Below are 72089 nucleotides of genomic sequence, written 5' to 3'. Positions count from 1 at the left end.
ATCTCCAGTTAGGTTTACTTCTATCAGTTTTGAGGTTTTGTAAATTTTGGCTTTTTTATTTAACTTTTGACCTGTAGATTTTTTCTTGACCCCTGCTTTTATATATTTTAGAACTTTGTAGATGAATAAAGTTAAGGTGCAATTCTTCCTTCAAGAAGCCATTGAGTGAATAAAAGAAAGAAATGACAGTTGTAGAGCAAAGAAAGTGTCAGGGAAAAGCTCCTGATATTTTCAAGACAAAGAGCTGAAATAGGCCAATACTTCCAATTTTTTGTGAAGGAAAAAAGAACATGAAAGAACTGTTTTCTATAAAACTGAAACCCTGATGAAGGCTCTGCTTAATGTCAGGGTCAGACACTAATGGCTGTGAATTAATTGCGATTCTTTGGGAAAATCTTGCTAGGTAAACCACTTATTAAAATTGTAAATCTTAGTGTTTTGATATGATGCCTATTTGAGACTAACTTTGTCTATTTTATTTATTTTTTGGCTAAGTTTTTTTATTTTCTTTAATTTTATTTATTTATTTATTTTAGAGAGAGAGAGGCAGAGAGAAATGTCTTCCTTTTCCATTGGTTCACCTCCCAAATGGCTGCCACAGCCAGAACTGTGCTGATCCGAAGCCAGGACCCAGGTGCTTCCTCCTGGTCTCCCATGCGGGTGCAGGGCCCAAGGACCTGGGCCATCCTCCACTGCCTTCCCAGGGCCAGAGCAGAGAGCTGGACTGGACGAGGAGCAATCGAGACTAGAACCCGGCGCCCATATGGGATGCCGGTGCTGCAGGCAAAAGATTAACCAAGTGAATCACGGCACTGGGCCCCATAGCTAAGTTTAATCTGAGTGATTTTTTTCCAGATTTTTTAAATCTGCTTTTAAATAAAATAAATGTCTATTTATTTCATCACAACTGAGTGCTTTTCAACTTTTATAAAACAATAAAAATAGCCTATTCATCCACAATGTTGTGTTCAAGAGCTCATGTCTTACTCTGAGGTCTCTTCCTGTTATTTTGAACTGAATTCATCCACCACCTTTTGTTGCACAACTAGTTCTATTTGAAGAGTTTATATCCATGGTGCTCTGTTAGTACTTGACCTAGTTATACCTTATAACTTATGGATTCAATGTCTTTCTCATACATGCCTAGCCACAGAGTTTTCATTGCCTTCCTAATTTTGACTTCATATTTCCATCGTTGTACTGATGGATTACTCTGACGTTGGTGTCTATGTAACAAATAAGTAAGTACAACAATTGCTTTAACCCTAGAGGCTTCTAGAGATCATTTAGCAAACCCATAGTTGTGAGTTAGACATAGCCAAAAAAAGATTTCTTGATCAAGCTATTTCTTGAATTTAGAAGTCTCCAGATAAGGAGAATTCAGACATTCAGCATTAAGCAAGACTTAAGCAAAAAGGTGGCTGGGCATGTGCTATTTGGAACTCACATTTGGGAACTAATATCAGGAATGGAATTATTTAGCCATATTTCCTGAAAGAGGTAAAAGAATTATTAACTCTTTAATTTCAAAGTCTTGTATCCATATGGGATTAAAAGTTTTTCTACATTTAGTCTAGAATTTATATAGAAACAACATAATCATAAATGAGAATATGGAATTAGATTAGGATATGAAATTAGACAAAATGACAACATTATTACTATTAAATAATTTCTTCTCCATTGTTACTGGCCTATTTTGACTTCTCTATTGTTACTTCTATTGTACTTCTATTACTTTGTAAGACTTTTTATTTGTTTATTCTACTCTATTGTTACTTCTCTATTGATAGATCATGGCTGAGGATGATTAAGCTCCTCTGAATATATGGATCATTTTTCTCATAGCCAACTCTGCATAAGTTTTTTTTTTTTTTTCACTAGTGTCAAATGAAATGAGGAAATTGAGTCCAGAGGAGTTGCATGGTTAAAATTTGATCCTTGAGAAAAAGGACATATTAACTACAAAAAAAAAAATAGTAAGTAGTATCTATGGAGTAGCTACTATGTGCCATGGTAAGTGTATAAAACTTAATTTAGGGCCTGACATTGTGGTGCAGTAAGTTAAGCTTGTATCCCACGTAGGCACTGGTTCTGGCTGCTCCACCTCCAGTCCAGTTCCTTGCTAATGTACCTGGGAGAGCAGTGGAAGATGGCCCAAGTACTGGGGCCCCTGAACCCACATAGGAGAGTCCCCAAGGAGGCTGCAAGCTCCTGGCTTTGGATCAGCCCAGCTCCGGTCATTTCAGGCATTTGGGGAGTGAACTAGCAGATGGAAGACCTCTCTCTGTCTCTCCTTCTCTCTCTGTAACTCTGCCTTCAAAAAAAATTATTCATTTAATGACCTAGCAAGATTGGTGATATTAATAGGTTTGTGGAAAATCGAATTAAAAGGTAAGTTAATTTCACTGCAAAAATCTGAAGTCATCAACATTTTTTTCCAAAAATACGTATTTCATTAACTTTTTAGAAACTCCTCCTATTATCTTCAATTTATTGGTGAGGAAACTTGCAATTAGCAAGAATAGATGACATTCTATAGGTCAAACAATACGTCTGTGGTCCCCAAATTCCTGCTCATTTCTTCAACTTTTTCAAGGGCTCTTGTCTGCCTAAATATTATTGTAAGAAATATTTTATACATGTATGCCAGCAACTCATACTGGAGTGCAAGTTTGAGTTCTGGCTGCCTGCTCCCAATCCAGCTTCCTGCTATTGCACTGGGAAGACAGCATAAGATGACCCAAGTGTTTGGCCCTGCCACCTATGTGGGCAACCAGGATGGAATTCATGGCTTTTGGCTTCCTCCTGGCTCAAAGCTGACTATTTTGGCCATTTTGGGAGTGAACCAGTGGATGGAAGATCTATCTATCTGTCTCTGTGGCTCAGTATTTGAAATAAACAATAAGTCTTCCCAAAGAAATAAATATTTTGCTTTTATGAGGTTGTTTCAAATAGTTCATGAAAACAGAATTAAAATACAATGTGCATTTTCATGAAGTTTTTGAATATCTCTCATACATCAAAATGTACTAATATGCTAATCAAATCTTACAGTATACTTTTATCTTTTAAATTGAGATATTGATTTGACATAGAGAGACCAGCATAATATTATGGTTTAGAAAAAATGTCACCCAATCTTATATCAGAGCCAATTGGAAGATTTCATTATTTACTATTTGTTCATAAAGCTTGCATTTGGATGGGACCTGGGCACCATATAACAATCCTGGTTACTCATCAGCTAAATACCATATAGTTCTCTTCTTAATTTTCAGTCTCAGTTAATCAGAATTTCACCACAAATCCTCTTTTTTTCATCATCTTATTGTCTGAACAATCTTATTTACATTGATGCTATTGCCTCCCTGTCCCCAACACATAAAACCCTCCACCATTTCAGCATCACAGTGGTATATTTGGTATAATCAACTAACCTACACACTGACACAGCATCTCCGCAAATCCATATTGTCCTGTTGCATTCACTCTTGGTTGTCACACATTTGATGGGTTTTGAAAAACATAAATACATATAGACTATTAGAGTGTCATGGAGAATATTTGTACCACCCCAAAAATCCTCTATAGTTTGCCTATTCATCTCTTCCTCCTCTCAAATCCCTTGTGACCACTATAACTCTGTCAAAATCACTGGTTGATTTATAGTGGTTAGTGCTCTATTTTTCTCTCTGGGATTTCATTGCTCACCTCCAACACCTATTCAACACCATGTTTTGGTGTTGGTGACTTTTATAGTTGACTATGGTCAGGTAATGGCAACTATCAAGAAAATTGTCCAGATTTGGAAGTGTTAAAGGAAATTTATGGGTATCCACTCCAGTATGGTTGTGTACATTATTGAGGATAGACTAAATATTTTCTGATTCTCTGGAGGTGTGCACAGCTGTTTATCTTTCTATTACCTGGATTATTCTACAACCCTACTGCAGTAAATGTAGAAAATGAAAGAAAATTAATTTGTCTACACAAATAAAATCACATCTTGTGTGGTAGAGATAAATTTCTGCCTAATACTAAAAATGAGTGTACCAAATTATATTTTATCGCCTTGTAGATAAAAATTAGTTTTGCATCCATTAGTTAATTCATCTCAGCATTCCAGATCACTTACACACACACTCACATTATCTTCAAACAGCCTAACAAAGTGTTTGGAACAATTTGCTGGTTATTTCATTAATTAATGAATTGAAGGAACTTTAAATACTTTTAATTTCATATTTGGATGTGTTATGTTTTCCTGCTTTTAAAAAATATACTCTGCCCTGGCTCCAATAGTGATTCCTGCTTTCTCCCAGTGCAAAACCTAGGAGGCCACAGGTAGTATCTCAAGTGACTGGGTCTCTACCAGCCATGTGGGAGACTTAGATTTAATTCCTAGCTTCTGGCTTTGGCCTGTCCCTGTGCCAGCTGTTCTGGGGATTTAGTGAGTGAATCAGACATTAGGAGCATTCTCTCTCTCTCTCTCTCTCTCTCTCTCTCTCTCTCCTCTCTCTCTCTTTCTGTCTCTCACTTTATTTCTCTTGGAAAAAAGAAAACAAAAGAAAATTATACTCTAACCTAATTACATCATGATAGACACCTGTCCATCCGTGATAATGTCATTGATTATAAGACTTTGCAAAATTTCATAAAATCTTAAATTATAAAACATGTATATATTCAAATTGTTTTTAAAGATTTATTTATTTATTTGAAAGCTGGATCCAAAGTGGAACAGCTGGGACTCAAAAACTGGCACCACATGGGATGGCAGCGCTGCAGGTGGAGGCTTAACCTACCATGCCACAGCGCCTGTACCCTAAACATAATCTTGGCAAATGAAAAATTTGTCTAGTTCTTATGTGATTTGTTATGAGGTTTATCTTATCTACATCATGATCTCTCAAACTCCTTCATATGTAGCAACTAAAATATGAAGGGAACCACATGGTCACTTGTACACATGGTTGGCACTCACTCACAGCTGAGCCACGCAGACCTATTTTTTCTATGAACTCTTCCAAAACCAAAGTTCTTTTTATTGCTCTATATTTCTTCTGGGGTACATGGGATCCTTTGGATTCACTAGATCACTACAGTGGTGTAAAGGCAATGGGGGTAGAGTGGAGACCAACTCAGAACAGATCAAGGCAGTGGTACCAATCTGTAATTTCAGTTAATTTACTCTTTACCACAGCAGAGCCAGCAGCAGACCAATATTTTGCAAGTGATTAGTTACAAAATGTGCAAGTAAAAACACCAGTAAGTACAAAATGAATCATTGAGCTATGATGTAACTATGATGTAACACCATATGGTTAAGAAACTACAACTGTCTTCTAACTGTTCTTTCTCAAGATTTAGCTATTTAGGATCCATTTGGTTCCATATGCGTTTTAGGATCATTTTTCTGTTTATGTAAAAAGTACTATTGGGATTTTCATTGAATCTAGAAATTGCTTTAGAATATAAAATAATTTTAATAATATTGTCTTCTAATCCACAGATATGGGATATGTTTCCACTTATTTAAATCAAAATCAGTAAGATATTACCTCACAAATGTTAGAGTGACTTATTTATTTTTTAAAAGGTAACATGTTGGCAGAAATATGGAGAAATAAAATCCGAGATGAGAAAGGAAACGTAACAACAGACACCACAGAAATAAAAAGAATCATCAGAAATTACTACAAGGACTTGTATGCCAGCAAACAGGGAAACCTATCAGAAATGGATAGATTCCTGGACACATGCAACCTACCTAAATTGAACCAGGAAGACATCGAAAACCTAAACAGACCCATAACTGAGACAGAAATTGAAACAGTAATAAAGGCCCTCCCAACAGTAATAAAGGCCCAAGACCAGATGGATTCACTGCTGAATTCTACCAGACATTTAAAGAAGAACTGACTCCAATTCTTCTCAAACTATTCAGAACAATTGAAAGAGAGGGAATCCTCCCAAATTCTTTCTATGAAGCCAGCATCACCTTAATCCCTAAGCCAGAAAAAGATGCAGCATTGAAAGAGAATTATAGACCAATATCCCTGATGAACATAGATGCAAAAATCCTCAATAAAATTCTGGCCAATACAATGCAACAACACATCAGAAAGATCATCCACCCAGACCAAGTGGGATTTATCCCTGGTATGTAGCGATGGTTCAATGTTTGCAAAACAATCAACGTGATACACAATATTAACAGACTGCAGAAGAAAAACCATATGATTATCTCAATAGATGCCAAGAGAGCATTCGATAAAATACAACACCCTTTCATGATGAAAACTCTAAGCAAACTGGGTATGGAAGGAACATTCATCAATACAATCAAAACAATTTATTAAAAAACCACTGCCAACATCCTATTGAATGGGGAAAAGTTGGAAGCATTTCTACTGAGATCTGGTACCAGACAGGGAGGCTCACTCTCACCACTGCTATTCAATATAGTTCTGGAAGTTTTAGGGAGAGCTATTAGGCAAGAAAAAGAAATTAAAGGTATACAAATTAGGAAGGAAGAAGTCAAACTATCCCACTTTGCAGATGATATGATTCTTTATTTAGGGGATCCAAAGAACTCTACTAAGAGCCTATTGGAACTCATAGAAAAGTTTGGCAAAATAGCAGGATATAAAATCAATGCACAAAAATCAACAGCCTTTGTATACACTGGCAATGCCACGGCTGAGGAAGAACTTCTAAGATCAATCCCATTCACAATAGCTACCAAAACAATCAAAGACCTTGGAATAAACTTAACCAAGGACGTTAAAGATCTCTACGATGAAAATGACAAAATCTTAAAGAAAGAAATAGAAGAGGATAGCAAAATATGGAAAAATCTTCCATGCTCATGGATTGGAAGAATCAATATAATCGGGCCGGCGCCATGGCTCACTAGGCTAATCCTCCACCTTGCGGCGCCAGCACACCTGGTTCTAGTTGTGGTCGGGGCGCCGGATTCTGTCCCGGTTGCCCCTCTTCCAGGCTAGCTCTTTGCTGTGGCCAGGGAGTGCAGTGGAGGATGGTCCAAGTACTAGGGCCCTGCACCCCATGGGAGACCAGGGTAAGTACCTGGCTCCTGCCATCGGATCAGCGTGGTGAGCCGGCTGCAGCGCGCTGGCTGCAGCATCCATTGGAGGGTGAACCAATGGCAAAGGAAGACCTTTTTCTCTGTCTCTCTCACTCACTGTCCACTCTGCCTGTCAAAAAAAAAAAAAAATAAAGAAATTTTATTAAAAAAAAAGAATCAATATCATCTATATGTCCATTCTCCCAAAAGCAATTTATAGATTCAATGCAATTCCAATCAGGATACCAAAGACATTCTTCTCGGATTTGGAAAAAATGATGCTGAAATTCATATGGAGACACAGGAGACCTCAAATAGCTAAAGCAATCTTGTACAACAAAAACAAAGCCAGAGGCATCACAATACCAGATCTCAGGACATACTACAGGGCAGTTGTAATCAAAACAGCATGGTACTGCTACAGAAACAGATGGATAGACCAATGGAACAGAATAGAAACCAGAAAATCAATGGAACAGATTAGAAACCAGAAATCAACCCAAACATCTACAGCCAACTCATATTTGATCAAGGATCCAAAACTAATCCCTGGAATAAGGACAGTCTATTCAATAAATGGTGCTGGGAAAATTGGATTTCCATGTGCAGAAGCATAAAGAAGGACCCCTACCTTTCAGATTACACAAAAATTCACTCAACATGGATTAAAGACTTAAATCTACGACCTGACACCATCAAATTATTAGAGAGCATTGGAGAAACCCTGCAAGATATAGGTACCAGCAAAGACTTCCTAGAAAAGACCCTGGAGGCGCAGGCAGTCAAAGCCAAAATTAAAAATTGGGATTGCATCAAATTGAGAAGTTTCTGTACTGCAAAAAAAACAGTCAGGAAAGTGAAGAGGCAATCGACAAAATGGGAAAAAATATTCGCAAACTACACAACAGATAAAGGGTTGATAACCAGAATCTACAAAGAAATCAAGAAACTCCACAACATCAAAACAAACAACCCACTTAAGAGATGGGCCAAGGACCTCAATAGACATTTTTCAAAAGAAGAAATCCAAATGGCCAACAGGCACATGAAAAAATGTTCAAGATCACTAGCAATCAGGGAAATGCAAATCAAAAGCACAATGAGGTTTCACCTCACCCCGATTAGAATGGCTAATATTCAGGAATCTACCAACAACAGATGCTGGAGAGGATGTGGGGAAAAAGGGACACTAATCCACTGTTGGTGCGAATGCAAACTGCTTAAGCCACTATGGAAGTCAGTCTGGAGATTCCTCAGAAACCTGAATATAAACCTACCATACATCCCAGCCATCCCCTCCTTGGAATTTACTCAAAGGAAAATAAATTGGCAAACAAAAAAAGCTGTCTGCACCTTAATGTTTATTGCTGCTCAATTCACAATAGCTAAGACCTGGAACCAACCCAAATGCCCATCAACAGTAGACTGGATAAAGAAATTATGGGACATGTACTCTATAGAATACCATACAGCAGTCAAATATAATGAAATCCGGTCATTTGCAACAAGATGGAGGAATCTGGAACACATCATGCTGAGTGAAATAAGCCAGTCCCAAAGGGACAAATACCATATGTTCTCCCTGATTGGCGACAACTAACTGAGCACCAAAGGGGAAACCTGTTGAAGTGAAATGGACACTATGAGAAACAGTGACTTGATCAGCTCTTGTCCTGACTGTTGATGTACAATGTAATACTTTATCCATTTTAGTATTTTCTCTTTGTTTTGTTCTACTACTATTAGTTGAACTTTGTAATTAACACACAATTATTCTTAGGTGTTGAAATTTTAACTGAAAAGTGATCCCTGTTAAATATAAGAGTGGGAATAAGAGAGGGAGGAGATGTACAATTTGGGACATGCTCAATTGGACTTGCCCCAAATGGTGGAGTTAGAATCATGCCAGGGGATCCCAATACAATCCCATCAAGGTGGCATGTACTAATGCCATCTCACTAGTCCAAGTGATCAATTTCAGTTCACAATTGATCACACTGACAGGTCTAAGAGTCAAAGGGATCACACAAACAAGAATAGTGTCTGCTAATACTAGCTGATAGAATCAAAAAGGGAGAAAACAATCTATCATGGGAAATGGGATACACAGCAGACTCATAGAATGGCAGATGTCCTAAATAGCATTCGGGCCTCAGAATCAGCCTGGCTGAAGAGCCATGACAGTATTTTAGGCATGGAAAGCCAAGACACTCTGGGAAAAAAAAAATAAGAAGACCTAAATGAAAGATCTCTGTGAGTGAGATCTCGGTGGAAAGAACGGGGCCATCAAAGAAGGAGGTACCTTTCTCTGAAGGGAGGAGAGAACTTCCACTTTGACTATGACCCTGTCGGAATAAGATTGAAGTCGGCAAACTCAAATGGCTTCCATAGCCTTGGCAACTCATCACTAGGGCCTAGGGAGATTACTGACACCATAACCAAGAGTGTCAAATTGTTAAGTCAACAACAGGAGTCACTGTGTACTTACTTCTCATGTGGGATCTGTCCTTAATGTGTTGTCCAATGTGAAGTAATGGTATAACTAGTACTGAAACAGTATTTTACATTTTGTGTTTCTGTGTGGGTGCAAACTGATGAAATCTTTAGTTAATATATACTAAATCGATCTTCTGTATATAAAGATAATTGAAAAAGAATCTTGATGTGAATGGAATGGGAGAGGGAGCGGGAGATGGGAGGGGTGTGAGTGGGAGGGAAATTATGGGGGGGGGAGCCATTGTAATCCATAAACTGTACTTTGAAAATTTATATTTACTGAAGAAAAAAATTTAAAAAATTATGGAGAAATAGAAACCATTTTACACTGTTGCTTGGACTGAAAAATATTTCAGTTAAAAAATACAGGAATTCTTCAAAACTTGAAAAATAGAAATATTATATTGTACCACACCTTTTCTGTGTATCTATCCAAAAGGATATTTTTGCTGGTTTTTAAGACTCATCTGCTGGCATTAGATGGCTTCCACATCTGCTCTATGGGTATGAATTTTCCCTAGAAAATAAAAATAGTGGTTGCTACTACCTAAGTACCTATTGTGCTTCAGATACTATATAAGTGCTTGTGCTCACTAATCCTTAAGGAACCCCTTAAAGTAGGTAAATTATGCTTCTTTACAAATGAGGAAACAGGCTCAGATTTAGTACAAGCTCCCAAGCCCCATGCTCTTAAACTTCCAAGTTTCCTCAACAAGCCAATCACACAACTGCCTTCATTTGTGACTCCCCAACCCTCAGACAGCAAATTCAAGAAACTCACATGTGCCAGAAGAATGTGGAGAACAGAACTCCTAACACAGGAGTCCAGGCCTGGCAGCTTGTGGAGGAGCGTACAGTCACAAGGCTGCAACAGAGACTGGAGACCAGGTCATTCCAAAAGGGTTGAGAGGACAAGGTAAAACCCTGCGAGGGTAAGGTAGGAAGAAGAAGTTACCAGAAGTCCTCAGGTTTAGGAAGAAACACATGGGAAGAAACACATCTATGAAGAAAATGGCTAAGTTACTGTAAGGAAAGAAGAAATCTGAGTGGAAGCAAATTTAGGGGCAGTAATTACAATGAAGTGAGTCCAAACCAATGAAATTTGGCTCAGAAATTTATAGTATTCAGGTAAAATAAATATTGCCTCTCCACCTATAATGAGCCCTCTTTGTTTTCAAGTATCATCCCCCAAACCCCGTAGAGCATATGAAAGCAATAGTACTGCACTCACTGCTCAAAGGAAGATGGACCAAAGAGGTGACATTTCTTACTGAAGGTTACACAGGTAAGTAAGGGCAGAGTTCCACATAGATGTGTATTTGACCCAACTATAACATTTTCTCCTAAACATCAGGTGCATTAAATAAACACTTTTCACGAAGCGTTATCCACAATGTGTTTGCAGGTCTGTTAGTAAACAGATGCGAGCACTTGGGCCGTCTTCTACTGCTTTCCCAGGCAATGAGTGGAGAGCTGGATGGGAAGAGGAGCAGCTGGGACACAAACTGGCGCCCGTATGGAATGCCAATGCCACAGGCAGACGCTTAGCCTACTATGCCACATCATAATCCCCGTGATTGTAATTCTTAATCAAAATTTAAATAAGAAAGAAGGATTCAAATCAGGATCACAATGGAATAGTTGCATTCCCATTTTCTTTGCTACATTATTCACAAACCTGAATTGGGAAAACAATCTAAATTTTTCACTGATGAATGAATGAATAAAAACAATGTGCTATATGTAATAGAATTCTATTCAACATTAAAGGGGAAGGAATTCCTGCCATTGGCAACTACATGCATGTATCTTGAGAACAAACAAATGAAAGAAGCCTTTCATAAAAACAAGAATTTTGCATGATACCACTTATGTTAGGAATCATAGTAAATAAAGCTATTGAAACAGATATTAGTTGCCCAGGGCTAACAACAGGGGGGAAATGGAGAGTTGCTATTCCTAAGGTACAAAGTTTCAGTTTTGTAAGATGAGATATCTATACATAAATTCCACTTGTCGTCTATTGATATAGTACTATAGAAGAATATTCTCAATTATTAAAAAAAATCCATAGTTATAATACCCCTGTATTTGCAGTATTATGCCTGGTTGTGGCTTGAAATTCTTCAATTTAGGAAACTTTAGCAGAATTGTTATTTTGTGAAGAAGCCGATTATGGAAAGCCAGCTGCTCTCTACCATGCCAGAAATCAAAGAACTTGAGAAAATATTTACCAAAGCCCTTTGTATATCACTCTTTTTGGAAAAAAAAATTACTCTTCTTTAAATAGTATGCTTTTTATGTTAACATTAAAATTTTGTGGCCGGCGCCACGGCTCACTAGGCTAATCCTCCGCCTGCGGTGCTGGCACCCCGGGTTCTAGTCCCAGTTGGGGCACCGGATTCTGTCCCAGTTGTCCCTCTTCCAGTCCAGCTCTCTGCTATGGCCCGGGAGTACAGTGGAGGATGGCCCAGGTCCTTGGGCCCTGCACCTGCATGGGAGACCAGGAGGAAGCACCTGGCTCCTGGCTTCCTATCAGTGCAGCGCACTGGCTGCAGTGTGCCTGCCGCAACGTGCCAGCCGTAGCAGCCACTTGCGGGTTGAACAAATGGAAAAAGGAAGACCTTTCTCTCTCTCTCTCTCTCTCTCTCTCACAGTCTCTGCCTGTCAAAAAAAAAAAAAAATTAAAATTTTGTTTGAATTTCTGATGCACTAAGTATTAGATGTTGAATTTCTATTACAGTAAATATTATGGCTCCATGAGATCCTTGATACTTTTAAGACTATAAAGTGGTGCTGAGTCCAGATAATCAAGATAGCCAGTGTTTTAAATACTACATATGAGCAAAGGGATCTAGGGTGTTTTACAAGCCCATCCAGTCCAATTTTGGCCTTCTCTCAGCTAATCCCTCTTTTTTTTTTTTTTTTTTTTTTTTTTTTAGGTCTTCCTTCTGTTGGTTCACTCTCCAAATGGTCGCTACGGACAGAGCTACGCTGATCCGAAGCCAGGAGCCAGGTGCTTCCTCCTGGTCTCCCATGCGGGTGCAGGGGCCCAAGCACCTGGGCCATCCTCCACTGCCTTCCCAGGCCACAGCAGAGAGCTGGACTGGAAGAAGAGCAACCAGGTCTAGAACCCAGCGCCCATATGGGATGCCTGTGCTGCAGGTGGAGGATTAACCAAGTGAGCCAGGGCCCCAGCCCCGAGATAATCCCATTTTGTCACTTTGGAAGTACCACATTGCCCTAAGCAGCAAAAACCAGTTTTCCCATTTAGGTTTTTCTATCACACATCTCTTCCCACAAATATTTGATTTTTTTTAAAGTTTTGCATTTTGATTTATTTAGAGAGACAGGGAGGAGAGAGAGAGAGAGAGAGAGAGAGAGAGAGAGAGACTAGCACACAACAGAAAAAGCTCCGATCTGCTGATTCCCTTCTCAAGTGAACCAGGCTCTCTGAACTCAGTCCAAGTGACTGGCAGAGATTCAGGTATTTAAGCCATCACTGCTGCTTCCTAGGCTGTGCTGGGAGCTGGAAGGCAGAGCTCAAGAGCAGAGCCAGCAGTAGGATGCAAGCATTCAGGTGTGCCCTTCCAATGTGGATTCAGGCTTTCTATGGCTTACCTGTCAAACACCTTTCTACCTCCATCTCTGACTTTAACCCTTTTCCTCCCTCATTTCAAAACACACTCTGTCCCAATAGACTGCAAGTATTATCTATGATATTTTTCTAATTCTTAACTAGGAAGTCATATTTACGAGACAATTGACTCATAGTATTGCTGCAAAAGTTTATTTTGAAACTCAGAAAAGAAGCAATGACTTCATTTTTCCAAGTTGGACCTTTCTTCCCTGGGAGAGTGAGCCATCACCAAGGGTTTTATTCTTAATGTTTATCAGACTGAAAGACATTTTGAACTAGGTTCATTTAATATTTGTATGAGTTATGCTTTCAACTTCTAAAAATGGTTATTTAACAATAGCATATTTGCAATACTGTTCTCTATAAAATATTATATCAATTTAATAAAATATTAAATAGGTACTCATTTTTCCTATTTTATAACTTTGTTTATTAAAATTATATTAAAATACCTTAGCACCTTCTCACTAAATAGTAATCAATAGAAAATAATATGCACTTATGTAAAGATCTTCCTACTTTCCTTCTTTTCTTTCTCCTTTTGTTCTTTCTTTTTTGAATTATGTTCTCTTTATTTGAAAGGAACTTTGAACTAGTTCATTTTGCTTGGCTATCACAAGGTCAGCAGCACTGTACAATTTTTTATTCTGTATGACTTTATTTAGGTATACACAAGGTCATTCGAGTGAGATAATTTAATTCATTATTTTTACCATTTATGTGTTATTATCGAGAAATCTGCTTGTTTCAGGGCATTTTAACATTCTTTTTTTCTTTTTGTAATATTTTGATTAGAATTCATTTGGCCTAATTAGAGATGTGAAATCAGAGTGGATGATGGCAATGCTCAACCTTTACTTCAAACGATCTTACAATCATTTCAGAAAGAGGTCAAAGAAAATAAAATATAACTCACTAGCCTGGGGGTATGAGTGATCTCTCTGCCATACTGGAGATTGGCAGCCCTTCTGTCTTTTGTCGTGAATAAGTCTGAGTATTAAACTAATTGTTAAATATACTAAATAGACTGACAATAAAATAACAGGCTCTGTTTCTATGTACAGTATAAAAAAAGCTGTGAATTTTGGCTAATATTTACAAGCACCTTGTAATTTTAATATCTTGTTAGACACCACTGATAAATATTTAAAGTACAAATGGCATGAACTTTTTTGTTTCATGTTATACACAAGTAGTTTCAATGATTTCCTAAACAATTGTATAGAAAAGTCCTTTCTGAGACAGAATAAAAGCTCTCACATAGTTCACTGATGATGAATGACATGTCCATTATTTTCAGCATATAATTAGCTATATTAAAAAATCCCATGCTTACATATTAATATTTGAATGAATCAAACCTTCATTTTAAAAATAGCATTTTGTTAAACTTGTTAAACTTTTTAATATGTTATTACTCTCAGTGTTAAATTGATATTGATTTCATGTTACGGATATCTCTGGTCAACTTCAAATTCTGTTCTTAGAATTTTTTGAATGCCTTTTTAAATTCATTTGACTACCTGTGTTAGAAATGGTGCAAAACAAGATGCAAAAGCTGTTCTGGAATGTTAATATTTTGAGGGGATTCTTCTTATATGGATTAAATGATATAAAATAAGAATCAATGTATTATATAACAATTTTGTCTGGACACCAATAAGGGAAAGAATCATGGTAAAGCAGGCAGAGTAAAAGAAGTGGACATCTTTAATAACACCTAATAAATTCTGATAAGAGTATTTTAATAAAAAATAATTCCAAGAGCATCTCTTCATATGTTTATCAGACATGAAATAAATATGTACTTTTGGTGTTGTCTTCATATTGTAAAGTGTTTCATAATTTTTATTCATGAAACTTTGCAACAATTTTTGTTTTCACTTCTATCTCCCATTAAGTCTTCATGGCACATTTGCATTATTATTGTCTAATCATGACTTGGTGCATGATGAGAGTTCAATAATGACTTTTTACCCGTAAATAATACTTGATTTTACTTTTGTCATGACTGGTAGCTCATGCTCCTAGTTGGTTTAGCAATATTGGGATCATACCATGGCAGATATAATTATGAATTTATTAAAATGATTTTTTAAAGAAATATTAGATAGTTTGTTAGATTTGTCTTGTTTCTAGATGAATTAACACAAATTTTACAGCTCAATTTAATTTATTCTTTAGTCTACAGTTTTTTTTTTAACTTTTATTTAATGAATATAAATTTCCAAAGTACAGCTTATGGATTACAATGGCTTCCCCCCATAACGTCCCTCCCACCCACAACCCTCCCCTTTCCCACTCCCTCTCCCCTTCCATTCACATCAAGATTCATTTTCGATTCTCTTTATATACAGAAGATCAGTTTAGCATACATTAAGTAAAGATTTCAACAGTTTGCTCCCACACAGAAACATAAAGTGAAAAATAATAGATGATTTTTTAAATGATGATGCAATCAGATCAGACCTATTGTCATGTTTAATCCCAGTGAGAGTCAAGTTGGGAATTGATAATTTCTTTTCTTTCTTTTTTTTTTTTTTTTACAGAAGATCAGTTTAGTATACATTAAGTAAAGATTTCAACAGTTTGCACCCCCATAGAAACACAAAGTGAAATATACTGTTTGAGTACTAGTTATAGCATGAAATCTCAATGTACAGCACATTAAGGACAGAGATCCTACATGAGGAGTGACTCCTGTTGTTGACTTTACAAATTGACATTCTTGTTTATGGCATCAGTAATCTCCCTATGCTCCAGTCATGAGTTTCCAAGGCTATGGAAGCCTTTTGAGTTCTCCGACTCTTATCTTCTTTAGACAAGGTCATAGTCAAAGTGGAGGTTCTCTCCTCCCTTCAGAGAAAGGTACCTCCTTCTTTGAAGACCGGTTCTTTCCACTGGGATCTCACTCACAGAGATCTTTCATTTAGGTTTTGTGGTTTTTTTTTGTTTTTTTTTTGTTTTTTTTTTTTTTTTTTTTTGCCAGAGTGTCTTGGCTTTCCATGCCTGAAATACTCTCATGGGCTTTTCAGCAGGATCCGAATGCCTTTAGGGCTGATTCTGAGTCCAGAGTGCTGTTTAGGACAAATGCCATTCTATGAGTCTGCTGTGTATCTCGTTTCCCATGTTGGATCACTCTTACCTTTATTTATTCTATCGGTTAGTATTAGCAGGTACTAGACTTGCTTATGTGCTCCCTTTGACTCTTAGTCCTTTCATTATGATCAATTGTGAACTGAAATTGATCACTGGGACTAGTGAGATGGCATTGGTACATGCCACCTTGATGGGATTGAATTGGAATCCCCTGGTATGTTTCTAACTCTACCATTTGGGGCAAGTCAGCTTGAGCATGTCCCAGATTGTACATCTCTTCCCTCTCTTATCCCCACTCTTATGTTTACCAGGGATCACATTTCAGTTAAATTTCAACACTTCAGAATAACTGTGTATTAATTACAGAATTAAACCAGTCACATTAAGTAGAAAAAACAAAAAAAAAATACTAAGAGGGATAATGTATTAAGTTGTTCATTAATAGTCAGAGCTATGCTGATCAAGTCACCGTTTCTCATAGTGTTGATTTCACTTCAACAGGTTTCCTTTGTGGTGTTCAGTCAGTTGTCACCGATCAGGGAGAACATATGATATTTGTCCCTTTGAGACTGGCTTATTTCACTCAGTATGATGTGTTCCAGATTCCTCCATTTTGTTGCAAATGACTGGATTTCATTGTTTCTTACTGCGGTATAGTATTCTAAAGAGTACATATCCCATAATTTCTTTATCCAGTCTACTGTGATGGGCATTTAGGTTGGTTCCAGGTCTTGGCTATTGTGAATTGAGCAGCAATGAACATTAGGGTACAGACCGCTTTTTTGTTTGCCAATTTAAATTCCTTTGGGTAAATTCCAAGGAGTGGGATGGCTGGGTCGAACGGTATTGTTATATTCAGGTTTCTGAGGAATCTCCAGACTGACTTCCATAGTGGCTTGACCAGTTTGCATTCCAACCAACAGTGGGTTACTGTCCATTTTTCCAAACATCCTCGCCAGGATCTGTTGTTGGTAGATTTCTGAATATTAGCCATTCTAACCGGGGTGAGGTGAAATCTCATTGTGGTTTTGATTTTCATTTCCCTGATTGCTAGTGATCCTGAACATTTTTTCATGTGTCTGTTGGCCATTTGGATTTCCTCTTTTGAAAAATATCTATTGAGGTCCTTGGCCCATCTCTTAAGTGGGTTGTTTGTTTTGATGTTGTGGAGTTTCTTGATTTCTTTGTAGATTCTAGTTATTAACCCTTTATCTGTTGTATAGTTCACAAATATTTTTTCCCATTCTGTCAGTTGTCTCTTCACTCTCTTGACTGTTTCTTTTGCAGTACAGAAACTTCTTAGTTTGATGCAATCCCAATAGTTGATTTTGGCTTTGACTGCCTGTGCCTCCCGGGTCTTTTCCAGAAACTCTTTGCCTGTGCCAATATCTTGAAGGGTTTCTCCAATGTTCTCTAATAACTTGATGGTGTCAGGTCGTAGATTTAGGTCTTTAATCCATGTTGAGTGGATTTTTGTGTAAGGTGTAAGGTAGGGGTCTTGCTTCATGCTTCTGCATGTGGAAATCCAGTTTTCCCAGCACCATTTATTGAATAGACTGTCCTTGCTCCAGGAATTGGTTTTAGATCCTTGATCAAATATAAGTTGGCCGTAGAGGTTTTCAATGATTTCTGGTGTTTCAATTCTGTTCCATTGGTCTATCCATCTGTTTCTGTACCAGTACCATGCTGTTTTGATTACAACTGCCCTGTAGTATGTCCTGAAATCTGGTATTGTGATGCCTCCGGCTTTGTTTTTGTTGTACAAGATTGCTTTAGCTATTCGAGGTCTCTTTTGCCTCCATATGAATTTCAGCATCATTTTTTCTAGATCTGAGAAGAATGTCTTTGGTATCCTGATTGGAATTGCATTGAATCTATAAATTGCTTTTGGGAGAATGGACATTTTGATGATGTTGATTCTTCCAATCCATGAGCATGGAAGATTTTTCCATTTTTTGGTATCCTCTTCTATTTCTTTCTTTAAGGTTTTGTAATTCTCATCGTAGAGATCTTCAACGTCTTGGTGAAGTTTATTCCAAGGTATTTGATTGTTTTTGTAGCTATTGTGAATGGGATTGATCTTAGCAGTTCTTTCTCAGCCATGTCATTGCTTGTGTATACAAAGGCTGTTGATTTTTGTGCATTGATTTTATATTCTGCCACTTTGCCAAACTCCTCTATGAGTTCCAATAGTCTCTTAGTAGAGTTCTTTGGATCCTCTAAGTAAAGAATCATATCGTCTGCAAAGAGGGATAGTTTGACTTCTTCCTTCTCAATTTGTATTCCTTTAATTTCTTTTTCTTGTCTGATGGCTGTGGTTAAAAATTCCAGAACTATGTTAAATAGCAGTGGTGAGGGTGGGCTAATCTACAGTTTTGTATGTGGAAAATCTGAACTGAATTTTCTACTTGGAGATGAGTTTTATTGGGAGATTCCTGGAGGAATCTACTTTTTAAAAAATATTTTTTTTTATTTGGATGAAAAAATGACAGAGAGAGAGAGGGAGAGACAGAGAAAGAGGTGTTCCTTCTGCTGGTTCACTCCCCAAATGGCTGCAGCAGCCAGCTCTGGGCCAGGCTGAAGCGAGGAGCTAGAAACTCCAGCCTGGTCTCAAACATGGGTGTTGGGGGCCAAGCACCTGGACCATCTTCTGTTGCCTTCAGGTGCATTAATTGGCAATTGAATAGGAATTGGGGCAGCTGGGACTCTAATCAATACTCCAATAAGGAATGCCAGTATCGTGGCAAGCTTAACCCACTATACCAAAGTGCCAGCATGAGGAATCCACTTCTAAGCTCATGGTGAAATCAACTTCTTTCTGTCTGTTGGTCTCTAGTCCTGTTTCTTTACTACCTGTCAGACAGGAGCACCCTCTTCTCTTCGATCCCACCACATTTCTTCCCACATGACTTCTCCATCTTCAAAGTAACAGCACTATTTGAGTCCCTCTGACTTCTCCTTCTACTATCAACTGGAGAAATTGTTCAGCTTTTAAGAAGCTAATGTGCTTGGGTTAAGTTCAACTGAATAGTCTCCTTTTCACATGTATTCACAGGAGTGTGATGTTTGGATGGGCTAACTTAAAATTCTGCCTTGCATAGGTTTATACATGGACAGATAGACAAAAAGAAATTTAAGGGAGAGGTGGAAAATTAGGAATTATATTTTTAATCAATTTAAATTATAATTTTACATTTTAAGTATATAAAGTATACTTTCTTAAAAACCAGCAAAATTCTAACATTTAGAATTATCCATATCATCTGATAGAAAATTAAACTGTACGAATATGTCAGAAATGCAAATGGAAATTTTTCTCAGAAGATCTGAACAATGTCTTTTGCATGTAGTTCAATCACTCGACCAGACTTGACTTTTATATTAAATCCAGCAATGAGTAAAGAATGTCAAACAGAGATATGCAGTGAACGTGTCCAGTGGAGAAGATGCCACTTGGGACATCCACCTGCTGTACACAATGCCAGAGTCTGACTACCAGATCTGCTCCAGAGTCTAGCTTTCCACTAATGTGCACTCTGGGGGGATGTCTCAAGTAGCTGGGTCACTGCCACCCAAGTGGGAGACTTGGGATTTAATTTCTCCTCCTAGTTTCAACCAGCCCCAACCCCACTGCTGAATAGTGAACTAGTGGATGGAAGTTCTCTTTAATTATGTCTCTCTCTTTCTGTCTGTGTACCTTCCTCTCTCTTTTTTGCAAACCTCACTGTCTTCTCACTTTTTATACAAAATAAATATCTTGCTCAAAAATTATGCTTCACTATGTTCTTTTTTCCCTTTCTTTTGATAAGAGCTACATGAGCTATGGTGGACTTTCATTTTTATCAGAAAATTTTATATAATTTATAAAATGGTTAACTTTCAAAAGAGATTTTTAAAAGATTTATCTATGTAACTTTATTTACATATTTATGCAAAAGACAGGGTTAGAGAGAGAGAGAGAGAAAGAGAAAGAGAGAGACAGAGAGAGAGAATATGAGGATGAGATCTTCTATCAACTGATCCACTCCTCAAATGTCTACAATGACCAGGGCTGTGCCAAGCCAAAGCCAGGAGACTGGAACTCCATCATGGTCTCCCATAGGGCTAGCAGGAACCCAAACACTTGTCCATCTTCTGCTGTCTTACTAGTCCCATTAGCATGTAGCTGATTCAAAAGTTGAGCAGCCAGGACTTAAACTGGTGCCCATATGGGATGCTGGCATTTTTGAGGCAGCTTAACCCACTAAGCCACAATTTGGGTACCACCAGAGAATTATTTTAAAAACAAAATTTATTGGCATTGAAATAATTTAAAGAGGAAAACTTAAGAAATATGTCTATTGTAAGAGTTGTCTCATAGTGATTGAATAACCTTTAAGATGAAAAATGTAGTAAAGAATCCAAATTGAATTTTGGCTCATTCTTCTTATACTGTTACTCTGATATTCGATAAGAGTGTAACTTCTGTGACTCTCACTTTTCTCCTCAGTTAAAAGAAGATAATAATGTTAGTGTTTTTAGTATTTTTAGGTTTAAAGATTTATTTATTCATTTGAAAGGCAGAGTTACAAACATGCAGAAGCAGAGAGACAAGTCTTCCATCTGCTGGTTTACTCCCCAAATGGCTGCAACAGCCAGAGCTGTGCTGAACCAATGCCAAGAGCCAAGAGATTCTTCCAGTTCTCCCACATGGGTGCAGGGACCCAAGGTCTTGGGCCATCTTCCATTGCTTGATGTATCCCAGAGAGAAAGCTATTCTTGTGTTTCTTACTGTATAATATAGCTGATAAAGGCTAAGTATGCTTAAAACAAACAGAAACTGGTTTGAAACATAGGTTTGTATGGTAGGTTTATATTCAGGTTTCTGAGGAATCTCCAGACTGACTTCCACAGTGGCTTGACCAGTTTGTATTTCCACCAACAGTGGGTTAGTGTCCATTTTTCCACACATTCTCGCCAGCATCTGTTGTTGGTAGATTTCTGTTTGTGAGCCATTCTGACCGGGGTGAGGTGAAATCTCATTGTAGTTTTGGCTTGCATTTGCCTGATGGCTAGTGATCCTGAATATTTTTTCATGTGCCTGTTGGCCATTTGGATTTCCTCTTTTGAAAAATGTCTATTGAGGTCCTTGGCCCATCTCTTAAGAGGGTTGTGTGCTTTGTTGTTTTGGAGTTTCTTGATCTCTTTGTAGATTCTAGTTATTAACCCTTTATCTGTTGCATAGTTTGCAAATATTTTTTCCCATTCTGTCGGTTGTCTCTTCACTCTCCTGACTGTTTCTTTTGCAGTACAGAAACTTCTCAATTTGATGCAATCCCAATAGTTGATTTTGGCTTTGACTGCCTGTGCCTCCCAGGTCTTTTCCAGAAACTCTTTGCCTGTGCCAATATCTTGAAGGGTTTCTCCAATGTTCTCTAATAACTTGATGGTGTCAGGTCGTAGATTTAGGTCTTTAATCCATGTTGAGTGGATTTTTGTGTAAGGTGTAAGGTAGGGGTCTTGCTTCATGCTTCTGCACGTGGAAATCCAGTTTTCCCAGCACCATTTATTGAATAGACTGTCCTTACTCCAGGAATTGGTTTTAGATCCTTGATCATATGTAAGTTGGCTGTAGATGTTTGGGTTGATTTCTGGTGTTTCAATTCTGTTCCATTGGTCTATCCATCTGTTTCTGTACCAGTACCATGCTGTTTTGATTACAACTGCCCTGTAGTATGTCCTGAAATCTGGTATTGTGAGGCTTCCGGCTTTGCTTTTTTTGTACAAGATTGCTTTAGCTATTCGAGGTCTTCCTGTGCCTCCATGTGAATTTCAGCAACATTTTTTCCAGACCTGAGAAGAATGTCTTTGTTATTTTGATTGGTATTGCATTGAATCTATGGAAGTCAGTTTGGCGATTCCTCAACAACCTGAATATAACCCTACAATACAACCCAGCCATCCCACTCCTTGGAATTTACCCAAAGGAAATTAAATTGGTAAACAAAAAAAGCTGTCTGCACCTTAATGTTTATTGCAGCTCAATTCACAATAGCTAAGACCTGGAACCCACCTAAATGACCATCAGCATTAGACTGGATAAAGAAATTATGGAAAAAATTTCTGTTCACAATTGACCCTAATGATAGGACTAAGAGGCAAAGGGATCACATAAACAAGACTAGTGTCTGAGAATACTAACTGATAGAATAAACAAGGAGAGAACGATCCAACATGGGAAGCGCGATACACAGCAGACGCATAGAAGGGAAGATGTCCTAAATAGCACTCTGGCCTCAGAATCAGCCCTTAAGGCATTCGGATCTGGCTGAAGAGCCCATGAGATTATTTTAGGCATGGAAAGCCAAGACACTCTGGCAAAAACAAACAAACAAACAAACAAAAAACCAAAAAAAACTAAATGAAAGATCTCTGCGAGTGAGATCCGAGTGGAAAGAACAGGGCCATCAAAGAAGGAGGTACCTTTCTCTGAAGGGAGGAGAGAACTTCCACTTTGACTATGACCTTGTCTAAATAAGATAAGAGTCGGCAAACTCAAAAGGCTTCCATAGCCTTGGAAACTCATGACAAGAGCCTAGGGTGATTACTGACACCATAAACAAGAGTGTCAATTTGTTAAGTCAACAACAGGAGGCACTGTGCACTTACTCCTCATGTAGGATCCCTGTCCTTAATGTGTTGTACAATGTGAATTAATGCTATAACTAGTACTCAAACAGCATTTTACACTTTGTGTTTCTGTGTGGGTGCAAACTGTTGAAATCTTTACTTAATATATGCTAAACTGATCTTCTGTATATAAAGAGAATTGAAAATGAATCTTGATGTGAATGGAATGGGAGAGGTTGCAGGAGATGCTTGGGTTTTGGGTGGGAGGGAAGTTATGGGGGGAAAAGCCATTGTAATCCATAAGATGTACTTTGGAAATTTATATTTATTAAATAAAAGTTAAAAAAAAGAAACATAGGTGGCAAATATGTCTTGGATCTATGAAAACTCAAAGAAACCAGCAATGATGCTTGTTTTCTAAGGAAATATATCCTAGAATGGGATTGATAGAAGCTACACAAAGGCAAGATGTTAAAATTTTTACATTCATGGATCATATAACCATCTTGTGTGTTTACATTTGGTTTTATATTTGGAAAATGGCAAATAGAAGCGTATACTCAGCATAATAACTTTGTAGAAAGCACTTATAGATGCTCTCAGAAATAACACAACCTTAATTAGGCAATAACATTCAATGCTTCTTTCCATAGTTATTTTGTAAGTGACTTACCACAGTTTTTGAAATTTCTGGTAATAGTCTTATGAATGCTATGAGAAAAAAAATGGGATTACATTTTAATAAAACCAAAATACTAGGGTTTGATAAACTAAATTAAATTTTAAGTGAATGTATATTTTGGTATTTTCAACCAAATTCTTCCCTTTTATTAACAAAATTTTCAGTTACTTCAAATCTTGCATTTTAAATCCAAAAGAAATAGAAATAATTACATACTTAAGAATTGTTGAATCTTCCTGGATAAAATTGTATTTGTCAATAAGTCATAATTGGGGTCTAAAATGCTTGTGCCATAAATGCTATTTTTAGTGAACCCTGTAAAGTGACTACTTTCTTCCTTTTCCCCTTGGTTTATCCTCCCCACACCCTACCTCTGACCACAATTCCAGTGGAGATGAGGATCAAAATGTTGCAAACTTTTGTAAAGAAAGGTAACTTTATTTATTTTACTTTCAGAAATGGGTGTTAATGGAATTATAGAGGGGTTATATAATCAAAAAATTGTATCATATTGGTAATCAATCATCCTAAAACACAATAAGCATATGGGCTTGAGTAGATTTAAGTAAAGAATTATAAATAATATTAGTTTACTTACTTGCATCTAACTTAGGCAGGGGAATTGTAAGAGGTTTTCTCTGTAAATAGCTCAGGGGGCTGGCGTCGTGGTGCAGTGTGTTAAGCTGCTGCCTGCAATGCAGGCAACTCATATGGGTAGGAGTTCATGCCCCAGCTATTCCATCTCCCATCCAGTTTCCTGCTAATGTGCCAGGGAAAGCAGCAAAAGATGGCCCAAGCTTGGAAACTTGCACTCACTGGATGAAGCTCCTGGTTCCTGGCTTCAGCCTGATCCAGTCCTGGCTGTTTTGGTCATATGGAGAGTGAATCAACAGATGGAAAATCTCTCTCTACCTCTCTTCTCTCTGTGTAACTTCGCCTGTTAAAAACTAATTAAATCCTTAAAAAAGAATAGGGGCCAGTGTTGTGGCTTAGGAGGTAATGCTGCTGCTCTCAGTGCCCCAAAGGGGTGCCAGTTCTTACGTCAGCTGCCCCAGTTCCAATTCAGCTCCCTGCAAATGGCTTGGAAAAAAAAAAAAAAAAACAGTGGAAGATGGCCCAAGAAATAGCATTTAAAAGTAAAATAGAAGGGTGTCAATACCAGAATATAGCCATAAAGGGACCTTCTGTACAATATGAGTTAGTGTAAGAAACAGAGACAAAAACCTTAGGAGTACCAAAAGAGTACCATAGCAAAAGTTAAGGGAGATTTTGGAAGGAAACAGGTTCTGTAGTATACTTTTCTTGGTAAATGAGAACAAGTTTGAAGGGTCAACAAGACCTGAGAGTGATAACTAAGCAGAAGAGGAAAACCTACCTCTCTAAGAGAAAGCAGAAAGAATGCAACAACAAAAAAAAGAAGACAAAAAACATGGATCTAACATTGAGAGGAAATAGAAATAGTGTGGAGGTGGGAGTAGATCCAGATCCAGGGTAGTTTTGGAAAACAGTAGGAAGTCAGAAACATTTAAGACCCGGTGAAGAGATGAACATGGTTGGGAGGAAACTTGAGAGGATCCATGCTGAGATCCGTGCTTGTTCTTGAAGTGGGAGGAAATAGGTCACCTGGTAAAAGTAAGGCGCATCAGGATGAGAGGAGAACTTGGGGATAGTTCTGGAACATCTGTGATGGATAATGGGAGGGACAGTCAAGTGGAGTGAGGGCTGTCAGGTAGCTTTGAGTGACAGTTTCCATAGGGACTTTAAAAGACGATTCATAAAATGTGTTATGCTTACAAGTTACACTGTAGGCATGCACTGAGATTTTCTCAACTTATTTTTATATTTTAATAAAGAAAAAAACTAAAAATCCTTTATATCTGAATTGTCAAAGCCTTTGCCTCTGAAATCTTTGTGTCCTGCAGAATTATGTAAGGCTTTGGTCAAACATCTGCTTCTTATCTATCTTTGTTTATTTAAGTCTCCACTTTATTATTTTATAAGCAGTAGCACAGATAACGAAATTATGGATGGTTATTTTTCTTGGAGAACAGTTTTAAACAGTGCACAGCAAGAATAAAACATTTCAGCTGTAAGGAACAGTTTCAAATTCTCCTCTTTTGAGAAAAGACTGATGAATTTTCATTTACTCAAGAAGAGGAAAACATGTTTTCTCATACTTTTAACTGATATCAGTTGAAGGTTGCCTATGAGTACCTGAAGTAGTTGATGATGTAGATTTGTAATAGTGAAGCAATGAGATTTACTAGATTTCTTCTGTGCTGAAATCTAAAAGAGCCCTTAATCTATAATGTGACTAAACTTATGCCTAGTAATGTCCAAAGGCTGATAGGAATACACTAAAATTTCCAGATAAAAGTAATTACACTACCATTTATGACTTTCAACACATGTGTTTAGAGTACATTGCTTGTCTTATTCTTGTAGATTTCCTAAGAAAATCTCTCCCCTAATATTTCCTAGTCATTCATTGGCTGTATCCTATTCCTTCCAAGAAGATGCAACAAATTACCTGATTGATGTGTTTGCAAAAGGAATAGCAGATGTGGTTCAATTTTTTTTTTTTTTTTTGGACAGGCAGAGTTAGACAGTGAGAGAGAGAGAGAGAGAGAGAGAGAGAGAGAAAGGTCTTCCTTTTTCGGTTGGTTCATCCTCCAAATGGCCACCACGGCCAGCGCTGCCCTGATTGGAAACCAGGAGCCAGGTGCTTCCTCCTGGCCTCCCATGCGGGTGCAGGGCCCAAGGACCTAGGCCATCCTCCACTGCACTCCCGGGCCACAGCAGAGAGCTGGACTGGAAGAGGAGCAACTGGGACAGAATCTGGCACTCTGTCCGGGACTAGAACCCGGTGTGCCGGCACCACAGGAAGAGGATTAGCCTAGTGAGCTGCGGCGCCGGCTGGTGGTTCAATTTTTTGATTCCACATTTTTTCTAGGAACTTCTTTCCTCCTCCAAGACATAGATTTTTTTTTTTTTTTAACAGATGAGATCACTACATAGCATGGCGTGAACTCATTTGCATCCTTGAACTTTGTGAACACATTGGTGTAACTTTGAGATACAGGATTTCAAACAGATCATTATTGCTCTGCATTTAAATTATATCTTCAGTATATAATTATATATATAAATTATATCTTCAGTATATATCTTCAGTATATATTCAGTAATAAAAGCGTTTTTTTTTTTTTTTTTGCTTTCATTTGAAACCATCATCACCTTTGATGAGCCTAAACTCAAGTGGAGAAAGTTTGTAGTCAGTTGGGAATTGAAATCAATTAATGTCTTTTATTACAAAATGTCCTGATAAAAAGCAGAGAGTTGATGCTTAAATAATACTATCACTGTTACACTGTGATTTTGTTATATCTTGCTCACACTCTCATTACCTAACTTATGTCATTGTTAAAATTATTTATTTATTTATTTATTTTTCATCTCTATGCACCGTTGCTAGTTGCCACTTCAGTGACTGGCACATAATAGATGTTTAATAAATTATTGCGGGAAGAATAAATGAATAGAATTCAAAATATAATTTTGAATATCGATTCTATTCTCTTATAATTTTAATTTAAAAATAACTAAACATGAAGCATGATTTCTGACTAAAATTTACATCATTAAGCATTTGTGTTTTCTCTATCATATCTCACATTTTGAAGGACAGATAACTATTTTTTTAAAGATTTATTTATTCATCTGAAAGGCAGAGTTACAGAGAGGCAGAAGCAAAGAGACAGAGTCTTCCATTCGCTGGTTTACTCTTCAAATGCCTGCAACATCTGGAGCTGTGCAAATCCGAAGCCAGGAGACAGGAGCTTCTTCCAGGTCTCCCACATGGGTGCAGGGACCCAAGGACTTGGACCCTCTTCCACTGCTTTCCCAGGCCATAGTAGAGAGCTAGATTGGAAGTGGAGCAGATAGGACTCGAACCAGCGCCCATACGGGATGCCAGCACAGCAGACAGTGGTTTTACCCACTATGCCAGAGTGTCAGCCCTACAAATATATTTTAACAATAACTTATAAGAATTAGGTATGAATCTGAATTTTAAAATGGTCCTTTTCAGTAGATACACAAATCTAGGATTAATAGCGATAGAAAATTACACTATTAAATCCAAAAATAGAGGGCTGGGGGTAATTACATAGCACCTTGGTGTAGATCATAAGGTTATCTTTGCTTTGTTTTTAGTAAATAAATCCCATCATTTTGATAATGAAATCCTTCACAGTTCAGGATTTATGCAGATTTATAGCTATGATTTAGCCATAGAAATTATAAATAAAATGCAATTAGAAATAAAACTATAAAAACCGGTAATGATTTTAAAACTAACACACATAATCATGTATCTGAGTTTGAAGCCATATAGTTTAACATCTTTAAAGAACTAGCTGATCTTCAATGAAAGATGTATGCGCATGGGCACACACATGCTTCAAATGATCAGAAATGACATTTTCACAAAGGAGCTTGAATGACATAAAGGCTAAAGAAAATAAATTTATGTTAAATTTTTTTCAATCAGTTAATTCAAATGTCAGGATATACAGTTCTTGCTAACCATACACTTTCCTTAAACTAATATAGAAAATGAGGTGATGAATATTTAATATGATCAATATATTTTTGAATTCACAGATGCATTTTCTGATCAATATGAATGTTCACAATTTACATTGTTAGTGTTTGCTCATTATCTAATATACTGTTGTAATGAGTTAATGCTGAGTAAGCAAATTTTAAAAACATATGTAAATGCCCAACACATTATTTGGCATTTTGTCACAACAAAGTGATCTGTATTCCATGTGCTCTTTACAACATCTTTGTATGTAATACATGCATAATTTCATATAATAATAAAACAAATAAAATGTTTCAACATATTGATACGTCCTCAAATATATTTATAATTTTAGGGATTATCATTTATTTATTTGAAAGCAAAGTGACACACACATGTACACACACTCAGAGAGACAGAGAGACATCCTCCACTTGATGGATCAGTCTATAATGGCTGCAACAGCTGAGGCTGGGCCAGGTCAAAACCAGGAGTCTGGAACCAACAGAGGCCCAAATACTTAGGCCATATTCTACTGCTTTCCCAGGCATATTATCAGGAAGCTATATTGGAAGCAGACAGCTGGGATTGTAACTAGCATTCCACTATGGGATGCTGGTGTGACAAATGGTAGCGTAACTGGCTGCACCAGTTGTATTATCCATCTCAAAAAAGAACTGTGAATATGAGTAACCATCTTGGACAGAAGTATCATAAATTACTATCTTCATAAACAAATAGCCATTTTTTTTTCTCCAAAAGCTCCAATAACTTCTTTTTTCACTGGAAACATCTTACTTAATGTATACAAACTTCATGCATTTCATAAATACAACTTCAGGAACATAATGATTCTTCCCACCATACCCGCCCTCCCACCTGCACTTCCACCCTTCTTCCTCTTCCTTCTCCAATTCCCATTCTTATTTTTATTAAGATCTATTATCAATTAGCTTTATATACATAAGATTAACTCTATACTAAGTAAAGAGGTCAACAAACAGTATGAAAACTCAAAAAAAAAAATCTGTTCCTCAACAGTCCAGGCAATGGCTGTTCAAAGTCATTGCATCTCAAAGTGTCAAATTCACTTTTATAAGTTACCTTTTAGGTACTCTATTAGTTACTGCAGATCAGGGAGAACACATGTTATTTGTCCTTTTGGGTCTGGCTTATTTCACCAAGTATGATGTTTTCCAGATTCATCCATTTTGTTGCAAATGACACACTCTAACAGGTATTAAATTTCATATTTTTAGATTCTATGAAGCAGAGGACATTCCCAAATCGGTTTATATTATTAAAATTGAATCAGTTACTTCATAAGTTATAAAATCCATGTTGAAGCAAAAAATATAAATAATGAGGCAGGAATAAGAAGTCGTGATGTTCTATTGCACAGTAGACTGACTATGGATAGTGATAATGTACTGTACATTATTCTTTAAAAAAAAAAAACTAGAAGAAACGGTTTTGAATCGAGAAGATAGTTAAGTTTACCCTGATTTGAACACTACAATATATATGGAATTAAAATTGCATTCATCTAAGACAAGTACTAATTAAATTCAGATAAAAATATATCAGCATCCTAAGTCATTTAGGTGTAACTGCTAATTTAAATTGGGTAAAACTATTGTATACTCAACATGTTATATTGAAAAAAAATAAAAACAGAAAAAAGAAGAAATAAAAAAAGACAAAAGAAAAAAATTAAATAAATATATATATATGGAAACATCACAGTATATTCCATAAATATGTAGAATGTTACATGTCAGTTAAAAATAGAAGTAAAGTTTTAAAAATTGGCAGGTGCATTGAAAGCTGTGCCAACGATGCATATTTACTTCCTACACTGATGGTAAGCCCATGTTTTTATTTTCAATGAAAGGTTAATGCCCAAACTCCCTAATATCAATGATCTGAGAGGTCCTTGGAGCTTCATGCTAAAATGCAATTTTTATAAACATGTTTGTATGGCTGGATTTTGAAAAGTTTGTATGGTTTTGAAGACATGGAATCCTGTTTTCCTAAACAGTGATTTAATAGATCAGTTGTTTGTAAAGGGCAGATAGTTCCATAGTGCTTTTGTTTAAATAACAAAACCTTTAAATGTTTTCTTCTCTCATTTTTTAAGAAATTTAATTTTTGCTTGAAATGGACTGGATTATTCAAGGTTTTAAAAAATAAGTCAAGCCTGCAATAATTTCAAGCCATTATTTTTCCTGTTATAATAATATAAGACATAGGGGAACTCTGGCACAAGGATATCTTTTAATAATATAATTTCATAAACATATCTTACATATTTCTTTATACGAATGTTCATAAACTTTAAGCTTAATCATAAAAATACCTTGTTATCAATAAATGATCAATATATTCTACTTTTGGCACACTGATACAGGTTAAGTAGTAAATATATCTAACCAGCTTTGAAGTTTTTTCCTTCCAGGAATCTGTTCTTCCAAATAGCAGAAATTTATAAAAATTCAGAATACAATTTGTTCTTTACTGGTATTTTTACCATTGGTATTTTCATCAATACCAAAATAATTTAAAAATGTGAATGCTAATTAATGTCTTTTGGTTTAAATTAAGATTTAAGTATTTTTTTTTTTTTTTTGACAGGTAGAGTTAGACAGTGAGAGAGAGACAGAGAAAAAGGTCTTCCTTCCGTTGGTTCACTCCCCAAATGGCCGCCACAGCCAGTGCTGCACCAATCCAAAGCCAGGAGCCAGGTGCTTCCTCCTGGTCTCCCATGCAGGTGCAGGGGCCCAAGCACTTGGACCATCCTCCACTGCCCTCCCGAGCCACAGCAGAGAGCTGGACTGGAAGAGGGGCAGCTGGGACTAGAACTTGGTGCTCATATGGGATGCTGGCGCTGCAGGCAGAGGATTAAGCAAGTGAGCCATGGCGCTGGCCCCTTGGAGTATCTTTATAAAAGTAGCATAAATTGATGCTTTTCCTTTCTTATATAATTTATGTGGTTCACAAAGCCTTAGACATTCACAGTTGTTTTGAAAACTTGAGCAGATAATTCTCAAAAAGTCAGTGTTCCCATGCGTATTTTTAATTGGTTCAAAAAATATGAAAATGTTCTTCACTGTTCAAATAGATTTCAGGCACGGCTTATAAAATCTGGATGCTAAGTTGTCAATGTTAATTTTCAAACATAATTGGTTTAGGTAAAATGTATTTATAACTAAAACAGAACAGATATAAATGAAATGTAAAGATCACAACTGACTATACATTACCCGCGAATTCATCATTAAGCATAAACTTTATGTACTTTGCCACTGTAAACTATCACTACCTGTATGAATACCTTCTCATACAGTTCCTTAACTTTATTTATTTCATCATCTTTATACTATCCCTATGACCAAGAGACTCATCAGGCCTCTCTCAGCTAATCTAAACTTTAAACACATTTCTTCTGTCTATGGATCCCTGTATTCTCCCTTCTTGGAGTATTTACTTTAAAAAACCTACAGTTGTAAATTCTTTCTCTGCCTCTTCAAGATGTAAATCTTCTACAACCTAGAAATGCCTTTGCCACAATCAGAGACAGCATACCACCTCTCATTTCCAGAGAAATGTGGGAGTCTTACTTCTTCCATAACACAAAATTAGCTAGCATACATGGCCTAATCATATTTCAGATCTTCCAGTTAATTTTCATTAGCTCAACCAGCACTTATAATTATTTCTGCCCTTGATTTCAGCAGAGTTGAGTTCAGTCTTTCTCTGTTCTGTTGCAATAGTCTTCAATATAATTTTTCTTATCTATTTAACTGCACTAGTATAGTTTTTTTACATCCATATGCAATATTTGTGTCCTAAAGTGATGCAGATCTCGAAATATGCTAAGAAAAGCTAATCTGTTATCATTCTCATTTCCTAGAAAGTTATGAAACAAGGTCGCAATTTGGTTAGAAAATATGAATTGTGTTGTATAATTGCAAATCTTTTGTAACTACAAGAGAGTATTAGTTCTTAATTGGGTAAAAGTGCAAAGAACAGAAACCTAAAGAATTTAAAATTGAGGAACTATTACACTGCTAATATCCCTGAAAGTGTAAAGCATGAATCCAAAAACAGAATAAAGATTATTGTCTTTCATGTCTTGTGATATGGTGGGTCAGACCATGATTTATTTCACAGATGATGCTTTATTTTAAACTTCTGGGCTTATGGGAGGAAATAAATTTAATTAGGATGATGTGAGGATTTTAAAAATCAGAAGGGCTACAACATCTTTTTACTTGTATTAGTGAGTGTTTTTGTATGTTTATTTTTCCTTTTTTTGTATTCAATGACTTTTGAATTTTAAGTGAGCAATTTGGTATATTATGAATTCAGGGTATAAATGAAATAATCTATAGGAAAGAAAAGGCTTTTCTATATCCAGTGTCCCTGAGTCAACATTTAAACTTTTAGAATAAATTTTTAGCCTATGGACAGAATTACCCATGAGCACAAAGATAGATGTCACAGATTTCCCCTGAAAAAAACCTTGGCTTTGCAAATCTAACTTAATTAATAGAGATGCATTTACATAAAACATGATAAATTCATTAATAAAATGCCAAGTAGGCACCAAAATAATAATAAGATATATTATATATGGTGACATTAAATCAGAGAGCTGTGTGTTTATTTGTGTGTGTTTATAGGTGATTTCCTTACATGTATAAAGATCTTAGGAAAAAATACAAATACAGAATGGTATGACTTCCAGAAAGCAATTTTCAGAGTCCAAGAAGAGGAGTGAAAATTTTATCTTTCTTAGTTTGAATTTTTGAAAGATTTATTTATTTATTTTAAAGGCAGAGTGTCAGAGAAAGAGGAAAGGCAGAGAGAAAAATACCATCCATCCTCTGGTTTAGTACCCAAATGGCTGCAAAAGGCAGGCCTGGTCCTGGCTGAAGCAAGTAACCAGGGACTCCATCCAAGTTTCCCCCATAGATGGCAGGAGTCCAAGTACTTGGGCCATCTTCTACTGTCTTATCGAGTGTGTTAGCAGGGAGCTGAATCAGAAGCAGAGTGGTCAGGACTCAACTGGCGCTCCAATATACTTATGCTTAACCTGCTGTTCCACAACACTTGTCTATTTGATTTATTTTTAAATCAGAACCTATCTCTGCCAATAATACTTATTATCAAATGCAGTCGGTTATAAAAAGTAAATGCTCTTGGGGCCAGTGCTGTGGCATAGTAGGCTAAGTCTCTGTCTGTGGTGCTAGAATCCTATATGGTTGTTGGTTCATATCCCAGCTGCTCCTCTTCCATTCTAGCTCTTTGCTATGGCCTGGGAAAACAGTGGAAGGTGGCCCGAGTGCTTGGGCCCCTGTACCCATGTGGGAGACCCAAAAGAACCTCTTGGCTCCTAACTTCAGACTGGACGAGCTCCACCCATTGCTTCCATTTGGGTAGTGAACCAATGGATGGAAGACCTTTCTCTGTCTCTCCCTCTCTCTGCATATATCTCTCTCTCTCAAATAAATAAATAAAACCTTTTTAAGAAAGTAAATTCTCCTATCTATAAAGTATTAAACATGTTGATGACAGATTAAAGTGTAAGATATAGCATACAATTTGGATCAATAAATGACACCCCTTTCAATTGTTAGAGGCTTAGGAAAGGCAGGAATCCTTTGGTGTTCATGATAAATGCACCCCTAATAGGAGTAATACTTTGCATAATTTTACCTGGAGTCCTGGGGTTCATCTTACATCACTGGGCATTAGTTAATATCTGGGCAATCAATACATATTAAGTGATTCTATGATACAACAAACAGCTATTGAATTTTGCAACAAAAATGCTATATGCTATATTATATATAATATTTTATATACTATAAAATAAGATTGACTTTACAATGTCAGAATTTAATCCATTAGATAAAATCAAGTATACATATCTTTGATTACTGAATTTAAACATTTAGTATAGTTTAAGGCAATTAGCCTTACACATTTGAAAGAATGGGAAGTGCTATGTCTTGGGAAGGGCAGTGTGGGCTTGTTAAAGAACCCTTGAAGAGAGTTAACCTAAGTTGTATGCACTGAGCGTGAAATAGGAAATGCAGTGCTCAGAGCCACCCGTTAAGATCCTCTTATCTCCCTGCAGAAGGAACCTGAACTTCATGTGTTGCTGGTGCTGGTGAGACAGCTGCTATGTTTATCAGAAATGGGGGCTGGGAGTCTGGTTAAAAGGATTTTACACCCTTTTGGAATCAGAGCAAAAACAGCTGCAGAATACCACCCCTTCCCATCACAAAACAAAATCTATTAGGCATCCACATGCACATGGATTTTATCACAGCCTGGCGAAGGAAAATCACATCCAAATGCTTCCAGCACAAGGATGAACGCACATTTTTGACCCTGGAACCCTATTTTACTTAGAATGTTCTGACCTTTAGGGTTATGGAATATTGTCTTCTGATATCTCAGAAATGGCAACAGCCCTCAAAAATATGCAAAGAAACCAATATTTATTAAAGTTAGAATATCAGAGTCACAAAGTAAACTCATACTCCTGAGTTTCTGAGCCATATTGGCTCACCTGAGATTATAATTAGTGAATAACACAGAGAGATTAATATTTTGCTCTCCCTCATTTTTCCTTTTTACAAAAATCTTACAGGGACATTTTCCTCCAACTTTTGCTATTTCCAGACTCTTGCTTCTGTGGACATTCTATTTGGTTCAAGTTCGTATTTATCTGTTCTTTAAGCTTAAAAGGCTCTTTTTCCAATGCATCTTGAAATTCTTCACAATAGTAGAATCAAGGTTTAAGTGTCTAGGTTGGTTCTCCTCTGCAACATGCAACAGCATAAATAGGTTCATGCTGCAATTAAAATCAGGCCTGATAGACATCTGCAGATGGAGAGTCTATTTGTATTAAGTTCTCTTGACAAGTGATGACACCATATGAGCCATTTCCAATGATCTGAATAATAACCTGGTAACCTTGCCCCTGAATAATGTATGCCCAGTATGATTCCAGAAGCAACTCTGACTTATCCAGGAAACCCAGGAATGTAGGATATAAACCATTGCATCTTATAAAAGCAGAAGAAAAAATAACTCAAAAGAAAACCTTCTAATATCCTTTAATACATATGGGACTTATAACCTGACTATAAGACTTGCCATGGAAAACACCAAATATTCTGAAACAGTAGTTTTGACTTTAAAAACCTGATTCTAGATTTGCATTTTTGAAAACTGAGGCTGTAATCCTGTTAAGTAAAAAACAGAGAACAGATAATTCAAAGTTGGAGCAATAAGGATTCTTTACTAGATGGAAAAATGAATTCAAGTTAAATGAATCCTGTTTCTTTAGTGCACACAGATTTTCAGATTAAAAAATAATCAAAACTTTTGAGATATCAGAGTTTGATGAACTTGACACATTAGGATACTTTTTGATATTCAAAAATATCTTGCAATTTGTTAAAAATAAAGTGCTGGCAATATTATTAAAGATACTGCTTCTAAAGTCTTCATAACAGTATTGTAGCCTTGAAAATCACAATTTTTAAAATAATCTCCAGAGCTTTTTTCTGACTTACATAATTTGTTTCTAAGGGTATGCATAATACTGGTAAAAGATTGCTTATTTCATATAAAATAACCAGCTAGAGATGCTATTAAGAATGAGAAAGGCAGGCATCTGATAGCAGTGAAGATGCTGCTTGCGACACTTATATCCCATATTGGAATGCCTGGGTTCTAATCTTGGTTCTGCTTCTGATTCCAGCTTCCTGCTAACACGAACCCTAGGAGGCAGCAGATGATGACTCAAGTAGTAGAGTCCCTGTCATCCCCCTGGGAGACCTGGATGGAGTTCCACTGTTGGATCTGGCTCAGCCCTTGCTACTGTAGGCATCTGGGGAGTAAACCAGCAGATGGAAGCTCTGACTTATTCTGTCTGTTTCTGCAACTATGCCTTTCAAATCATATAAAATAAAATAACAAAGCAGGGGAGAAACATCAAGAAAATAATTTAGCAGGAGTCTTACTGCATTTTGTTAACAGAGGACTAGGAGATAGCACGGAAGTTCCGGTAATCTTTGGGTAATCCTATCTACCATCCCTTCTGTGCTTTATCAGCTCCAATTGTAGCCCTCCCTAAATATCCCAATACTTGAAGTCTTTTTTGTTTTATCCAGAGGATGGTTTGATGAAGACTTTTGAACATCTTTATCAACATTCATGTGTTTGGCCCTTGTCTCAGAACTGGCCCTAACAAAAATCTAAACCTAAATCTCACAATTGGAACAAATAATCACCCGGGCACTGAGAACATGTTACTTACAGAAAGAAAGAAAAAAGACAGCCATGAGGATGAAGGGCTTTTGACTTGCCCATTTCCTTTATGTTAATAACCGAGTATAAAGACTGCATGCTAATAATCACCTATTGGGGCCAGTGCTGTGGCGTAGTGGGCTTAAGCCTCCTGCTGCAGCACCAGCATGCCATAAGGGTGCCAGTTTGTGTCCAGGCTGCTCCTCTTCTGATCCAGTTTTCAGATATGGCCAGGGAATGCAGTGTATTGGCCCAAGTACTTGGGCCCTTACTCCCATGTGGGAGACCCCGAAGAAGCTCCTGGCTCCAGACTTCAGGTCAGCTCAGCTGTGGCCATTGCAGCCATTTGGGGAGTAAACCAGTGGATGGGAGATCTTTCCCTCTGTCTGTAACTCTACCTCTCAATTAATTAAACAAAATCATTAATAGTCATCTATTGTGACTATAAGGCAAGAAGTATAAAGCCAAAATGATAACTCTCTAGAGATGGCAAATGAAAAGTTGAACATGGCTTGATTATTGATATCTTTGAACCACTGGATTAATCATGGAATATCTGACCTCCAGACATCTACTGACATAAATAAACAGATCTGTTTGTGGAGGGGAACTGTATTTGCTCCAGTGATCAGGAAGATGATGAAGACATCCTCACCCCTTAATGTCTTCCCATCATTTTCATTACTCAGGTCTGTTTAAATACCGAAAAGTGCCTATATTTGATACTTGGCTCTGACTCCTGACTCCAGCTTTCTGCTAATGCATATCTTGGGAGGCGGTGGTGTTGGGTCAACTAGTAATGTTCCTATCACCCATATGTGAGCCTGGATTGAGTTCCTGGATCCTGGCTTCAATCCTTAACAGCCACAGTGGTGTTGTAGCATTTGAGGGCTGAACTAGTAGATCAGAATAGCAGAATAGTCTCTCTCTCTCTCTACCTCTTTCCCTCACGGCCTTTCAAATCAACAAATACTTAAATATTTAAAAATAAATAACAAATTTAGTCCCTTTGTGCTTTTAGTCATTGGTAGTCTAGGTTTTCAGTTACTTTACATAAGAAGCATCCCTAACTGATGACATAAATAGCTTCTCATATAATTAGAATCACCCCTGTCATGGCATGTGAGGTCTTCTGTGATAGGACCCTGGCTACTGCATTTACTACCATGTTCTTTCAGCACTGTGAAATGCTTCTTTTCTTCCTTCTCTTGGAATCATTACCTTAATGCACAGGGTGTTTGCCCCTCGTAGCTTGTGCCGAATCTGTTGTGCCACTGTGTTCCCATCATCCCCACCACTGAGCCTCTTTTAAATATCACTTCTCAGTTATACTGGATCTTTTCATTATAGACAAAGTGATTACCCCCACCGAATTTTGTCATAATAGTTTAAACCTATATTATTTATTCTATTTTATAGCATTTTTGGTAAACTTCAATCATTGTTTTGCTCCTTTAATTGTGTCACCCTATAGTGTAAACCAATGAAGTGAGTGTCAAGTGTGTTTAACTACCTGTCATAGCTGGAGCCAAGACATGGGGTAGTGTGTGGTAGATATTAATGAATTTGTTGAATGAATAGATGCAAAGAACTACCAGTTGGTACTTCAAAGAAACTCACATGTAGATAAGACACATTTAAATACTTCAGCTTTTTGGAAAACAAAGCATCAGGGCAATGATTGAGTCTGATTCTTAAAAAAAAATAAGCAATTCTTATCACATAGTGTTATCTTCTCAGAAAAGTGGCACTGTTATCAACTCACGTAGGTGCTATGATGCTTGTTTTAAGTCTTCTGATTTTCTTTGAGCATTTTTCATGTATTTGTTACTTCCACTTGCAAGGAATTTTGAGTCACTATGTTGAATTAACTTTTTATTGTGTACTAAACCAGTCCTGGATGGAGTTTATTTAGTCAGAAATATTATGACTTTCTGAAATAGTATGACATCCTTTTATTATCTCTAATTTGAAAAGTAAAATCGTATATTATAATAAAATGAAACAAATATTACATCAGGATTTTTAAAATGCAGTACATTGGTAAATTATTCAATTAGTACTGGGAAAGAAGAACAAGTTGTGTTGGGATAACAGAACTAATGACACCAATTTGATTTCATTGTTAGGTTTATAATTTAAAATTTACACATATCTGTAGGTAAAAGAGGCCCCAATATCATTGCATTTTTCAATTTGGGGGGGAGGTATTTTTCCCATAGAACAGGAAATTATTTATCTGTTGATGTTGACTCAGTGATTCATGGACATGAGGATTGAAATCTAGGATTACCTTGGACTTTCCCTTGTAGTTACACTTCATGATCACAAGATGAATATAGAAGATCTGGCCTTCCCTCCTACATTCCTCATAAGGAATAAAGGATTACCTACATGGCAAAATCTTACTGTGAATTCCATTTATATTCTATTGGCCAGATTTGGATCATGGTACTACACTCAGCTGCAAGACAGTTAAAATATGTTTAAAATCAAGATTATGTTACTAGTGAAAAGTGCATAAGTAATAATATTGCAAAGCTGACATTTCTAAGGAAGGAATACATAGTTAGCTTGCTTGTGCCTGATGTTCTTGTGTGAGTCCAAATATTGTGCTTATAAATATAGCATTATAGCATGCTCTTTGTAATTTAGACTACACAGCTCTCTCCTCACAATGGGACATTGTAGAAAGTAGATAGGGAGAAAGAAAAGATTTTCTCTCCTGTTTATTGCCAAAGAATGTCTTCAGGAAAATAATTTTGGTAACAATTTCTTTAGAAACAAAGCCAGGTTCAAAGTTCACCACTTTTAGGAAATGCATGTAAGAGAGAGTGTTCTCTCTGAGACCCACCATTCTATATTTCCCTATCCTAGAGAGGGATAGACTTTCTTTCCTGTAAGAGTAAGCTTATGCTCCCTTCCTAGAATGGCCTTAGAGTCAACCAAGAGGACCATCCATATGAATCTCAAATTCAGGAGGCAAGACTTCATGTTACTCAGGGGAAGGGGACAAGAACAACTTGTGTCTTAAGTCAAAAACTTTCAGAACTTGTTTCATGGATTTGCTGATGACAACACTTGAAAAGAATGATGATTAAGAAATTAGTAATGGGGCCAGCAGTGTGTAGTAGTGAGTTAAAGCCCTGGTCTGTAGCGACAGCATCCCATAGGGCACTGGTTCAAGTCCTAGCTGCTCCACTTCCGATCCAGCTCGCTCTCTGCTGTGGCCTGGGAGAGCAGTGGAAGATGGCCCAAGTCCTTGGGACCCCATACCCACGTGGAAGACCCAGTAGAAGCTCCTGGCTCCTGGTTGTTGTAGCCATCTAGAGTGTGAACCAGTGGATGGACGACCTTTAGCTCTTTCTCTGCCTCTGCCTCTCTATAACTCTGTCATTCAAATAAATAAATATTTTTTAAAAAAGGAATTATTAATGATCTATTACTTTGTTGAGGTCTTTGTTCATAACTAAACCATGTGATGTTGTTTATTGTGGAAAGAGACTATCTTCATCAGGTTTTTCCTGAGACTCTTCCAAGTCTCCCAGTTTGGAGATTCTTGTGAGGTAGGGGGTGACTTGGCACAGAGAAATCAAGGAAGACAAGAACTAGGAGCAAGGGTGAATTAAGCTGTCCTAAAGGGTAGAAATTATAGGATTTACTAAAGATATAGAACACCTACTTTTAAAATAACGTTTTAGTGATTATTTATATTATTTAATTATAAAATATATATTAGTCAATGTTATTTTAAAGACCATTCCTTTAACGGCTATGTTAAAAGAAAAATTCATATGAAACACTGCTTAATTATCAATCTGAAAATATTTGGTAGCAAGATACCAAGAAAATAGTATGATTGATTGGAACACTGTGAAAAATTAAGGGCCATATGCACTTAACATAGTGCATATAATTTTTATCTAGTGTTTACATATTGGGAAAACAAGAGTATTAGCAAAGTAATATTTCCAAATATAGTTAATCAAATTCAATGCTCTTGATATAGAAATATTCTTTGAATAATCTGATTCAAGTTTTAGACATATTCTGTATTGGGTAATACGAAAGAACACTTTGGAAATCAAAATTGTTATTGAGAAATATTAAATTGTTTTGTGAGTTTCAGTTCTTCATCAGCTTTCTGAGAGGAACACTCATATATCTAAAGATGAATTACTAATTCTTATTCACAAGTGTAAAAATATGAATTTATTTGAGAAAAATCCTTGACGGAGAAGAAACCCTTAGAGATTGAACCCTCTGGTGACAGAAGAGAAAAGGAAAACTCTAGCCCACATATTTTTAAGAGGTTGGTAGTAATATCTCCACTCTCATTCCTCATTTTTATAATTAGCATTTCTTTTCTTTTTTGGTCAGTCATATAGAAACTTGAAACAATTATATAAGAATGACATTTAAAATCTCTCCCTTACCAAAGAGGAAAGCAAAAAGACATGTAAGATGGTTGTGAGTGATATGGGAGCAAAAGAAGAATATGTAAATTTGTCCTCAATGACTTTGTTGTCCAAAAATGAAATTACTTTCAAAGAACATTGGACTTAGATACAGAAAACAAAGTTATGAAATAAAGAAGAAATGAAATAGAAAATTTAGAGTGATTACCCATACTAGGCAGAATTGGTGGGGAAATTCCCAAATATCTTAATAATTTTTCCTCAATTACCAGCACTTATCTTACATGCAATCAACAAATTAAGCTTCATTTCACTTATTCTTCACAATGACACTATGCAGTAGATATTACTTTTGTACCTATTTGACTAATGAGGAAGTAGTAGTGCAAAGAGATTAAAGAATATTTGCCACAGTCAGAAGACTATTATGGAGCAGTATCATGCTTTTAATCCATGGGTATTTTTATCCATTGCTCTTGCTTAATTAAATACAGCATTCTACTAGTGATTTTTACCTATTTTGTATTTAGTATACATGAAATAATCAGTTAATGATGTAAGGTTTATATATGTAATATAACATTATAAACTAATATATCTAGAGGATTATTCTGCAAATTTCAGTATTATACTAGCATTTTCTGACCACCTTGATTTGCTAGCATGTAATCAAAACCTTATCACTTGAATTAATAAGAAGCAATTGCATTCATTATTTTTGTAACTTTTTAACTTTTGTAACATTCCTTTTTGTAACGTATGAAGCCAACATGCTCAATTGAATTTGTGTATTGCGAAGCTGTTATCCACTGTGAACAATGAGAACTCAGTGAATCTACTATGGATATTGTAAATGCTTCAATTATTCAGTTTATGTTATTTACTTTGTATATAAACATAAACAGTTCTCTGCATTCACCAGTTTGACATCCATGGATTTAATCAATGGATTGAAACTATTTTTTAAACACTTTGTCTTTACTGAGAGACATTTTATTCTTGTCATTATAGCCAAAAAAATACAGTTTAACAACAATTTACAAAGCATTCACAGTGTATTAGTTATTGTAACTAATCTAGAAGTGATTTAAAGCAATATAAAAGGACTATGTAGATTACACAAAAATACTATACTTTGTACCAGGGACTTGAGCGTCTGGAGGTTTTGATATCCATAGAGCTCTTGGAACCAATCCCTTTTGGATCCCAAGATCAACTGCAGATATCTAAATCTAGAGCTGATCTGTAACTTGGAGTGAATGAAACACATATTGTTTCCAAAAAGAACACAATCTCTTCCCCAGAAGCAGATGCCTTTTGATCCTTGACCAGTTCCTTCACAAATATATGCTGGTGTCCTAATGAGATTAAATGCATAGCTTCTCTGGGAAAGGCTCCATGTCCAGTGAACAAAATGTTGTGTGATTTGCTGCAGAAATGTCTCATGGCAAGAATAGACAACAACCATTTGCTATCATGCAGTCAGTGTTTAGGAGACACTGTCATCATGGTGGGTCTTTTGCAGAGATTGGAGAAATTGGACTGACTTTACAGCATCACTTTTCAGTGCTCTTTCCCTGAAAGGGCGTCCCACTCCCCTTTTCAGTTATAGTTATAGAGTGGAGTTTAATTGTAACATTCAACCGTCTCCTTAAGAATGTCAACTCTGCTTCTAGAATGTGTGCTGTGATTTGTGCTTTAGTTCTTAGCTGCTGGGTGACTTAACCTTTCTCTGCCTTGATCTTCTCATTTACAAACGCTGCTGTGTGTCTTAAAAAAAAGTCTAAACATGTAAAGCAGTAAGAATAGCAACTGGCACAGAGCAGGGTCTCAATAATGTTAATGTTACTGCTACGGTTATCCCAAAGCTCAATTTATTTAAAGTCACTTGCCAACTAATCTCCAACAAGGTATTAGGTGTTTCAGTTAAGGTGTTTATACTTAAGGGCATTTAAATTTAATTACATGACTCCTGAAGGTTAGAAAACCTTCAAAATATAAAGAACAGGTGATATCTAATTGTGGAATTTCATTCTCTCTGTATCAAAGTCCAGAAGTGTAGAGGCTAGTGACTGGTTTAACTATTTGCTGGGGCTAGACAAATATTTGCTTTGTGGAAAAATATTTTCTCCATTTTTCTGTAATGGCACCTAGAACAAGGAATCACAAAACAAAACAATAAAACTTAAACCTATCACAGGGAAAGGGCATGAGTGGAAGAAAGCAGAGAGGGCATTGCAGGCTGTTTCGATTCCTCCGGCTGGTTAATGGAATTAAGTTGTCCATATCTGAAAGCTGATATGGCGCCCCATCTCTACTTTTTTTTTTTTTTATTTGACAGATAGAGTTATAGACAGTGAGAGAGAGAGAGAGAAAGGTCTTCCTTCTGTTGGTTCACTCGCCTAATGGCTGCTACTGCTGGCGCTGTGCTGATCTGAAGCCAGGAGCCAGGTGCTTTCCCCCAGTCGCCCATGCGGGTGCAGGGACCCAAGCACTTGGGCCACCCTCCGCTGCCCTCCCGGGGCCACAGCAGAGAGCTGGACTGGAACAGGAGCAACTAGTACCTGGCGCCCTAACCGGGACTAGAACCTGGGGTGCCGGCGCCACAGGCAGAGGATTAGCCAAGTGAGCCATGGCGCCAGCCCCCATCTCTACTTTTAATTGAGCCACCTGCTAATATGCACCTTTGGAGATAGCAAGTAGTGGCTTAGCTAGTTTGGTTCCTGCCACCTATATGGAAGACCTGGATGAAGTTTCTGTCCTTGCCTAGCCCTGGGTGTTGTGAGCATTTGAGAAATGAACCAGTGGGTGGAAGATTCTCTCTCTCTCTCTCCTCTCTTTCACTCATTCTTTCTGTCTTTCAAATAAATAATAATAAATGAATAAACTACACAACCAACTGTATTGATGGACTTGTTTTGTATTTTCTCTTGGCTTCTACACAATTCTACTTGACAATTTGGGACTGAAATGATGCAGGTCTGGTGTTAAGTCTATTTACAGAGGAGATACACCATGAAATTATCTGATTGAATGGATTGTGCATGTCCATGATGCACTTCCATGACCTGTGACAAGCTTCCAGTGATTTTATATTTGCAAGGCGTATCATTAGCTCTTAGGAATAACTAATGAACCAAACAGTAAAACAATGAAAACAACTTAAGAATATGATAGAATTTTCACTTCTTCAATATTTTTATAATTACAAATTATCATCTGAACTGAATGCTAGCAAGTAGGATCATTTTTTTTTAATCAGAATGAAGAGAGGAAGGATAAAAGGAAGAGAAGAAGGGAGGGGGAAGGAAGGAAGGAAGGAAGGAAGGAAGGAAGGAAGGAAGGAAGGAAGGAAGGAAAGAAAAACTAGAAGAAATACAAAGAGTTTTGAAATAAGATAATAAAATTAGAGCAATTACAAAGTGGATGCGTTGCTTTACTTTCAGGCTCTGTCTGAATCACATTCACTGAAGGGGATGAAATGACTAAGGTTGGGAGGATCAGAGAGGTGAAATCTTGACTGCTATTCTTTGGCCCCTGGGAGGCAAAGGTCATGCTCAATTCCTTTGAGTTATTTCCTGCCATTTTTCTCCTGATATATGAGCCATTTTGCTCCAGATACTTCTCGTAGTCTCCCTCTAAGAGGATTCTGAGTAACCTCCCAGGCTTGCTGTTTTGTCTCTTCCTCCCCCTCCTGAAGTCCCTTCTTGACATTCTGAAAGATGCAACCAAGGAGCACGCCTCCAGCTGTGGACAGTGTTAGGCCATTCTTTGTGTTTTCAGGAAGTTGAATTAAGCCTGTTAGTCTCAGGAAGCACTACCTGTGACAGTGCTCCTAATTAGCTTACTGAATATCAGTAGAAAGCTCCCTTGGTTTGCTATGCCAGGTTGCTCTTGAGAGAGTTACTGTTGAAATGAATGTGTTCTTTATAATGATGAGATCAGTTTTACACTTATTAGTCTTCAGAGCAAGCAGTTTCTTACAAAAAAAAAATTTAGATGGTGCTGGGAGGAGGAGAATGATAGAAAGAAAAGAATTGTGTGTGTGTGTGTGTGTGTGTTTCTATGAATGCACCTACATATTTATTAAAAGTTTTAGTGGGTGTTCCAAAAGCAAGGTGTCTGTGCCTTTAATCATTTTCATTTTAAAAACAGAGGCTTATATTTCCACATCTTCAGCTGTCCCAGAGGGCAGCTAGGCCAACTTTAACAACATTAATTTCTCTTTATGACAGGACTAGTGCTGCCCCAGGTCTTCAGAACTGCCGAAAATGTCTGGAAAAGTAGATAATGAAGAGGATATTAGAATTGTAAACAAGAACAATTTTGTAATAAAAACCATATATTTTCTCCATTGGACTTTGGGCATAATACTGCAGCAGCAAAAGTGTCATGAGTCGTAATTTGTTGATGGCTACTGAGCATTAGTTACAGTCAGAGCATGTGTAGAAAGGGCAAGTCCTCCTGGCATCCCATTAAAGAAGATCTTGGATGGGTAATTGCAATTTGGTTGTTCTAATGTGTCTCTTTCATTTGATTTTTCATCTTGCTGTCTGATGCAAAGAACTTGTGTATCACAATTTCCAAGACTGCCAAGAGATCCTTTGGCTCTTATTCAGAGGCCTTTCATACAAATTTAGAAACCTTATTAATAGTAAATGTGAAGGCAGCACCCTAGTAAAAGTCAAAAGAGAGCCACATCTAGTCCTTGACTCCCTTTGGAAGACTTAGGAAGAATTCATATCAGAGCACTGAGAAAAGAAAGGTTCTCTTCACTGTTCTGCACTTCTGAAGCAGCCAGCACATCCCTGCGTCCATCAATCTACTCATCCTTCTTGCTGACAGGGTTTATGAGTTTCACAGAATGAACTAAGAAACGGCAGATCTCCCCCAAGAAACAGTGTCCTCTTCTTTGTCTGCAAGAAATGTGTGCGCAGAGAGTAAATTGGAGAGCACTATGGATTGTGAATATCATAAACAGAACCATCTTCTTCTTTTAAGGTGCATGGCAATTGAGAAAGTTCACCTCCTACTTAATCTTTTGTTTTTCACCCTTCCTTTGTTGCACACAGAGGAAGGCTGAACACACAATCCTAAAACATAGCAATTTTCCATGAGTATGTTTTCTGTTTGCATTTCATACCTTCTTTTATTATACACAGTGGCCTATGTTCCATAACCTATTCCTTGAATTTAATTTTATGAGAAAAATGTTGATGCACAAAGCCTCTCAATTCCTATTGAGATTCCCCCCCATGTTGGAAGTAATAATGATAATATTTATGTTTTCAATTAACCAATACTTAATGTCACATAGGGCTAATTTTCTTTCCAGGTCTCAAAATCATGTAATAGTATTTGTTTCAAAAGAGGCAATTGTTCCTTCAATAGAGTAAGATCCCAAATACTTTCATTTGAAGTGAAAAAAAGAAGGTACACCATGTTTTATGAACATGATTTAAGTACTGTGATTTTAAAATTCATGGCACAAATCTTTTATATGCATCTACTCATTTTCAATGCCTTCTTTGTGATCAGTTTCATCCATGTAGTATGATGGGAGTTAGGAGTAGTGTCTTTCACATAAACTGAGGTAGGGGGATCCAGGTTTGAGACAGAGCTCACTGGGACTTGATACAAACTGAAAGGCACAAGTGAGCACTTTTCTATTATTTAGACACCTGCCCAGAGGTTGGACGAAGGGGGTGGAGAAGAAAACAACACTTTCTTGTGTAGATTTAGTCTAAGAGCAGAGATAACCGTTTTGCCTTCTGTATCTAATAAGATGTGAATGGGGGCAGAAATAATGAGTATTACATTGTATTTTTCATGTAAAAGCCTGAGAAACAAAACGTCCTGCACACTGGCAGTGATTCCAGTCATTTTCAAATGAAAAGGGCTATTTGTTTCCAAATTACAGCAGCCACTGGAATGCATACGTTTATGGCTCAGAAATCTTCATTTTGTGAAGTAAAATTACCTTTCAGTAATTTAGTCACTGCAGGCCTCCTCCTGCTGACTGGTCAGAAGCTATCAGATAGCTTGCAGCTGCAGGCTGAAGCCTGACCATTTTTTTTTTCTAGGACAGGCAGTTAGTTAGTAGAGCCATCAGTGCAGCATCTGTCATCCTGCTAGGCCCAAATTGTTTTCTATGATGGATGTCACAGTCTGTATGATCAAAATAGAAGCCCTGCTGCTTTTAATTGCAAAATCGGAGTACTTGCACATTTGTTATTATGCCGAGGTTATTACCTCACACAAAATGAATTAACAGGTGAAAATAATTGATGAGAGGAGTCTAGGGATTTTTAGCCTCTTCAAAGAGACTTTGTAATTATGGTATAATGAATGTTCTGAGACAGATCTGTGGGGGGCAGCAAGAGACCACCAAAGAAATCTTCAGATTGATGATAAACTCTACTGAATTCTACTGTAATGCTGCTTAAATTTACTTAGCAATTAGTTTAATAGGCCTACATGATTCATGATAACACACAGAGAATTTTTAAATACGTTTGTTTCACCAATCTATAAATTAAGCTTCTTACCTCAGCTTTCTTCCAAAGGTGATGGAGAACGTTACGAGATCAGACTTCTGAAACCAGGATGACACAGGACAGGGGTGTGGGTTTCAGAAATGCCTGGTGCCACGCAGCTGGTATTGCAAATAATTGCTCTTCCCCATTGAGCTCCTCTCAAGAGTTTGTGGAAAAAGCCTCACCAAATTTTGTCCAAATAGAGTTTTAAGAGTTGCCCAGCACATGCAGCCTCTGCACTGGTCCTGTGAAGTGAGTGGTTTACACATTTTGCAAGCTGAAGGAACTGCTCTTTGGCTTTCTGACCGCTCTTCCATTTTCAAGCTTGGTCATATTTCAGATCCATGCAGAACCTGAGTGCCTCCAGAGCAATGGAGTACTGCTATCTTTTCCGGTCCTCCTGATGTCCTGAAACTGTGCAGGGGTTCTCTGTCACCAGGAACTGACTTCTGCCTTGGCTTCACGAGATGGGAAGAACCTACCCTGGTTAACCCAGGGCAAGGAGATGGCTTTCACGTGTGCCCAACTAGGGCTACAACAGTAGTTGTAAGAAGGCCAACATAACAGTTTCAAGAATGGTAAAATGTGACTGTATTACATACTATAGGGGATTATTAAAAGACAAGAAAAGAATAATTATAATGGAACAAATCACAAACTTGCTTCTTTTCCATAACCACAAATTATTCACAAACCACATCTAAATCACAAGGTAATGCTTTCATTAGGAATAGTTGAAAGGCGAAATTACTTGGGAATGCTTTTGTGAGAAATGCGGAGAAAGGAAATCTGGGGCTGTGAGTCGAATGCAACTTTAGCTGCAAGTCAAGAAGACAAAAAGAAAACAGAAGCAGAACTCTGTTTTGAGGACATAAACACTCAAACAGAAGAACTGTTAAAAACATCTATGTTTATTTTTTAAGTGATGGGAGCTTTATCCTAGATTCTAACTGGATTGATTAATCCATATCGTTAGAAGACATGCATTATTTACCATTGTTCTTAATCCTTTCGGCACACACACACACACACACACACATTATACACACCACACACACTTTCCTTGTCCAAAAGTCTTAACATCTTTGTAAATACTCTCTTCTGTTTTTTCAGGTAGTCTTTAATGATTAGCTGTTATTTTTGTCCTGAGTTTAAATGAAAAGGTTATTTGAAGTACTCAATTGCTATTAAAGTAACTCCTTACATTATGCATTGAGTATATAGCATTCTTTTCAGATTTACTCTCTGAATCTTCATATTGAAGGGTATATAACATCAAAGGGCCTCAATAACAGGAAGTGAAATACATGGCAAGGAAAGATAATGAATGCAAGGCTAGCAGCAGACTACCCCCATGTGAAGCGGACTGTGGTAACTCACATCAGGCCACATGTCACTTGCCGAAGCATTTTTCATAAACCTTCACATGCCGGCATTTATCTTCAGTATAAACTCCCTGATGAATTCTCCAAAGGCATTAACAATAGATAAATGCTTCCTAAACAAAATAGTCTATTTGAAAAATCCCTTACAAAGGTGGGGAGTGTTATGCCATTGGGCTTCAGTTGTATCATAAACCATGACACCAATCTGGGATATTATTTTATTGTTTGGTCTTAGCTTTAATGAAGAGCAAAGTGACATAAAATTCAGGGGTTAATGCTGTAAAATTTGGATGCCTGTTTCATTTAGATTATATGAGATTATTGTTGAAGCACCATGGAAAACACTCAAGGGATTCCAACTTGAACAACAACACCAGCAGCAGAAAAGAAAAAGAAAAAGAAAGAAATGGAAGGTGAAAAATTGAATTTCCAAAAGGATTCATGTTAATGAAGGTGAGGAACAATTTTTTTTTTGAAATTTGGCTATTAAGAGCCTTCCAAAATTTTGTTCAAAACACCAATCAAGAAGCAATAGATCACACAACATAAATTTCATGGTAAACTAAACAAACACCAATAGATGTGTCTTATACAGAAATAAAGAACACGGGCACTGGGTGTGCTTTATGATAGCTTTATGATAAATGACACTCACATGGAGTGCAGTAAAACTGAATCTAAAGGAAATTCAGGAGCTTTCTTCTTGTCTCGTCTTTTCCCCTGTATATAATATGTACAGAAGTACAAATATTTAGATCTTGTCTAGTGACTACAAACAAAGTGCATGCAATATAGTCTGCATGTTTACCAAAGAAATTGTGTTTCAGATGAGAAAATCTGATGTCCTTTTTAACAACTATAGAATATGAAGCAGTCAGGATAGGGGAAAGGGTATTTGTTTTATTCATGGGTGATTGCAAAATAATTCTCGTGTGTCATAGGGGATGGTGAGCTCATGAAATCTGAATCACTGACTTTCCAGACAGATCCATTTCCAGGAAAGAAAGTTTTTTTTTTGTTGTTGATAATTTAATGAGAATGCAAATACTTTCTTTGGTGATGCTGAGATTTTGGTAGTAAGTGTGGGTCTGCTGCTAGTGTGCTATGAATTCTGTCATTAAATGGAATTGGATTTTGGACCTGTCTTTATGTAGATGGCACTGGTTTCTGAGTAATACCCCATTCAAACACCTCACTCTGATGGATTGCATTAATAGATCATCAGAAACAGTTGTCATTCCAATGATGTATTAGTGTAATACATGAGAATGAGACTCACTGATGATGTATTTAGTACTCACAAGAAGGCAGTGTCCAAAGAAGAAATGGGTCCAGTAAGGAAGCCATTAGAATTATAGGATGAAGTCAGTCAGCCTGCAGCACTTGCAAGCTTTTTGGGGGTGCTGAATTGGTATATGGTATATTAGTGTAGAAGCTACTAATAGGGCACTGTTGCTGGTGCAATGAGAATAGTAGTATTATTCTGCTCAAAATAATTTCTGTTGGTGAACTGCAAAATAATAAACATATATGTCTGATTATCATACAACATTTTAGTGCATGTCAATGTACTGTTAGTTGTGGCTTCCAGAAAAAAAAATCTCTTAAGCAGGATTTTCTGAGATGATAATCAAATATATTATCATAATAGCAGTTTTCCAACTGATGGTTTCTGCCAAAGGGGAAGCTTTTGCTAGTAAGTGTCTACATGCCACCAATCATGGGCATGGCTCTGGCATTAGTTAGAGAGGCAGATATTTTAAGTAAAACATTAAACTTAGGTCTCACTGTCATACATTTTCAGCTAATAGAGCTTGCAACACCTACTATAAATGTAGATGAATTAGAGACTCCCAGTGACCTCTATCTACCTCCTGCTGTGCTTTTTCTAAAAGGGTAAAAGAGAGACTTTTAAATGTTTATAACATAGGGCTAAAAAGGCTTTTTTATGCAATGGAATAGCTGTTACTCTGCACCTTCTCTGAGCAGCTGATTGCATCATAAATAAAACAGTAGGGCCAGTCATCCCAGCTATGGAATGGATGCATCCAGATAGCAGCCAAAAGGCATTGATGGTGGTTAGTGTGCTTCCCCAGGTCTGGCTTGTCAAGATTGGGGGTGCCATAAGATATGTGTGTTTGTGTGTGTGTGTGTCTGTGTGTATGAGTGTGTGTTTGTCTTTAGGATAGAGGAAGTAGGGGAGGAAACAAAGAAGGAAGTAGATGTGATAGATTATCCGTGGCATTTCCTTCCCTGGAAATTTAGTAACCAAGCATTGTTAAAAAAGAAATTTCCTTGTCCCTGGGCTAGGAAGTAAGTGTGGAGCACCCAGGTTAACCACAGAAACAGTGAGATGCTCAAGCAGTGCTCCTTTGAATTTTCTAAGTGAGGCTGGGACTGGCTTTCCTGCACTGAATTAAACACATGAGTTTTGAGCAGCAGACTAAATGTGAAAGGGAAATGGAGTGGGGTGATCTTTTTATTAAGATTTCCACTTTCTGTTGTATTTCACTTCCTAATTGATTTTTCTTAAATTTGGGACAGAAAAATCACTTTTCATTTATGAATAATAAAAATTATTTCAATATACTCCTTTAACCATTTCTGTTTTGTTTTATCTAAAGTCTTAGAAAAAGTTACAAGAAATACACTTGCTGCTTTAAGTTGAAAAGACAAATTATTTTGATATGCTGGTATTTAATTCATTTTCAATGATTATTTAATGTAATGGCTATTAAAATATGAATTTTCCACTGATGTGGAAAATTGTCCACTGATGTTTTAAGCTGTTAACCTCCCAAACTCAGTTATATCTTAGCCTTGTTAATAACACTATTGGATGACTGTTTATACTATGTAAGTTTTCATAACATCTATGAACTAAGGTGTGGGTATAGAAGTGAACATGAGTGTGAATAGGAGTCAGGTCATTTTTTAAAAGATTTGTTTATTTATTTACTTATTTATTTGAAAGGTAGAGAAGCAGGGGACAAGAGAAAAGAAGAGACAGAAAGAGATCCTTCTTCCATTAATTCACTCCCCAAATGGCCATAATAGTCATTTCTGGGCCAGAAGCCAGGAACTTCATTCTGAACTCCCACATGGGTGGCAGAGGAACATCTATCCAGGTCTTCTCTCCAGACGTGGCAGAGAAAGCTGGATTGCAAAGGTGGAGTAGCTGGGGCTTGATCTGATACTCAGATTTGGCATGCTGGTTTGCAGCAAGCAGTACCTTAACTTACTGACCCTTCAGGTAAACTAAAAAAGAATTATTTTTATATCCATAAAACACCAAAGGAAATAAGTTATGTAAACAAACTTGAGATACCCTATAATTAGCCACCAATTATTTTTACATGGCATAAAATAATTTATCATACTGAATGGATGCATTTTTGAGATGTACTTAACGTGCATACATGTGCATTCTTATTTTTAACCTCACATATGTTTGCATAAAACATTTAATTATTTGTTTATGTGATTTTAAAAGTCTTTATATTGAGAATGTACATGACTAATCTAATAAATATTTATTTTAGAATTCTGAGTTATTAAGGAGCGTGCATTATTATATTTACACAAAATTATCAACCTAAAAGAAGCAAACAACCAAAAAAAAGGAAGATGTGAGAGACAGTGTCACCCTCATGCTATTACTACTATCTTACAATTGTTCAACTAAAAATCTGTAATATGTCTACAATGCTACCTACTTGAAATCATGTAGTGACATTTGTATGTGATATATTTTTCTTTATATATAGGCTCAGTTGCACTGAATGAAGAATAAGGATACCTATTAATTCTAAAATTACTGTTAAGAAAACCCTTACTGTAGACCAGGAGGAAGCACCTGGATCCTGGCTTCGGATTGGCTGCAGCAGCCATTTGGGGGATGAACCAAAGGAGGGAAGACCTTTCTCTCTGTCTCTCTCTGTCTCACTGTCTAACTCTGCCTGTCAAAAAACAAAAAAAAAAAAAAAAAAAAAAAAAGGAAAAGAAAAGAAAACCCTTACTGGACACCAATGTTCTATGACATGCTTTTCGTTGTAGATGCCTCTACCCCCAAAAAAAGACTGAGAATGTGGGCCGGCGCCACTGCTCAATAGGCTAATCCTCCACCTTGTGGTGCAGGCACACAGGGTTCTCGTCCTGGTCGGGGCACCAGATTCTGTCCCGGTTGCCCTCTTCCAGTCCAGCTCTCTGCTGTGGCCCAGGAGTGCGGTGGAGGATGGCCCAAGTGCTTGGGCCCTGCACCCACATGGGAGACCAGGAGAAGCACCTGGCTCCCAGCTTTGGATCAGCACTGTGCACAGCGTGCTGGCTGTGGCGGCCATTGGAGGGTGAACCAATGGTAAAGGAAGACCTTTCTCTCTGTCTCTCCTTCTCTCTCACTGTCCACTCTGCCTGTCAAAAATAAAAAATAAAATAAAAAAAGAGAGAAAAAAAGACTGAGAATGTGGAATGAAAAAAAAAATGAGGGACGGGAACTAAGGTAAGCTAGGTATATTGAAAAATTTGGACTATTGTAGCTTTTATTCTAATAGCATAAACACATTTATTTGTTTGTTTCCAGTACTTTTGAAAAAACTTATTTATTTATTTGAAAGCAGAGTTATGGGGTTGTGGTTCTGGGAAGAAGGAGGGAGAGACACAGAGATATCTTTCATCTGCTAGTTCACTTCTTAGATGGCCACAAAGCCCAGAGTGGAGCTGGTCCGATGCCAGGAGCCAGGAGCTTCTTCCAGTTATCCTATGTGGATGCAGGGGCTCCTTCCATTGCTTTCCGAGGTGCTTACTTATAAATCTATCCCACTGTACCTCACTGACTTAGCTTTAACTCTGTTTTTTTTTTCTTTTTCTTTTTCTTTTCTTTTCTTTTCTTTTTTCTTTCTTTCTTTTTTTTTTTTTTTTTTTTTTTTTTTTTTGACAGGTAGAGTTTTAGACAGTGAGAGAGAGACAGAGAGAAAGGTCTTCCTTCCATTGGTTCACTCCCCTAAAGGCTACCACGGCCGGCGCACTGCACTGATCCAAAGCCAGTAGCTGGGTACTTTCTCCAGGTCTCCCACGTGGGTGCAGGTGCCCAAGCATTTGGGCCATCCTCTGCTGCGCTCCCAGACCACAGCAGTGAGCTGGACTGAAAGAGGAGCAACTGGGACAGAATCCAGCGCCCCAACCAGGACTAGAACCCCGGGGTGCCAGCACCGCAGGTGGAGGATTAGCCAAGTGAGCCACGATGTAGACCATTTAACTCTGGTTTGTAATGGAATGTAGTACAGTGTTGTGATAATCAAGCCTATGTTTAATTTCAGTTGCATTCTCATACATTTTCTTACATTGGTTCTATGTTCTTTTCCTTTCTCGTAGTATCTTTCTATTTTCTCTTTCTTGATATCTATCTCTGCCTTTTTCTCTCAACAATTCCTATAGGAAATAGCCTAGGGTCCTCTCTTCCTTTAGCCTTGAAATCCCTGTCTCTTCATTTGATGGACATTGTCCTCAACACTTTCCTCCATTTTTTCAGTATGTCTGATGAACTCATTCTGAAAATGGCTGTTCTTTTACTTTTACATGAGAAGTCATACTTCCCATTACTTGCCTTCACCTTCACGGTCATAAAAACCTAATTGTGCACCATGGCACAAATGGAATCTGAAATCATCAAGTGCAAAATTAGCATTAAAAAATCATAAGACAACAAACAATAGGGCTTTTATGTGATTTTTGTAATTGCGTGAAACTAGTTACTCTGGCAATAATTGTTTGTGCTTCATTAACATGCAAAACGGTTTTATAGACTAACCCACACACAAAAGAAACCATTTCTGATGAGAACTGTGCTTTGTTTAACGTTAGACACCATTGTATTTGCCTTCTTAATATAACAGTTCTAATTAGTACCTAGCACTCATCCTGAGGTTTTCAGCTTGAGCACTCTGAAGGTGACAGCTGAGTCACAATTCCATGGCATCTTTGTCAGTACCTGTCAAAATATAGCTAAGCCTTTAAAAGTTAGGATCTAAATACTGAAAAAAAAGTTAATAGTCCAGAAACAATATGTCCTAGGTAATTTCAAAAATAAAACTTGCATATTAACCCATGCTTAAAAACATAGTACCATTAATGCTGCTCCACCCAATGTGGTGCTGATAAAAAGATGTGTGTCTTAATGATTTCTTAGCACTGTTTTATTTTGTTTTGTTTATCTTATATCATCTGGCCTTTATCTACTTGCCCAACTCATTTGATTTCACTTCCTTGGTAAAGTAGCACAGGTGGACAAACAGCACATTTTTAAGTTAATTAATGTGTGCACACACAATTTTCAGAGGTATGCATCTTAAAAGAATGAAAAATATCTTGTACTGAACTAATGAGGTAACTCCATTCATAAACCTAACCTTTGGGAAGAACCCTAACTTAATTTCATCATGAAGGAACAGCTGATGCCTACCTGGGCCTGTTGATAGTATGGAAACAATGCAGCTTCAAAGATGTGGGAAAAATTTTTCTTCTGTTGTTGATTTCTGTGTCCTTCTCCTCAAAGAACTGAACTTAAAAGGCTACAAGAATAAGAAGTACTTACATTATTATGGTATTCTGTCATTCCTGGTATCTAATAATCAAATATATCAAATATAAGATTTTTTGCTTTGGCTCAAATGATACAAAAGATAGATTGATTTAACCTTTTATAACTTATTAGACTCATAGAATTATGCATTTTTAAAACATTTTTGTAAAATAAGAATGATCTTGTTTTCCCCCCAAATCTCTTTATTTGTAGAATTATTTCACTAACTTAGGTTTATCTAAGAGGTCAAAAGAATCTGTTTATTTTGCAAAAGAGATTCATCAGGTTACAAATCTTGCCAATTTAGGTAAAGTTAATTAGTTGATCAGAAGCTAACACATATCTAGGAAATTATTTAGTCAATGCATTGTTTATTTTTAAAACACGACACCAATGATTTATCAATATCATATAATACCATAATAATGGAAAATAAAATTAAAATTATTCTAGGGGCAGATGTTGTTGTGTGGCAGGTGAAACTGCTGCTTGGGGTACCTACAAGCCATATAGCAGTGCCTGGGATGGAATTGTGCCTCCGGTTGTCATCCAGATTCCTGATTATGTGCTTCCTGGGAGACCACAAGTTATGGCTCAACTACATGGGAGAACATGATTGGATTCCTGGCTCCTGCCTTTGGACCAGCCTAGCTTTGGCCATTGCAGGCATTTGAGGAATACACACACGCAGACACACACACACACACAAATAAAAAATAAACTGAAAAACCTTATCCTAAAAGTGATTCTATTATAATCCACATGATTCTGTGTTATTTGGATGCTTAAACTCAATCTTATGAAACATGTAAGGGGATTACAGATGCACTCACATGTGTTCTGGAAGAATTAGAATTCAAGTTGTCTTGATTAAGGCTTTAATATAAAAGAATTGCTGAGTGTGGGGGCTGGTATTATAGTTTAGCATTTTAAACTGCTGCTTGCAACACTTGCAATACTTTTGAGGCCAGATTCAAGACTCTGCTGCTCTACTTTTGATCCAGCTCCCTGTGCATATGCCTAGGAAGGCAGAGGAGGCGAGCCCAATTGCTTGGGCCCTTGCTCTTGATGCAAAAGACCTGATAGAATTCCAGGTTCCTGACTTTGGCTTGGCCCAGCCCTGAATGATATGGTCATTTGGAGAATGAGCCAGCGGATGGAAGATACTCTCTCCTCCACCACCCATTACCTTCAAAATAAATAAAATAAATTTTAAAAGAATTGCTTGTCACTTTGTCCTCCAAAAGACTTGTAAGGAATATTGTCTTGCAGTTAAGTTTAGATGATTGTCAAATTCCAACCTGTCCGTGTCAACATCTCATCCTGCGACTCTACTCATGTGTATCTGCCAGTTATTTAGTTTTTACAATTCAAATGACACATGATGAAAACAATATTCCTTATCTTGCCCTTTAATATTTTGGATTCAAATGACTATTTAGAATGTTCTGAGGACTAATGTAATTAACTATGGAGAACTTAAAATCAATAAATAAAATCAGGGGCTGGAATGAGTATTGTTGGAGTCCCAGTTGCTGCTAATGTGCCTGGGAAATAAGTGGAAGATGTCCCAAGTACTTGAGCCCCTGATACCAAAGTGGAAGAACTGGTCAAAGCTCCTGGTTCCTGGTAGCGGACTGGCACAGCCCTGGCTGTTGTGGCCAACTGGGGAGTGAACCAGTAAATGAAATTCTCTCTCTCTCTCTCTCTCTCTCTCTCTTTCCCTCCCTCTCTCCCTTCCTGTCTCTAATTCTGCCTTTCACATAAATAAATATATTTTTTAAACAATTTGCTTTAAAAAATAAATGAAATTTGGCCTGGTGCTGTGGCATAGCTGGTAAAGCCACTGCCTGCAGTGCTGGTATCTCATATGGGCAATGTTTTGAGTCCTAGCTATTGAATTTCTGATCCAGCTCCTTGTTAATGTACCTGGGAAAACAATGGAAGATGGCTCAAGTGCTTAGGCCCTGCACCCACATATAAGCTCCTAGCTCCTGGCTTTGGATAGGCTCCTGGGTTCTCCATATGGGGAAAGAACCAGTGGATGGAATCTTTCTCTCTGTCTCTCCTTCACCTCTCTTTGTAGCATTGCCTTTCAAACAAATAAATAAATACATCTTTACAAAATAAAATAAATGAAATGAATTTAGTTTTGTATTATCCATTTTGGAGTGAAAATTAGAAAGCATAAGTTAAGGTCTTCATATTACCTGCACTCATATATTTACATACTTATTTATTTGTGAGGATTGAGAGAGACAGACAGAGACACACACGAGAACTCATATCTACTGGTTTACTTCCAAATGCCCACAACAGGTAAGACTCAGGAGGACTGAAGCCAAAGAGCTGGGAATACAATTCAATTCTCCCAAATGTGACAGGGAGACTGCCTCCCATGGTGTGCATTAGCAAGAAGCTGGAGTTATGATCAGAGTTGGGTATTGAACCTAGACAAGCCCATGTATGACAAGGGTGTCTTAACCACTGGGCTAAATACTTGCTCATACTCTCATCTTTTTACTGAGACTGATTTTGAGTTGGTATAAGCGAGATTTAGATCCATTTAGTCCACAGATGTCCCACAGAATTTATATCTAATCTGAGCATCTGTCTGATGTGTTCTGAGAACTTCATTAAAATGTAGTTATAAAATCTTGCATTTGTTAAAGGAGATTTATGTCAAACTTAGTTTGAGACAGTTCTTCTGGGGCTTTTGACCTCCTTTGCATGATACCTCAACTGAATTCATCCCACATTGAATCCTTTAGATTTTCCAGAATCCCTAAAGGCAAAGAAAAACTCTTTACAGTGTCGTAAGAACATTTTCTCAAAAGATAAAAACAAATAGCTGCTTCTTTTTGAGTAGATTATTTTTAAATAATTAATAATGTTCTTTAATTTTGTATCCCAATTCTACCACTTGATGACACAATCAGAGTACTTTTTGATGATAAGGAAGAGGATTCATGTTTTACTTTATTTTTTTTTTTGCAAAAACCCACTGACAAATATAATGACATCCAAACCTCCATCCATTCTTCATTCCAGCAATATTCAGACCTCATCATCGACTAAATCCAAGCAACGTGTGTATGTATGTGGTTTTATAACTGGGCAAATGATCAAAGCAGAGAAATGAATACAACCATCTGTATGGAAATTGGTAAACTGCAAATTGGTCCCCTAACTGGGATTAGGGAGAATACATGTTTTCCCCAGCTATGCTGCTTTCCCAGAATTTCACATACATCAATAACAATGGCTTTCACTTCCTTCAGCTGAAGATGGAGAGAGAGATGCTTTAAAGTTGTCAATGTCAGGGAGAGTTTGTCCTGAATAGTTATAAGCCTATTATTTAAAAGAACAAAATGAAGGCTCGTTTCCTACAGTGAATTTAATACTTTTCCTGCCTCATATTATGGTGACAGTGTTGAAAAGTAGAATCAGAAGAAAAAGACATAAAAATGGATTTTTTATACTCAAAACTGAATCGTAACCCTTTCTTATGTAATAACAGTGCTGAGATATTTACTTACCAATGTACCCTTTAAAAGCACAGTTAGAGCCAAAGAATACAATCTTTCTTTCTCTCTTATAGTTAATAACTATTTTTACATGAATTCTTTTGAGGGTCTCCAAGGAATTGAGTGTGATGAGAGTATAACAATAAGGTACCATTGTTACACAATTCTTAAAAATCTATTAACTATGTAAAGATAAACAAAATGAAACAAATAGAAGTCCAGAATATAAGGAGAATGATTAAGTCCTAAAGTTGATTATTTACGCAAACCTGAAACACTGAGTATAGAGTTCAAAGGAGCTCTCATAAATAATTTATGAGTGATAGTTGTTCTACATCCTTGACATTGTTTAAGAAGTAAATCAGGGCAACTATCTACAGGAGTTTAAAAACTCCCAATTCTTGAAACTGGTTTTGTTACACATTTTTTACACAAAATAAGTCAATTTTTTAAAAAGAGTTAAATGTAAGGCCAGCGCCACGGCTCACTAGGCTAATCCTCCGCCTAGCGGCGCCGGCACACCGGGTTCTAGTCCCGGTCAGGGCGCCGGATTCTGTCCCGGTTGCCCCTCTTCCAGGCCAGCTCTCTGCTGTGGCCAGGGAGTGCAGTGGAGGATGGCCCAGGTGCTTGGGCCCTGCACCACATGGGAGACCAGGAAAAGCACCTGGCTCCTGGCTGCTGGCTCCTGCCATCGGATCAGCGCGGTGCGCCGGCCGCAGCGCGCCGGCCGCGGCGGCCATTGAAGGGTGAACCAACGGCAAAGGAAGACCTTTCTCTCTATCTCTTCTCTCACTGTCCACTCTGCCTGTCAAAAAAAAAAATTAAAAAGAGTTAAATGTAAATTGTATTTCTTAGTGTTTACATTCAGTAGTCGATTTTCTCTATGAATTTATCTGCAGCTACTGCTGACAATTCTCATTCATGCCAATGGCTTCCCACCTTTCACACTGAGGTCCATTTGCTTCTATGTTGAGAATTCTTTGGGTTAGTCCTACAAAAGCAATCTTTGGCAAAGAAGAGTGCTACTGGTAGATAAAAACCCAAGTGAGACTATTCTGACCCTTGTCCTATTTGATTACTCAGAGGATTCCAGCAGGACTGAACATCAGTTGCTCCCTATAATGAACTGCTTGTCGATATCAACTTGCATCATATGGGTTTCCCTTAGTGTATACATCTATCTCCACTATTTATAAGGACACCAAGGAGCTGGCGCTGTGGCGCAGTGGGTTAAAATCATGGCCTGCAATGCCGGCATCCCAAATCGGCACCAGTTCGAGTCCTGGCTGATCCACTTCCGATCCAGCTCTCTGCTATTGCCTGGGAAAGCATTAGAAGATGGCCTAGGAAGAAACTCCTGGCTCCTGGTTTTGTATCAGCTCAGCTCTGGCCATTGTAGCCATTGTGGTCATTGTGGTCATTTGAGGAGTGAACCAGTGGATGGGAGACCTCTCTCTCTCTCTCTTTGTGACTCTACCTCACTCTGTAACTCTTTCAAATAAATAAAATAATTCTGTAAAAAATTACACTAAGTATATTGGGAAAGAGACCTGTCCTACTCAGAATGGCTTCATATTAATACTATTTCCAAATAGGAACACATTCAAATGTATTGATGTTTAGAACTTCAACAATAGAGAGGCACAACTCAAACCATAATTCTTGTCTTTCCTTCTAACTTTGAGCTGGATAGAAAGGGTTTTGTTGAAAGTAGTATGTAGTAAGTGAAGCTCAGCAATGAAGGTGCCATTACTTCATCATTTTTATCATAGCAGTTATGTCTTGAGGTCATCCCTTTCATGTCATAATATACCATGATTACTTTTGCTTAGGCAGATTCACAAATAGCTTATTGTTTGTTGTAAGACAATCTATATATCAAAGAAGACTGCATCAACATTTTTCTAAATGATTAACTATTCAAAAGCCCAGATGTTTGAAAAACAACAAATTTGTGTAAAGCAAAGATTACTTAATCAGTGTTTTTTATTATTGTTATAAATCTAAAGTATTTTAAACTCACTTCATGACTATTAAAGCCTACTTTTTAAGGAAATAGCTTTTAATAAATTATGTAATTAGACATTAGTGGATGGTAGTAATAAAGTAGAAGTATCAAATAAGTTTAAAATAGAAATTTGGGACCAGTTCTGTGGTGTAGCCGGTGAAGCTGCCACCTGCAGTGCTGTCATCCCATCTGGGCACCGGCTTCTCCGCTTCCGATCCAGCTCTCTGCTGTGGCCTGGGAAGGCAGTGAAGGATGGCCCAGGACCTTGGGCTCCTGCACCTGCGTGGGAGACCTGGAAGAGGCTCCTGGCTCCTGGCTTTGAATCTGCATAGCTCCGACCATTGTGGTCAGTTGGGGAGTGAGCCAGTGGATGAAGACCTCTCTCTCGTTTCTCTCTCTCTCTCTCTCTCTCTCTCTCTCCCTTTATTTCTCTGTCTCTCCTTCTCTGTGTAACTCTGACTTTCAAATAAAGAATACATACATCTTTAAAAAAATAAAAGAGAAATTAATTTCCCCAGATGGCTAAAAATTAATAAACAATAAATGAATGTAGAACAAGATAGTGGAAGTAGAGTACCATAATAAAACAAATGGGCTAGATACTTGGCCTGATGATTATGACACTGGTTGGAGAGTCTGCATCCCATGTTTGAATGCCTGGCTTCAAGTCTGGGCTCTGTTCCTGATTCTAGATTCCTGGTAATGCATGCCCTGTGTCTATTATCCTTGAGACCTTGAATGAGTTTATGTCTCCTGGCCTAATCTCAGTCATTATGGACTTTTGAAAAGGGAACTAGCAGTAGAGAGTTCTCTTTTTGTTTATTAATAAGTAAACTAAATTTTAAAAATTAATTAATTAAAAAGTATCTTGGTATTGGTAATAAAAATTATTAGTGTATTTAATATTATTGATCAAATGCAAGTAAGTTATTTTATATAAATTTCATTCTTTAATGCAAAGTAAAGTATAGAGACTTAATTATACATTAACTGACAGATAAGAAGTAAAGTATGCTTATTGTAAAATTCTTTGTAAAATAATCTCTCTTTTTTAGACAGAGAAGAACTACTTCACAACAGAAACAATACAATTAGTTAATAAAAATGTTTACATTGATGGCTAGGTGAATATGTACTTTGTTTTTGTTTCTAAAATTTCAGACTTCAGTTTACTATGCTTATTAAAAGAAGGAAATAGCTTGTTGCAAAGATGCCTGCCAAGCAACAACTTACCATACAGCATTTAGTTCAGAAATTATAATGTTCCAGAATTTGATTTCTTTGTGACATAGAATTAATTGAAGAATTGTGCAAGAATCATAAATAGGAAACAGTGACAGGAATGATCTCTGAGGTCAGCAGTTTCCATGAGGAGACCTGTGATGCTGTTCAAAGGGCAGCATTCAGACTAAAGGTCGTCCAGTTTGGGTTCTGCATTTGATCTTTTGATCTCTATTCAATGTTTCAATGTCATTACCCAAGAATAAGAGAGAAAGGTCATTCTTCCTTAAACTCTAAGCTTTTTAACATCAGTCTATCATCAATTCTCTCTTTCATTCGTGATATCAATTTATCTCACCTGGTCCATGGCACTCCAAAATTTTTGAACTTGTAATGATGAATACAGAAAAAAAATCCTCTCCAGGAGAACCAAGTCAAACAGTCTGTCACTTGTCAAAGCATTCACAGACTTGATCTTCTCCCAATTCTATTTCTATTTCATGAGGTGACTGGATCAATGGCTTACCTCTTCTTAAATTTTAATAAATGTAGCATAAAGTAGCAATACTTTTTATTCTACATTCTTTTTATGTAAAATTAATCCTAATCTCTGGCAGTTATGTGCTTTGAGCTAACTAGGGAAAGGCTCATGATTTCAGTAATGAAAGAAAGGAACACATTAATATTTCCTTACATAGCTTATTTATAGGTGATATTTTATCAACCACATAGCTCTAGTCTCATGTTCAGTTTAGAAGTAAACGTCGACATATGAACAGCTTGCATGAATTGAAATGTCACAAGTTACTTGGAAAGTCTGATAATCATTTATGACTTGACACCTGTGGTCTAGTGAAAAAGGGCTATGGACCTCACCTGTTGTTTAATCTCTGATTACATCACCAAACCATAGGGATGGACTGAGGGGAACAGGCTACTGTCGAATGCCAAGGTTTTATAAAGAGGAAACAATAAATGATCCCCTACTGAATGGTATTGGACTTTGATCAGCTTTGGATCATGGCATTCTCATGACAACCAAAACCAAACTCAGTTCATCCAAGATGGAATTTGAGGAATGGTGAGTTAGAGGAGCTGAGAGTAGACAATTGTCTTCAAGGGACATAACATGAGACCATTTCTTGCTTGCTATTTTCATATCCCTAAAACCCCTTGCTTTCTTTTATTTTCCAAATGTTTTGAATTACTTCTTTTTTTTCAAGCATTCTGAATTTCTTTTTTTAGTTTTTATTTAGTAAATATAAATATTCAAAGTACAGTTTATGGATTACAATGGCTCCCCCCCCCATAATTTCCCTCCCACTCACACCCCTCCCATCTCCCATCTCCCGCTCCCTCTCCCATTCCATTCACATCAAGATTCATTTTCAATTCTCTTTATATACAGAAGATCAATTCAGTAAATATTAAGTAAACATTTCATCAGTTTGCACCCACACAGAAACACAAAGTGTAAAATACTGTTTCAGTACTAGTCACAGCATCACTTCACATTGGACAACACACTAAGGACAGATCCCACATGAGAAGTAAGTAAACAGTGAATCCCGTTGTTGACTTAACAATTTGACACTCTTAGTTATGGCGCCAGTAATCTCCCTAGGCTCTAGTCATGGGTTGCCAAGGCTATGGAAGCCTTTGAGTTCGCCGACTTCGATCTTATTCAGACAGGGTCATAGTCAAAGAGGAAGTTCCCTCCTCCCTTCAGAGAAAAGTACCTCCTTCTTTGATGGCCCCGTTCTTTCCACTGGGATCTCACTCCCAGAGATCTTCCATTTAGGTCTTCTTTTTTTTTTTCCCAGAGTGTCTTGGCTTTCCATGCCTAAAATACTCTGACGGGCTCTTCAGCCAGATCCAAATGCCTTAAGGGCTGATTCTGAGGCCAGAGTGCTATATAGGACATCTGCCATTCTATGAGTCTACTGTGTATCCTGCTTCCCATGATGGATATCCCTTTTTGATTCTATCAGCTAGTATTAGCAGACACTATACTCATTTGTGTGATCCCTTTGACTCCTAGACCTATTACTGTGATCAATTGTTTACTGAAATTGATCACTTGGACTAGTGAGATGGCATTGGTACATGCCACCTTGATGGGATTGTATTGGGATCCCCTGGCATGATTCTAACTCCACCATTTGGGGCAAGTCCGATTGAGCATGTCCCAAATTGTACATCTCTTCCCTCTCTTATTCCCACTCTTATATTTAACAGGGATCACTTTTCAGTTAAAATTTCAACACCTAAGAATAATTGTATGTTAATTACAGAGTTCAACCAATAGTACTAGAACAAAACAAAGAGAAAATACTAAAATGGATAAAGTATTACATTGTACATCAACAGTCAGGACAAGAGCTGATCAAGTCACTGTTTCTCATAGTGTCCATTTCACTTCAACAGGTTTCCCCTTTGGTGCTCAGTTAGTTGTTGCCAATCAGGGAGAACATATGATATTTGTCCCTTTAGGACTGGCTTAATTCACTCAGCATGATGTTTTCCAGATTCCTCCATCTTGTTGCAAATGACCGGATTTTGTTGTTTTTGACTGCTATATAGTATTCTATAGAGTACATGTCCCATAATTTCTTTATCCAGTCTACTGTTGATGGGCATTTGAGTTGGTTCCAGGTCTTAGCTATTGTGAATTGAGCAGCAATAAACATTAATGAGCAGACAGCTTGTTTGTTTGCCAATTTCATTTCCTTTGGGTAAATTCCAAGGAGTGGGATGGCTGGGTTGAATGGTAGGGTTATATTCAGGTTTCTGAGGAATCTCCAGACTGACTTGCATAGTGGCTTAAGCAGTTTGCATTCCCACCAACAGTGGGTTAGTGTCCCTTTTCCCCCACATCCTCTCCAGCATCCGTTGTTGGTAGATTCCTGAATGTGAGCCATTCTAACCGGGGTGAGGTGAAACCTCATTGTGGTTTTGATTTGCATTTCCCTGATTGCTAGTAATCTTGAACATTTTTTCATTTGTCTGTTGGCCATTTGGATTTCTTCTTTTGAAAAATGTCTATTGAGGTCCTTGGCCCATCTCTTAAGTGGGTTGTTTGTTTTGATGTTGTGGAGTTTCTTGATTTCTTCGTAGATTCTGGTTATCAACCCTTTATCTGTTGCTATAGTTTGCAAATATTTTTTCCCATTTTGTTGATTGCCTCTCCACTCGCCTGCCTGTTTCTTTTGCAGTACAGAAACTTCTCAATTTGATGCAATCCCAAATGTTAATTTTGGCTTTGACTGCCTGTGCTTCTGGGGTATTTTCCAAGAAGTCTTTGCCAGTACCTATATCTGGCAGAGTTTCTCCAGTGCTCTCTAATAATTTGATGGTGTCGGTTGTAGATTTAAGTCTTTAATCCATGTTGAGTGAATTTTTTGTGTAAGCTGAAAGGTAGGGGTCTTGCTTCATGCTTCTGCATGTGGAAATCCAATTTTCCCAGCACCATTTATTGAATAGACTGTCCTTATTCCAGGGATTAGTTTTGGATCCTTGATCAAATATAAGTTGGCTGTAGATGTTTGGGTTGATTTCTGGTGTTTCAATTCTGTTCCGTTGGTCTATGCATCTGTTTCTGTACCAGTACCATGCTGTTTTGATAACAACTGCCCTGTAGTATGTCCTGAAATCTGGTATTGTGATGCCTCCGCCTTTGTTTTGTTGTACAAGATTGCTTTAGCTATTCGAGGTCTCCTGTGTTTCCATATGAATTTCAGCATCATTTTTACAGGTCTGAGAAGAATGTCTTTGGTATTTTGATTGGTATTGCATTGAATCTGTGAATTGCTTTTTTGGAGAATGGACATTTTGATGATATTGATTTTTCCAATCCATGATCATGGAAGATTTTTCCATTTTTGGTATCCTCTTCTATTTCTTTCTTTAAGGTTTTGTAATTTTCATCGTAGAGATCTTTAACGTCCTTGGTTAAGTTTATTCCAAGGTATTTGATTGGTTTTGTAGCTATTGTGAATGGGATTGATCTTAGAAGTTCTTCCTCTGCTGTGGCATTGCCTGTGTATACAAAGGCTGTTGGTTTTTGTGCATTGATTTTATATCCTGCTATTTTGCCAAAATCTTCTATGAGTTCCAATAGTTTCTTAGTAGAGGTCTTTGGATCACCTAAATAAAGAATCATATCATCTACAAAGAAGGGAAGTTTGACCTCTTCCTTCCCAATTTGTACTAAAATGGATAAAGTATTACATTGTACATCAACAGTCAGCACAAGAGCTGTTCAAATCACTGTTTCTCATAGTTTCCATTTCAGTTCAACAGGTTTCCCCTTTGGTGCTCAGTTACATCTAATTCCTAGAAAATTCATTAGCATCTGTAGTCTCACTATTCTTGCATCCATCTTGCTGCAATGTTTTAGTTTCACCCTTAAATCAACTCAAAGGCTGCCTCTTTGCTGATATCTCCCATAACTTCTCCAAGTATATTTACATTGCCATCCCCTAAAAACCACTCCACATCAGACACATCCCTGTGACTTTTTATAACCTAACAGTTGGTACATTTATGCCCAGTGTAAAGTACACATGTATAATTAGGACTGTCTCTTTTATTCCACTTTTCTCCCCTTTTTCATCTAAAAACTTAAAACTTTACTGAAGCAACCAATTTGGGGTAGGTGTTGCCAGTGGTGAAAGAATTTACCAGAGCATTAAGATAAGGTCAATAGACTTAGATTTATTGGATACACTGCAAGGGAGCAGGAAGAAAAACAGTGAGACTCTGTCTGCTGCTCAAGGAGAGCAGGTTGAGAGGCATGTATATGGGCAGTTTCCTCATAGTTTGCTTGAGGTTCATTTTCTTGCAGTCAGACATGTTTTCCCATTCAGGTAACTTGCCTTTCTGGGCAAATTGTGGGTGTTTCTATTGCTGTTAGCTAGGGACATTCCCAACCTGCTAAGTACCTGGAATAACCACCGTATTCCCTCTCTGACAGAGGGATAATACCAAATCTTTGTCATTTGGATGAAGTTCTTGCCTTTTACAACTGCATCTTGCTAGTCAAGGACACCACATTATTCCTGCCCAAGATTGTCAGCCTGTCAAGTGGTTCAAGGTGTCCAATGGCCCAGCTTACAGAGATCCAGCAGGTGGTGGAGCATCAGGAAAGAGAGAATTGTCTACTTGCATTATCCAGGGGACTGTAGGCAGCCTTGTCTGGAGCAGTTTGATGTTGATGGTATTGATAGACTTATTGCATTACTATTTGAAAATGAATTTGCTGTATTTTGAAAGAGACACACTGCATTAACTAGTTCTGAAGAGAAGGCTCAAAATTTATGTGGAGGAAGAGAGATACTAAAGAGTCACCAGGGTCAGGAGAAAAGACCGAAACCAAGTTCTCTACCCTGGGAATTGAAAACCCAAGCCAAGGGTCTCTGTTGCATCTGCTACAGATAGGATTCCTTCCTTCCTTCCTTCCTTCCTTCCTTCCTTCCTTCCTTCCTTCCTTCCTTCCTTCCTTCCTTTCTCTCTCTCTCTCTCTCTCTCTCTCTCTCTCTCTCTCTCTCTTTCTTTATTTCTTAATATTCTGCTGTCCTGATTTGATTTCACAAAACATATTTCTTCCTTAAATATAAACAAGTTCCTCCTTAACAGTTAACAAATCTAAGTCCTGTTGATTTTGCAGGACAACTCCAGTCCAATTGTATACCAGTAAGTGCTAGAGGGGAATGTCCATTCCAAGTAAAGGGGTAGGTCAATTTAGTAGGACAAGAAAGGAAGAAATTTCTTGGTGTTGGTGTTGTAGCATAGCAGGTCACTTTGTTGCTTGTGTTGCCAGTATCTCATATGAGAGCTGGTGCCAGTCCTGGCTGCTCTACCTCCAATCCAGTTCCCCATTACTACATCAGGGAAACCAGCTGAAGAAATCCCAAGTGCTTGGGCCCCTGCACCCATGTGGGAGATCTGGAAGAAGCTTCTGGTTCCTGGTTTCAGACTGACCCAACTTTGGCCATTGTGGCCATTTGGGGAGTGAACCAGAGAATGAATGATCTCTATGTGTGTCTCTCCTTCTCTGTCTCTGTAGCTTTGCCTTTCAAATAAATAAATAAATAAATAAATCTTTTTTTAAGGAAAAAAAAGGAAATTCTCTCCTAAGGTGAACACTAAAATGGGAATAAAGCCACTTGGCTTGGATTGGCCATCTATGTCTGTAATAATATCAAGGAACAATAGGTGTATTCATACAAAGTAATAAGGCAGAATATATGGTTCTCATATCCAATACAAATTCTATTTTGTTATCTGCCACATCCAGGGACACTTAGATTTTAGCCACAGAGCTGGATATACAGGTGCTACCATAGCATCTGGGCCTTAACAGTTGAGAAGGAGGGAGTTGCCTGTTAAATTTCACTGGATTCTACAGCCAAGAGATAGAGTCAGGGACATTTGCTGTTTACCTTATGGTTTACGTTACCTGGATCACCTTGTGGTCGGGGCCTCAATTACAGGTTGAGGGTCTCATACAAAGAAGAGAAAGACAGCCCATTTCCTGTGTTCCTGTTGCTTATGAATCAGGCAGGGTCCAGGAGGTAGTTTTGGCTGTCTTGTCTCATGTGCTCATTTGGTGGCTTGGTGGCACCAGCAGCAAGTACATGGCTTCTTGGTAGGCATTGGTCCCATAACTATTAGTTGCCTGAGGGCCGCTACATGGGCAGAGAACTAGCAATGGTGGCTCCACGTATTGAGCCTGCCAACTATCTATGTGTCTCTCCCGTTTCTCTACTTGAGTCTTCAAAATTTCCTTTTAGTTGTTAAAGACCTTTAGTCTAATTTTTGAAGTTTATGTCTGATGTCTAGTGAGATGAACAGCCAGAATGGAAGCCCTTTTTGACTTTTAGGATCTAAATTAGTATATTTTCATGTGGCCTCTGCCTGACTAGAGTTTTTGTTAGGTCACTGCATAACCTCCTGCAATTTGGTGCAACTGATGAGGCTTCTGATGGCCTTTTACATGCTTTCAATTAAGCATGTGACAATGTAATTTCAATGTTCCATTCCAGGATCCCTGTTCTGATAAGACCATGAGAATTTAGCATCTTGTACTGCATCTCTATTTTGCTGTCTACCTTGGGGTTTATGGGCATGAGGCTCATCAGTCCATCATTGGGCCAGAGACCTGATGCAATTCTTTTCCTCATGTGTGCAGCATATGATGAAAATAATATAGACTTCCTTCTAATTCAAATAAAATCCTATAGAGAGCCCCTGGAATTCTTTTACAAAGTGAGAAAGGGTTCTGGCTAGTAGAGCCAATTTTGGCCTCAGTTTGTGATAGGTCCAACATGGGGAAGGGAACATGATTCTGATGGCTCCCATTTCCACATTTGTCACTTTGGTCAGGGGCAAGCCATTATGCCGGAGAACCAGAAAAGCTATATTTTGATGACCATAGGCAGTAAACGATCTGGTTCTTGAAATGGAGAATCAGTCCTGATAGGGCAGAAGAACTGTAGACTCATTGCAAAGAGGACAGTTTTGGGTAAAGGTAAAGGTAAAGGTAAAGGCAAGATCATCTGATATGTTAGGGTGCTCTGCAAGTCTGTGGAATTTAGCCAGGCACATTTAGCAGTTTTGCATAAATTATGGGATAGGTCCATGAAGGCTTGAACATAAGAGCTCTCAGGCCATTTGGAAAGATTATGACAAGAGAGCAAATTGAAGGACAGTATTGTAGCTAAGAGTTTCAATGAAGGGCCAGGACTGATGTTCAGGAAGGATATGTTGGGGCCAGACATTACAAAAGAAAACAAGACACTTCTATTGCAGAGTCCAGGGATCAAACAGATCCCAATTCTTTGGAAGGCATCCTCAGATTGAGTCAGGGGAGATGGAAGGCAATTGTCCTACACCTAGAAGAAAACATCCCTACTAAAGGAACACTATTGTAAACCCTCTATGAGAATAGACTCAATTTAAGTAGATGACTGCTTCAATGGGGCATTACACACACTCAAAAAGAACCCAAAGCTATTCTGTGGCTAGAAGAAGGTCTGACATTTCTTTAAGAAAAATCATCTTGGGGCCGGCACCGTGGCTCACTTGGTTAATCCTCCGCCTGCGGTGCCGGCATCCCATGCGGGCAATGGGTTCTAGTCCCGGTTGCTCCTCTTCCAGTCCAGCTCTCTGCCGTGGCCCAGGAAGGCAGTGGAGGATGGCCCAAGTGTTGGGCCCTGCACCCACATGGGAAACCAGGAGGAAGCACCTGGCTTCGGATCGGCGCAGTGCGCTGGCCGTCACGGCCATTTGGAAGGGGGGGTGAATCAATGGAAGGAAGACCTTTCTCTCTGTCTCTCTCTCTCACTATCTAACTCTGCCTGTCAAAGTAAAATAAATAAAGAAAGATAATCTCTGCCAATGGGTAGGCAATCCAGATCCTGAAGAAAGTCACACAAAGTTGTACTCATCCTTGAACTATCAACTCCTTCAGTCCAGGATGTTTCTGAACCAGGCAGTCAGCCAAAGTTCTAAGAGAAAAGATAAGGAAGGAGAAGGCACTTGACACAGCAAGCCCATTAAGGTGGAATGGAGAGAAATATAGTCCTTGCCCAGAAGGCAGCTGGTATTGGGCATCAGGGAATATTGGAACATTGGATTCCAATGACAAAGTGCTCCAGCCCGGAATTGTCAGTTGCCTTTGAACAGGTAGCCACTCACCAAGAACTGGAAATCAAGGAGAAAAGAAAGGCTGAAAGTAACCAGGAGACCAATAACCTGTGTTGATTTGCCCAGACAAACTGCTACTACTTAGTGTGTTATACATTGGAGCTAGGTTCCCAGTGATCACAGGAGAAAGTCCTTGTATGGGCCACCAAAGTGTCACAAGAAGTAACCTACTGGAGCTAGTCAGAGCAGTCAGAGAGAACAGGCTTGGACTGGATACACTCCAGGGGGAGAGTGGGCAGGACAGTGAGAGGCTGTCTCCTGCTCAAAGACTGCAGGTTGAGGAGTTTATTTTTATTTATTTATTTTTAAAAAGATTTATTTTATTTATTTGAAAGACAGAGTTACAGAGAGAGGTAGAGCAAGAGAGAGAGAGAGAGGAGAGAGAGGTCTCCCATCCACTGGTTCACTCCCCAAATGACTGCAATGACTAGAGCTGAGCTGATCTGAAGCTAGGAGCCAGGAGCTTCTTCCAGGTCTTCCATGCGGGTGCAGGGGTCTATGGAGTTGGGCTATCTTCTACTGCTTTCCCAGGCCATTGCACAGAGCTGGTTCAGAAGTGGAGCAGCCATATGGGATATGGGATCCTGGCGCTGTAGGCCGCGGCTTTAACCCGCTGTGCCATAGCACTGGCCCCAAGGAGTTTAAATATGGTGGAAGCCTCCTCATAGCTTCACTGAATTTTGTTTTCTTGCTGTCAAGATGTTCTTTTGCAGTCAAGTAATTTGCCTTTCTGGGCAGAGCTGAGAAGTTTCTGCTGCAGTTACCTAGGCACTGTGCCAACCCACCAAGTGTCCCAGGGAGCCCCCATATTTGCCTGCAAGAGTTGGTGTTTATCAAAAGATAAAGAAGCTAGAGACATATCTGCTAAAGCAAAAGGGCTAGAGATAAGTTGTAGAATATGATGAGCTTTCAATTTATGTTGGACATTGTGGGGCATTGTGGGGCAGGTGGTATGTGAGCTATAGACTTGCTCAGGTCTTCTTCCTCACAACCTAATCTGAAAAATGTCTGAAATCGTCTGGTAGTCATAAATGTCTGTATAATGTAATACAGTATAAAAATCAAAATACAAGGTAGTTCCATGCACCAAAGCATTCAGTGAGTGTCTTTTGACTGATTCACAGCATGAGTACATGACAAGAATGAGTTAAGGAATAGATTCATTGT

This window comes from Oryctolagus cuniculus, chromosome 6 (genome assembly GCF_051225735.1).
Source record: "Oryctolagus cuniculus isolate XC-2025 breed Fujian yellow rabbit chromosome 6, ASM5122573v1, whole genome shotgun sequence".
NCBI lineage: Eukaryota > Metazoa > Chordata > Mammalia > Lagomorpha > Leporidae > Oryctolagus > Oryctolagus cuniculus.
The sequence above is the reverse complement of the archived record's forward strand: the minus strand, read 5'-3'. Positions refer to the sequence as shown.